Source organism: Lactuca virosa, chromosome 2, assembly GCF_052849685.1.
Source record: "Lactuca virosa cultivar CGN04683 chromosome 2, Lactuca_virosa_CGN04683_v6, whole genome shotgun sequence".
Taxonomy (NCBI): Eukaryota; Viridiplantae; Streptophyta; class Magnoliopsida; order Asterales; family Asteraceae; genus Lactuca; species Lactuca virosa.
This window is the reverse complement of record NC_136427.1, coordinates 230724524-230796612: the sequence shown is the minus strand read 5'-3', so window position 1 is coordinate 230796612 and position 72089 is coordinate 230724524. Positions and strand designations below refer to the sequence as shown.

General features: G+C 36.2%; 4 protein-coding genes and 1 pseudogene across 6 annotated transcripts; all 5 read left to right on the top strand.

Annotated features, from left to right (window-relative positions):
- Positions 1–28424: 28424 nt before the first annotated feature.
- PERK8 (Protein kinase superfamily protein) lies at positions 28425–32396 on the top strand. The gene is made up of 8 exons (XM_079079551.1): positions 28425–30246; positions 30349–30774; positions 30873–30959; positions 31039–31109; positions 31263–31339; positions 31426–31573; positions 31658–31819; positions 31921–32396. Exons 1-8 carry the CDS (start codon positions 29298–29300, stop codon positions 32134–32136), a joined length of 2136 nt encoding a protein of 711 aa, XP_078935677.1. The 5' UTR covers positions 28425–29297; the 3' UTR covers positions 32137–32396.
- Positions 32397–36212: 3816 nt separating this feature from the next.
- On the top strand, positions 36213–38430 carry LOC145160386 (uncharacterized). The gene is made up of 8 exons (XM_079079552.1): positions 36213–36520; positions 36785–36899; positions 36979–37196; positions 37284–37404; positions 37494–37578; positions 37685–37798; positions 37887–37926; positions 38012–38430. The coding sequence occupies exons 1-8, from the start codon at positions 36347–36349 to the stop codon at positions 38165–38167; spliced, it is 1023 nt and encodes a 340-aa protein (XP_078935678.1). The 5' UTR covers positions 36213–36346; the 3' UTR covers positions 38168–38430.
- A 2483-nt stretch (positions 38431–40913) lies between these two features.
- Positions 40914–64152, top strand: LOC145158277 (uncharacterized; annotated as a pseudogene).
- Positions 64153–65073: 921 nt separating this feature from the next.
- Positions 65074–67771, top strand: LOC145160383 (putative isoprenylcysteine alpha-carbonyl methylesterase ICMEL2). Its single transcript, XM_079079550.1, has 11 exons — positions 65074–65453; positions 65786–65859; positions 65971–66040; positions 66117–66197; positions 66281–66355; positions 66425–66526; positions 66605–66742; positions 66843–66908; positions 66990–67133; positions 67200–67290; positions 67386–67771. Exons 1-11 carry the CDS (start codon positions 65266–65268, stop codon positions 67545–67547), a joined length of 1191 nt encoding a protein of 396 aa, XP_078935676.1. The 5' UTR covers positions 65074–65265; the 3' UTR covers positions 67548–67771.
- A 1124-nt stretch (positions 67772–68895) lies between these two features.
- On the top strand, positions 68896–71981 carry GEX3 (gamete-expressed 3). Of its 3 annotated transcripts, none has more exons than XM_079079549.1 (9): positions 68896–69006; positions 69123–69182; positions 69490–69677; positions 69752–70081; positions 70160–70715; positions 70798–70884; positions 70989–71021; positions 71100–71302; positions 71390–71981. In XM_079079549.1, the coding sequence occupies exons 3-9, from the start codon at positions 69579–69581 to the stop codon at positions 71873–71875; spliced, it is 1794 nt and encodes a 597-aa protein (XP_078935675.1). In that variant the 5' UTR covers positions 68896–69006; positions 69123–69182; positions 69490–69578; the 3' UTR covers positions 71876–71981. The 3 variants fall into 3 exon arrangements, with proteins under 3 accessions (XP_078935675.1, XP_078935674.1, XP_078935673.1); XM_079079548.1 differs by having other exon boundaries at positions 69094–69182; XM_079079547.1 differs by having other exon boundaries at positions 68896–69182.
- Positions 71982–72089: the final 108 nt, after the last annotated feature.

The following is a 72089-nucleotide window of genomic DNA, read 5'->3' as shown; positions in this document are numbered from 1 at the left end:
TGTCAGCTACTAAGCATGTCCGACTTTGGAGGACATGATAGGCAGGGCGAGAGAGAGGGAGATTGATATCGAGCACATCCGGAAGAGGAAGGCGGGGACTGGGCAGGTTGATGGGGTTTCGGGGAAGAATCCCAAGGGATCCGACACTAGGTCGAAGGGCCAGCAGGGTCGGAGCCGCTGTGGGAAATGCGGCAAGACTCATGAGGGGGTTTGTAGACTGGGATCATCGGGCTGCTATAAGTGCGGCAAGCTTGGGCACTTTGGTAGGGATTGTACTGCCCCTACCCCCACCTTTCAGACATTAAAACCTGATTTGCGTTCATTGCAATCAGAAGGGCCACAAATAGGCCAACTGCCCGAGATTGACAGCAGCAGCGCCAGCTCCAGCGACCCTGCGGATCACGGATGGCCAACAGGGCAAGACAGATGCTCCGGTCGTGAAGAGTCAAGCCTTCCAGCTGACCGCCGAGGAGGCGCGTGCCGTACCAGATGTGGTGACGGATATGTTTTCTTCTCCCTAACTCTTATTTCATGTCAGTTATGATATTTATGTGTTGTGTTTATGTGTTATATCTAGGATCGTTCCATGTGAACGGCATCCCAGTTCAGGTGTTATTCGACTCCGGGGCTACCCGATCGTTTGTCTCTCTTGCTCTTAGCAAGAGGTTTTCTGAGTCTTCAGGCATGTTAGACTATCCTTTAGAGGTCGAGATTGCTGACGACCGATTGGTCCGGGCATCAGAGGTTTTAGGAGATTGTGTCCTGAGGTTGCATGATGAGTGTTACCTCGTAGATTTGCTTCCCATTCTGTTACGTGGGAACAAGGTTATCATAGGCATGGACTGGTTGAGCCCTAATGGGGCGGTGATCGACTGTGTGCAGCAGATGGTGCGTATCAGGACCCCAAGTGGGGGAGAGATGGTGATTCAGGGCGAGAAGCCGCAGCGAGGACCAGCTTTGTGCTCATCAGCGAGGGCTATGCGCAGGGTACGTCGCCTACGTTATGGATACCCGGGAAGCAGGTAAGGCGACCGTGAGTGATGTGCCAGTGGTGCGAGAGTACCCAGACGTATTTCCAGAGGAGCTTCCTGGGATACCTCCGGAGACACAGGTGGAGTTCCGGATCGACCTAGTCCCTGGTGCGGCTCCGATAGCCAAGGCACCATATCGGTTGGCTCATCTCGAGATGCAGGAGTTGTCTACAAAACTACAAGAGCTGTTAGAAAAGTGATTTATCAGACCGAGAAGTTCGCCTTGGGGAGCCCCGATCCTGTTTGTGAAGAAGGTGATGGGTTTTGAGCATTATAACATTCCTATGGTGTACATGCAACCCTAGAAACCTTGGATCTATGTTTTCTCTAATATACATGCAAATAAGAATTTTTCCAAGGTTTACATCCTAACTAGCATGGCATGGGGTGCTTGTAATATAAAAACTAGTAGAATGACATACCTTTGTAGTTGCTTGGATTCCTTAAGACTTTGTGAGCCTAGCACCTCAAATGTTTCATACAACACCACAACTCTTGGAATAACATGAGAATAGAACACTTTGATCACAAAATCGGCTAGCCCTCCTTGTCTTGTAATAGTGGCCGATTTTGCTCCTTATGAGGTTGCTTATATAGTGTGCCACATGTAGGGTTATACCGTGTAAACCCTAATGTGCATGGCTTTTCATTTCCCCCGTGATCCATGGGTTTTAACCTCCATGGAGCATCCATGGAGCACCCAATGGGTCCTAACCCAATCTAGTGAATCATGGACCATAAGCCCACTATATAAGAATGAATGATTTACATAACCAATCCTCGTATATTTAATTAGTCTCTTTTTTATCACAAAATTAATTCCAAATTAATTCTTGATCAATACTAATTAAATAATATGAATTCATATTAATATATTAGAACTTATAATATATTAACAAACCATAAGTGTCCTTTTTCTCATTATGTCTATCCAACAGTTGAGATGTCGATGCAACCCAAATGGACCATGCCAAGTCGGGTCAAGTACATACTAAACATAGTTATGGACTTAGACACCTTATCCAACAATCTCCCACTTGGATAAGTCTAATAACTATAGGTATGACTTCAAGAACCGACCAGCAATCGTAGCTCTTTCAAAGTCTCGCGGAACTGAGATGATGATGCGCCATTTAAGATAAGTGACCATATAATCCTCTGTTCTAGATATCAGCCGGAAAAATACATGGAACAATGTCGTACTTACTGTCTAGCAGTTTGTTTCCCGATTTCTGATTTGTTTGACATAGAACTAAACTGAACACATCAATTTGGTTCTGACCGGGCCCGATACATGGGTCAAAACAAAATCATCGAGGGGCCCAAATATCTCTTCTAATCCTCCAAGGACTAGAAGGAACAGATAAACTTCGACTCATATGCTTGTAATAACTACTTGTTGAATCATACACAAAAGCACATTTTATAACATCGAGTTACCAATGCGTTTTCGTACAATCAATGCACAACCAACTCATAATCAACAACTCATATCTCTAGGTTTGAAGACTTATATGATATTACCGTCTCACGATCACTCGAGATAAATTCCATGAAGTGATACAAGTGAGCGTGGGTTGAATCCAATACTCAGAACTTATGAGCACTCATGAATGTTGTAGCAACTTTTGCTATGCCTAACATCTTAGACATCTACAAGTCCAATTCATGAAAGTCTTGATTCATACCTACTTCCAACATATGACTGACTGTGGAGAGTTTGAATAATCTAGTTATTCGGGAAGTCAAAACATGCAAAGTGAAACACAAGAATAATACTAATCCTATATGGCCCCAAGCACCTTTGAGAGTAAATAAAACACCTTTTATTTAAACACCATATTGATTACACATTATTCATTGTATAATGTTTCGATTTATCAACCTAATACTTGAACAATAGTCATGTCATGCTCCAAGCATGCACACTATGTTTGTCCAAACAATAGTTATGCCATACTCCAAGTATGCACACTATGTTTTGTCTATGATCCTTAATTTGTGAAATAGACCATTTAAACATGATTCCAATAATGCTCATTTCACAGTCCCAAATCCTTATCGTAAATGTAAGAATTCCAAATTTCTGCCACTTACCGAAATCTGTTAGATTCTAAACTTATATGCATTGATCCTCTTGTAATGACTATGCACAAAGTCACAAAGACTTGTCAACAGACATTACAGAGTATTCCAATGGAGATCAATTCCATGGAAACGAAGTCTCAAATTCAAAGTACATTCCTTTGAACATCCTTCTTGCATTAAGTTTTCTAATCTTACACATATTTAATGAATAACTTCCACCTATGAAACATTTCCATATTCCCATTCTGACTATCATTTCTGAATAAGAGTTGCCTCCTTTCAGAATATGTCAATATGGTCCTTTCCAAAAATTTACATCATACTTCCAACTGTCCATGAGCAACCAATCTTTGGTAAACCTTAGATTGTCCTCGACAATTGCTTAATCATTTTATTCATATCCAATTCTAGACCTTTTTCCCCTCTTAATGCCCTAGGCATTTGGAAAAATTTAGAATAGATGAATATTACAGCACATGTAATCGATCCTATATCTGAAGCATATGGGACACGATTCATGATGTCTCACATAAAGACATGATCCTAGACCAGTCTTTTGCTACAATATTTTTTTATTTGCCATGTTTTCATAATTCGACTATGAAGAGGTATGCCGTAATCATAATCGAGTTTTGAAAACGCAATATATATAGAATTTCCTTATGTTGAACCATTCCAACATAAAATCCATATATATATATATATATATATATATATATATATATATATATATATATATATATATATATATATATATATATATATATATATATATATATATTCTTGACTAAGGATGATTAAAATCTCAATCTAAGCTTTTAGAATTGAAATGAAGTATAATTTCCTCTCCCTTAATTATAGCAAAACAACTTTTCCCAATTGAAACCTTTTGTTTTATATAATTAACATTGCTAACTTGCAACACTTATCATAATTGATTATGCTCCCACTAGCATACTAATTACTATTAGCATAACACTTATGCTCCCACTAGCTTTGATATGTATCCAGAAATCAGCTGGACTTCTAGAAATCAATACTTTATTGACTTTATTACCAAAGTTCAGATTTCTGATACGAGATTCTTTTATAAGACTTTATCAAAACCATACACCTTTCCTTAGATACCTCATATGTGTGTCTAAACAGTTTTTTAGAACTATGAAAAGGGATGTCGTAATCATAGTCTCAATTGTTTAGACCTTTTCCATTTCTCACAAGTCCATGTTAGTGTGTCGGTTAACCACACACGCTCCACTAACGACTTTGAGAATGCAAATATCACAGTTGCTATCTACTTAAAATCTACTTAGTGAAAGCGTTTCCTCACCATCATTTTCATGAATTGGAGAGAAACCTTATGCCACTTAGATTTTATGGTGTATGTTATGACAGAAGTATACAATCAACAAGAGTAGTAGAAATAAAACAAACGAAATTGAAATATATATATATGTAATATACAAGATTCAGTTTACAGAAAACATACTTGAAGATTTATGTTTACAACAGAAACACAAAAACGAAATTATGTAGATTGAGGCCTGCAAATTGCAGTGTCCTAAGACAGAAATTTCCCTGGTAGGGATCTGTCTAGAGGATACAACAATCAATCCAAGAAGTACTCTTGAATCTGTCAAAATTTATATGTCCCCTTCATCTTCAGGAAGAACGAATTTTGAAGAGAAATTGTGGTGATTGTTTCTGTAACCCCTCACAAATGACAGAAATCATGTATTTATAGGTATTGATTATGACAGTTAAAAACTGTCAAAACCGAAAATAACTTCCAAATACCTGTCATTCAGTGATTACGAATTTAATGAAAATAAAGAATAAAAATTAATTTCGTAATTAAAAATTATTTAATTAATCAGGAAGACCCCAAGAGCCCCAAGGCCCAAGGCCCATCTTTTGACCATTAAATATTCTCTTGATATTAGCCTATTTTGAGTCCAATTAGGCTAATCCAACACCACAACCCAAGCCCAATATGCTTAACCCATTACTTGACCCATTTAATTAAATGAGTGGGACAAGACATATAAGGTGGGAGAAGGTTTTCTCTTCCACCAATGTGGGATAAGTCCCACATTGTTAAGCAAAGTTCCAACAGTGTATGTGTTCCTATCCATGTGAATTTGTCAAAACCATAATCACAAGACAAGGTTAGTGACAAATCCAAACTCATGAACTGAACTTGTGTAGTCTTAACTTCTTGCCACTTGGCAGCGCAAGGGCCTACCATTGCTTCCAAGTAGTTATGCAAACAATTGAGAACTCATAGAACTCACATGCATAGTTAACTTTGACTGGAATGGGCACAAAAATAAGAATATGTCAACACGATAGGTTATAAACCTCAAGTCGTGTGCTAGTGATAAACAATACCCTTGATTAGTTCTTGAAACTTTTCAAGATCTTTAAGACTCCCACTGACCTCTTGTCATATAAGATTCTCTTGTCAAGAACCATTCCTTGACAAAACAAATATTCAAGAGTTAGTGCGGATTCTTATCAAGATAAACACTTCACTCAATTGGTCTTAGTTGGTATTTGTTTTGTCCAAAACATCACAACTTACCAATTTCAAATGTACAAGAGTATAAAACATTTTACTCTACATTTTACAAGTGTTTGTAAACCTTCATTAAGATATGTCACTCAAGTTACAATCTTGGAGTATGACTCTAAGAATTGTTTTGGAACGCAGTATGACTCATCTTCTTGATTTAACCATTTCAACAATTCATGATTCCTCTTCTTAGCCATAGGAATGTACTAAGATGTCCTCAGAGGATCAATTGTGATATGGTTTCTTAATCATTAAGATGATCATAAAACTTGAAACTAAAGTACTCTCCCATCTTTTCAGATTTGAGAAACTTTTATCTTTCTGCCTAATTTGATTCTTCTCATTCGTTCCGCCATACATTGAAACTTTTCCAATGTTTCAGAATTATACTTAAACTTGTAAGTATAACCATATTTACTAAATTTAGTAAATCATGACGAATAGTCTTATCGATCTTTGTGGTGGACTTGACCAGTGCACAAGAATGTGTACTCGATCCCTTAGTCCTTCACTTGACTCACATATATATGTGAACAAGGAATTAGTCTTAATTTTCCAACTATGAAAATTCTCATTCATCATAAAATACAACTTGCATGATTCCAAGTTTTTGTCCAATTGAAACTTGGGTGACGAAAATCTTTCCTTATTTGGTAAATTTAGACACTACCACAAAAGAAAAAAAAACAAATTCATATTTCCAATATTGCTATTAATGGAATCATATAAACAACAATTTTTCACAAATGTCATTGTAAGGATACTTAAAATAAAATCAAAAATTTTCCTTTTATTTTAAAATTGCGGAAAAACTTATCCTTACAATGCAAATACATATGAAAACAATGTTGTTATCTATTCCTAAGCAATCTATCATAACTCTTAGCAGTAGCTCAAAAATTCTGATCATCGAATCATGCGATTGAAATCCATCTATTCACGATCAGAATCAGCTTACACTTCTTTTAAGTTCCCTTTCATTTCTTCGATTCTATAAAACATCAAAATGCGACCTAGTCACATCATGTAATAAGAATCTCCAAATAGGAACTTAATAGAGTTAGATAGTGGACATACCTGAATTAGAGTCATACATTCTGACTTTACAATCCTTATGATTCTTTAGGTAAATAGGGCAGCTTCGCAACCAATGCCCCTTCTTTTGGCAAAAGAAACATATGGACTCTTTGGTAATGGTACATGGGACTATCTCAGACTTAGCCTTTCTCTTTACCATTTGGTCAACCGGGTTGACTATGGCCGATCCCTTTCCATTGGGAAGAGAAGACTTTTCTGGACTTCCAATGTTTCCATTGTCAATGTCCATGAAAGTGTGGGAAGTAGATCTTCCAATCAAATTTGCTTTACCAGTGCACCAAATCATTGTTGATTCATCAGTAACAAGCAAATAGGTAAGATCATTAAGGTTCATGTCATGGTCTGTCATATAGTAGTCCTAAAGGAACTCACTATGTGACTTAGGAAGTGATTGAAGAACCTAGTCAACAACCATAGTCAACAACCAACTTCCTCAAGACTTTGACACCCAACTCTCCCGGCTTGTCAATATGTGACTTCATCTCCATGATGTGAGCACACATAGACTTTGCTTGCCAATAGGGCTTGAGTGACCTTGAACTTGTGGGTCAGGGAGAATAATTGGAGGAGGTAGAGGAAGTGAAGCATGATTTCCAGTCCCATTAATGCACAACAAAGGGATTAATCTTTCACCTTGATTGCCATGTGGGATATCATCTTCATAAGGAAAGCTTGTTCCAAGAGATTTGAGCAGATCATAGTTGTCTGAACCAGACATATATAATGAGAGAAATTCAAGTTAGTTGATTTAAGTCCTTAATATAACACCCAATATGAAATATTAAGGCTAGGACCCAGCACAATATTTTATAACTTGGAAGAGGCATGCCGTAATCCAAGCTACAAAATATTTGAAGGTAGGCGAATGACGATTCACCAGTTTCCACCATGAAAAACGAAATGGGAATTAGGTTTTAATTGGATTGAAACTCCTAGATCTTTTGAGATTCATTGAACTTTTCAATGGCATGTTTAAATCTTGATTGTGCCCTCTCAAGTATGTGACTGGGATGCCGAGGATCACAAACAAGGTGTGAATAACCATGCAAATTAACTTGGTACCCTTAATTTTATCACCTAATCGATGTGCCGGTTACCCACACGCGCTCCACCGATCTATGATAAACATTAAGTCACCCTTTGCCACTCTTACTAGTCCATGTTAGTGTGCCGGTTACCCACACATGCTCCACTAACGACTTGGTAAGGTACAAAGTGCAATTTCATGGGTTAGCACCAAATTCACATTTTCCTAAAGTAACTAAGATTGGGAATTTATAAAAGGTTTAGTTACTTAGTATTTATCATTATACTTTTAATGAAGGGAGAATTATAGTCCTGTCAAACCCGTTCGGCTAACGACCCTCCACCAGTCAAAGAAGCGGTGGGTGAGAGTGGACACCAATTAAGCTGCCATTTTATAGGCAACAACCTTATACCCCCCTTATAGACCGGCTTCGTGAATGAGGCCTACTAACGGTAAGACTGACTTGATCTTATACATACATATATATATATATATATATATATATATATATATATATATATATAATTAACTTATAATACTATAAAGTATAAGGGTTGAATTTTAACTTTTAAAACTCTAGGGTTTGGAATTAAAGTTTTCTAAAGTGACTTTGCAAATTCCAAACTTGAGGGCAAGTTTTGAAACTATTCAAAACCTTTCATATTCATAACTTATGAGTTTAATGGTTTATTAAAAATGAATACACTTCACTTTATGTAACCTATGGTTCTTTAATGACAATTTAAAGAAGTGACTTTTGGTAATCCATAACTTGAGGACAAATTATGGACTCCATCAATAACATTTAGATCAAGAATTATATCATCAAACAATTTGCAAATAATTTCTATGATCTTACTAAAACTCATAAGCATGAACATTCATATCAACAATTTCAAGAATCATATAAACACATATAAAACTTAAAATTTTGATAATAACCATTGTAAATGGATTAGCATAATCATTACACCATCAAAAACAGGTTTTATAAGTCCAAAACCGTTTAGGGTAATGATCCTAGTCCATTTCCAGCAGCAAAACTCGAAATTCTGCACACAGGTGCATCACCACGTCGTGGTAAATACTGCCACGTCGTGGTGAGCATTCAGATGCAAAAATGGCAGAATTTTTACTTTGGAAAAACATGTAGCATCAAGTATAATTGAAAACAAGCCTAGGCTCTGATACCACTGATGGGTTTTGAGCATTCTAACACTCCTATGGTGTACATGCAACCATAGAAACCTTGGATCTATGTTTTCTCTAATATACATGCAAATAAGAATTTTTCCAAAGTTTACATCCTAACTAGTATGGCATGGGGTACTTGTAATATAAAAACTAGTAGAATGACATACCTTTGTAGTTGCTTGGATTCCTTAAGACTTTGTGAGCCTAGCACCTCAAATGTGATGCCTCAAATGTTTCACACAACACCACAACTCTTGGAATAACTTGAGAATAGAACACTTTGATCACAAAATCGGCTAGCCCTCCTTGTCTTGTAATAGTGGCCGATTTTGCTCCTTATGAGGATGCTTATATAGTGTGCCACATGTAGGGTTATAACATGTAAACCCTAATGTGCATGGCTTTTCATTTCCCCCATGATCCATGGGTTTTAACCTCCATGGAGCATCCATGGAGCACCCAATGGGTCCTAACCCAATCTAGTGAATCATGGACCATAAGCCCACTATCTAAGAATGAATGATTTACATAACCAATCCTCATATATTTAATTAGTCTCTTTTTGATCACAAAATTAATTCCAAATTAATTCTTGATCAATACTAATTAAATAATATGATTTCATATTAATATATTAGAACTTATAATATATTAACAAACCATAAGTGTCCTTTTTCTCATTATGTCTATCCAACAGTTGAGATGTCGATACAACCCAAATGGACCATGCCAAGCCGGGTCAAGTACATACTAAATATAGTTATGGACCTAGACACCTTATCCAACAGAAGGACGGGTCGGATCGGATATGTATAGATTACCAGAAGTTTAACAAGGCAACGGTAAAGAACTGTTACCCACTCCCGAGGATTGATGATCTCTTCGACCAACTACAGGGGGCATCTTGGTTTTCCAAGATAGATTTGCGTTCAGGCTACCACCAGATGCGAGTCAGAGAGGAGGATGTGCAGAAGACTGCTTTTCGGACTCGCTATGGCCACTACGAGTTCGTGGTGATGCCATGCGGGCTCACCAATGCTCCTGTCGCGTTCATGGACGTCACAAACCGCATGTGCAGACCGATGCTGCATTGGTATGTGATAGTTTTCATTGACGATATCTTGGTTTACTCCAAGACACAGGAGCAACATGAGGAGCACTTGTGGGAGGTGTTGGATACCGTGTGGAGGGAGAACTTGTACGCCAAGTTCTCCAAGTGCCAGTTTTGGTTGCGCAAGGTGTAGTTTCTGGGGCACCTTGTCAACCAGAATGGGATTTTGGTCGACCCGACCAAAGTAGAGGCCGTGATGAGATGGGAGGTTCTGAAGTCTCCATCTGAGATTCGGAGTTTCATAGGGTTAGCAGGCTATTACAGGAGATTCATTCAGGACTTCTTCAAGATAGCAGTACCCTTGACCCGGCTGACGAAGAAGGTCGTCGTATTTTGTTGGGGGCCTGAGCAACAGGTAACGTTTGAGACTTTGAGGCAGAGGTTATGCGAGGCGCCGATTTTATCCCTGCCAGAGGGTGTGGAGGATTTTGTAGTATACTGCGACGCGCCCATTTCGGGTTTGGATTTAATATTGATGCAGAGAGGGCACGTCATCGCTTACGCCTCGAGGCAGCTGAAGCCTCACGAGGCAAACTACCCGACGCATGATCTGGAGTTGGGGGTGTTTGTTTTCGCCCTCAAGACTAGGAGACATTACTTCTATGGGGTCCGTTGTACCATTTACACGGGTCACAAGAGTCTGAGGTACCTGATGGATCAGCCGAATCTGAACATGAGGCAGAGTCGGTGGATAGATGTGGTGATCCTCTATCACCCGGGGAAGGTCAATGTTGTAGCCGATACTCTTAGCCGCAAGGAAGCCCCTATCAGAGACATTTGACTGCGAATGACAGTAGTGACTCCGCTTCTGGAGCAGATCTGAGAGGCCCAACAGGAGGCTATGAAGGAGGAACATCGGAAGAGTGAGCGTATTGTGGGTCAGGTTTCCTCCTTCGACTATGCTAGTCGTGGGTTGTTGACACTACACCGTAGAGTGTGGGTTCCATATCATGGAGGTGTGCGCCAGGTTTTGACGGAGGAGGTGCACAAATCCAGGTTTTCTATTCATCCCGGGGCGACGAAGATGTACAGAGATCTTCGTCCTTATTACTGGTAGCCCATACAATGCAAATACAAGTGAAAAATATTTTGTTATCTATTCCTAAGCAATCTATCATAACTTTTAAGCAGCAACTCACACATCTGATCATCAAACCATGCGATCGAAATCCATCTCTTCACGATCAGACTCAGCATACTCTTCCTTTAAGCTTCCTTTGATTCTACAAAACTTCAAAATGCAATCTTATCACATCATGTATTAAGAATCAATCATTAGGAACTTAATAGACTTAGATAGTGGACATACCTGAAGTAGAGTCAAACATTTTGACTTTACCATCTCTTAGATCTCTCAGGTAGTGAGGGCAGCTTTGCTTCCAATGTCCCTTCAAATGGCAGTAGAAACAAATGGTTTCTTTCACATTGGCACATAACACAATTCCAGAACCTGTCTTTCTCTTAAGTTGAAACCTTTTGACTTTAGCCAATTTCTTCTCTCCTAGGAGAAGAAATCATTTTTGGATTGCCACCGATGTTCATGGAAACTTGTGAAGTAGATCTTCCAATCAAATTTGATTTACGAGTGCGCCAAATCATTTTTGATTTAGCAGCAACAAGCAAATATGTTAGATCAATAAGGGTCATGTCGTGGTCTGTCACATAGTAGTCCTTAATAAACCCGCTATATGACTCAGGAAGTGACTGAAGAACCTAGTCAACAGTTAACTTCCTTGAGACTTCGACACCCAACTCTCCCGGTTTGTCAATATGTAAGCACATACATAATTTCTATCTTTGTGTTTGCTTGCCAATAGAGATTGAGTGACCTTGAACTTTTCAAGTCTTTGAACTTGTGGGTTAGGGAGAATAATTAGAGGAAGTGGAGGAAATGAAGTATGATTTCCAGTCCCATTAATGTACGACAAAGGGATTAATCTTTCACCTTAATAATCATGTGGGATATCATCTTCATTAGGAAAGCTTTTTCCAAAAGGATAAGGAAGACCATAGTTGTCAGAACTAGACATCTATGAGGGAGAAATTCAAGTTAGTTGATTTAATTCCTTAATATAACACCCAAATTGAAATATTAAGGCTAGGACCCAACACAATATTCTACAATTGCGAAAAGGGATGTCGTAATCCAATTGTAAAATATTTGAAGGTAGGTAAATGACGATTTACCAATTTCCACCTTGAAAAACGAGTTAGATTATTAAGTTTTAGTTGGATTTGAAATTCCTAGATCCTTTGAGACCCAATGAACTTTTCAATGGCATGTTTAAATCTCGATTGTGCCCATTCAAGTTTGTGACTGGGATGCCGAGGATCACAAACAAGGTGTGAATAACCATGCAAATTAGCTCGGTACACCCAATGTTACAAATTACCTAATCAATGTGCCGGTTAACCACACACGCTCTATTGATCTATGATTAAAATCAAGTTACCCTTAGCCACACATTGTCAGTCCCAGATTAGTGTGCCGGTTAACCACACACGCTCCACTAACGACTTAACAATGTGCTAAGTGCAATTTCATGGGGTAGCACCATTTCCCACATTTTTCCTAAAGTAACTAAGATTGGGAATTTAATAAAATTTAGTTACTTTGTATTACATTATACTTTTAATAAAGATTAGTGTCCTATCCTACCCATTCGGATAACGACCCTCCACCAGTCAAGGAAGCGGTGGGTGAGAGTGGACAGCCATTAAACTGTCATTTTATAGGCAGTAACCTTATACCCCCTTATAGACTGGCTTCGTGAATGAGGCCTACTAACCGTAAGACTGACTTATTCTTATACGTGTATATATAAGTATTAACTTTTAATATTATAATAGTATAAGGGTTGAATTTTAACTTTTAAAACTCTAGGGTTTTGGAATTAAATGTCTTATTAATGTGACTTTGCAAATTCCAAAACTTGAGGGCAAGTTTTGAAACATTTCAAGACCTTTCACATTCATAACTTATGAACAATTATGAGTTTTAATATTCATGAATGTGACTTTTCATATAACTTGAGGACAAGTTACAATAACACATAACATTAATAATTAGATCAAATTTTTGGATCAAACACAATTATCATATAATTCTTCCTATTGATCTGAACTAACTCATAACAAGACAATTCATATCAAATACTACAAATAATCACTTTATTATCTAAACATTTGACAATTGCCTTTTAAATGGATGAAAACTATCATTACCAATTCATAAAATACAACTTTTATGACTACAAAACGGTTTGTGGTAATGATCCTATCCATTTTTGGCCAAAAACTCGAATTTCTGCACTCTGATCAACCAACTCGGCGAGTCCATGAACTGGACTCGTCGAGTAGCTTCATTTCTACATGGACTCGTCGAGTTCCCCAGTGGACTCGGTGAGTTCATCAGGCAGAATGCAGAAAACTCGATTTTTTCAACTTTGAAACTAAGCCATGCATCAAATATAACAGAAAACAACCCATGTCTCTGATACCACTGTTGGGTTTTGCATACTACAACATCTTATGGTGCACATACAACCCTAAAAGCTTTGGATCCATGTTTTCTCTAATTATACATGCAATATTGTTTCCAAAGCTTTAAGCCTACAACTAGCATACAATATGACAATTTGAACAATTCAACTAGTTAGATGACTTACCTCTTATTAGGACTTGTAGTTCTTGGCCATTGAAAGCTTTAGCACCTCAAGTATTATGCCTCTAATGTGTCACAAACACCATATGCAAGAGGAGGCTTTGATAGAATAAGTTATCATGCACAATTTCGTTCCTCACTCTCTAAGAATGAATTAGGCAACGATTTTGGCTCTCAGGGGGTCTTTATATAGTGTTGCAAAGGTTAGGGTTTCATCCATGAAACCCTAAAGCTCCATGACCTTCCATATCCCTTAGGCTCCATGGGTTAAAGCTCCATGCACTATCCATGAACTATTTGGCCCATCCTAATGGATCATTGGCCCACACTATAAGAATGATTGATTTACATCATCAACCCCTTATATTTAATTAGTCTATTTTGATCACTAAATTAATTCCAAAATAATTATTTACCAATACTAATTAAATAATATGATTTCTCAATTAATATATTATACTTATAATATATTAATAAATCACCAATAAACTTATTCTCAAAAGTCCATCCTATCAAATTGCACTGGTGAAGGCAACCCAAAAGGACCATGCTACTATCGGGTCAAGTACATACTAGTTATAGCTATGGGATTAGACACCAAATCCAACAGTCTCCCATTTGGATAAGTCTAATAACTATAACTGTAAGTACAACTTCAAGAACCGATTAGCAATCGTAAGCTTTCAAAAGCCACTGTCGAACTCTGACCTAGTCAGTGACTGTCCTTAGATAAGTGATCATATATTCCTCTGTTCTTCAACATATCAGCAAACAAATACATGGAACATAGTCATACTTATTGTCCTGCAGTTTGTTTCTCGATTTCTGATATGTTTGACATAGAACATAATTGAACACATCAATTTAGTTCTGACCGGGGCCGATACATAGGTCAAAACAAATCATAGAGGGGCCCAAGACATCACTTTTAATCCTTCGACTTTATATGCTTGTACTAACTACTCGTTAAATCATGCACAACGATACGTTTTATAACATCAAGTTACTGATGCATTTTCATATCATCAATGCACGACCAATTTGTAGTCAACAACTCATATATCTTGGTTTGAAGATTATATGATATTATCATCTCACAATCACTCATGATAAATTCCATGAAGTGATTCAGGTAAGTGCGGGTTGATCCAATGCTTAAATCTTATTTCACAAGCACTCATGAATGGTGCAGCAGACTTTTGCTATGTCTAACACCTTAGACATCTACAAGCCAACTCATGACAGTCTTGCTTCAAACCTAATTCCAAAGTATGATCGACTGTGGATAATTTGAACAATCTTATTATTCGGGAAGTCAAAACATGCAAAGTGAAACACAAGAATAATACTTAATCCTATATGGCCCCAAAACTTTTGAGTGTAAATAAAACACATTTTATTTAATCGCCATATTGATTACTCATTTTTCATTGTACAATGTTTCGAATTATCAACTTTATACTTGAATTAAAACAATAGTTATCCCATGCTCCAAGCATGCACACTATGTTTATCTATGGTCCTTTCTTTGTGAAATGGATCAATTGATAACATTTCAATGATGCTCATTTCACAATTCCAAATCCCCATAGTGAGTGTAAGAATCCCAAATTCTTGCCTTTTACTATAATCTGTTTGATTCTAAACTTAAATGCAATAATCCTTTCGTAATGTCAATGCACAAAGTCACAAAACTATGCCAGTAACTTTACAAAGTATTCCCTTTGGACATTGGTTATTGAACCAATTCCATGGAAGCGAAGTCTCATATTCAGAGTACATTCCTTTGAACATCCTTCTTGCATTAAGGTTTCTAATCATACACAGATTTTACGATTAACTTCCACTTTTGGAACATTTCCATAATTCCATATGACTAGCACTTCTGAACAAGGGTTACCTCTTCTCAGAACCTGTCAATATGGACCTTCCAAAACTTATACTTCCAATTGTCCATAAGCAACCAATCTTTGGTAAACCTCAGATTGTCCTCAACAATTGCTTAACCATTTTAGTCATATCTCGTTCTAGTCCATTTTCCCTCTTAATGCCCTAGGCATTTGGAAAATTTTGAACAGATTTATATTATAGCATATGTAATCGATCCTATATGTGAAGCATATGGGATACGATTCATAATGTCTCACATAAAGACATGATACTTGACCAGTCTTTTGCTATAATGTTTCTATTTTCCATGTTCTCACAATTCGAACTATGAAGAGGGATGTCGTAATCATAATCAAATTTGAGAACGCAATTAACATTTCCATATATAGAATTTCCTTATGTTGAACCATTCCAACATAACATTCATATATATACTTGACTAAATTTGAATAAAATCTCAATCTAAGCTTTTAGAATTGGAATGAAGTATAATCTCCTCTCCCTTAATTATAGCAAAACAACTTTTCAAACCCTGCATCTTTGCAAATTGAAACTTTTGTTTTCTATAATTAACATTGCTAACTTGCAACACTTACCATAATAATCATACTCCCACTAACATGATAATTATATCTTTACCAGCATAACACTTATGCTCCCACTAGCTTTGACATGTACCCAGAAATCAGCTGGACTTCTAGAAATCAATACTTATTGACTTTCTTACCAAGGTTCAGATTTCTGATACTCGGTGCTTCAATAAGTCTATACCAGACTTCTCAAGCCCATATACCTTTTAGATTAAATAGCACAAGTGTGTGTTTGAACCTTTCAGAGCTTAACCTAATAAGTCCTGAATGTTCAACCTATTTGCCATTTCTCACAATTCAAACTATGAAAAGGGATGTCGTAATCATAAACGAATTTGAGAATGCAACCATCACAACTGCTAACTCTAATCCTTTGAAATCTACTTAGTGAAAGCGTTTCCTCACTATCATTTTCATGAAGCGGAGAGAAACCTTATGACACTTTAGATTTAATGGTGTATGCGTTCCTATCCATATAAATCTGTCATTCCCAACCATTATCCCAAGATAAGGTTTATGACAAATACAAACTCATATGGACTGAACTTGCTTAATCTTAATTTCTTGCCATCTAGTAGCACAAGGGCCTACCATGTCTTCCAAGTTGTTTAGCAGCTCACTCTTACAAATCAATGTACTTTTCATTGACTAAGGTGCTTTGCCCTATGCATTCAACTGAGAACTCATAGAACCCACTTGCATAGTCAACATTAACTGGAATGGGCACAAAAACAAGAATATGTCAACACGATAACTTATAAACATCAATTCGTGTGCTAGTGATAACTCACAGTTTTATTATTGATTAGCACTTGAAATTATTCAATAATCCTAAGACTCCCACTGACCTCTTGACATATAAGAGTCACTTTGTCAAGGAACACTACTTGACAAACAAATATTCAAGAGTTAGTGTGGTTTCTTATCAAGACTAACACTTCTAACAATTAATCTTAGTTGATCTTTGTTCTATCCAAACATCACATCTGACCAATCTCAAATGTACAAGAGTAAGAAACATTTTACTCTACATTTGATAAGTGTTATAAAACTTTCTTAAGAATATGTCACTCAAGTTACAATCTTGGAGTATGACTCTAAGACTGGATTTTAGAACGAAGTATAATTCATCTATTTGATTTAACCATTCCAACAATTCACGATTCCTCTTCTTAGTCATACAAATGCACTAAGATGTCCTTAGAGGATCAATTGTGATATGGTTTTTCATAATCATTAAGATGATCATAAAACATGATACTAAAGTACTCTCCTATCTTTTCAGATTGAAGAAACTTTTATCTTTCTGCCTAATTTGATTTTTCTTATTCATCCTGCTATACATTGAAACTTTTTCAATGATTCAGAATTATACTTAAACTTGTAAGCATAACCATATTTACTAAACTTTAGTAAATCATGACAAATGGTTTTATTGTGGTGGACCTGACCAACGCACAACCAAGTGTACCTGATCCCCTCCTCCTTTACTTGACTCACATATACATGTGAACAAGGAATTAGTCTTAATTTCCCAAAGATGAAAATTCTCATTCATCATACAATACAAGTTGCATGATTCCAAGTTTCTATCCAATTGAAACTTCGGTGATGAGAATCTTTCCTTATTTGGTAAATTATGACACTATAATAAACGAAAGAATCAAATCCATTTTCCAATATTGCTATCAATGGAAACATATAAGCAACAATTTTTCACAAATGTCATTGTAAGGATACTTTAAAATAAGATAAAAACAAATGTTTTTCTTTATTTATAAAACTGCGGAAAACTTGTCCTTACAATGCAAATACAAGTGAAAACTATTTTGTTATCTATTCCTAAGCAATCTATCATAGTTTTTAAGCAACAACTCACACATCTGATCATCAAACCATGCGATCGAAATCCATCTCTTCACGATCAGACTCAGCATACTCTTCCTTTAAGCTTCCTTTGATTCTACAAAACTTCAAAATGCAATCTTATCACATCATGTATTAAGAATCAATCCTTAGGAACTTAATAGAGTTAGATAGTGGACATACCTGAAGTAGAGTCAAACATTTTGACTTTACCATCTCTTAGATCTCTCATGTAGTGAGGACAGCTTTGCTTCCAATGTCCCTTCAAATGGCAGTAGAAACAAATGGTTTCTTTCACATTGGCACATGACACAATTCCAGAACCTGCCTTTCTCTTAAGTTCAAACCTTTTGAATTTAGCCAATTTCTTCTCTCATAGGAGAAGAAATCATTTTTGGATTGCTACTGATGTTCATGGAAACTTGGGAAGTAGATCTTCCAATCAAATTTGCTTTACGAGTGCGCCAAATCATTTTTGATTTAGCAGCAACAAGCAAATATGTTCGATCAATAAGGGTCATGTCGTGGTCTGTCACATAGTAGTCCTTAATAAACCCGCTATATGACTCAGGAAGTGACTAAATAACCTAGTCAACAGTTAACTTCCTTGAGACTTCGACACCCAACTCTCCCGGTTTGTCAATATGTAAGCACATACATAATTTATATCTTTGTGTTTTCTTGCCAATAGAGATTGAGTGACCTTGAACTTTTCAAGTCTTTGAACTTGTGAGTTAGAGAGAATAATTAGAGGATGTGGAGGAAATGAAGTATAATTTCCAGTCCCATTAATGTACGACAAAGGGATTAATCTTTCACCTTAATCGCCATGTGGGATATCATCTTCATTAGGAAAGCTTTTTCCAAAAGGATAAGGAAGACCATAGTTATCAGAACTAGAAATCTATGAGGGAGAAATTCAAGTTAGTTGATTTAAGTCCTTAATATAACACCCAAATTGAAATATTAAGGCTAGGACCCAACACAATATTCTACAATTGCGAAAAGGGATGTCGTAATCCAATTGTAAAATAATTGAAGGTAGGTAAATAACGATTTACCAATTTCCACCTTAAAAAACGAAATATATTATTAAGTTTTAGTTGGATTTGAAATTCCTAGATCCTTTGAGATCCATTGAATTTCTCAATAGCATGTTTAAATCTCGATTGTGCCCTCTCAAGTTTGTGACTGGGATGCTGAGGATCACAAACAAGGTGTGAATAACCATGAAAATTAGCTCGATACACCCAATGTTACAAATTACCTAATCAATGTGCCGGTTAACCACACACGCTCCATTGATCTATGATTAACATCAAGTTACCCTTAGCCACACATTGTCAGTCCCAGATTAGTGTGTCGGTTAACCACACACGCTCCGCTAACGACTTAACAAGGTGCTAAGTGCAATTTCATGGGGTAGCACCATTTTCCACATTTTTCCTAAAGTAACTAAGATTGAGAATTTAATAAAATTTAGTTACTTTGTATTACATTATACTTTTAATGAAGATTAGTGTCCTATCCTACCCGTTCGGATAACGACCCTCCACCAGTCAAGGAAGCGGTGGGTGAGAGTGGACAGCCATTAAACTGTCATTTTATAGGCAGTAACCTTATACCCCCCTTATAGACTGGCTTCGTGAATGAGGCCTACTAACGGTAAGACTGACTTATTCTTATACGTATATATAAGTATTAACTTTTAATATTATAATAGTATAAAGGTTGAATTTTAACTTTTAAAACTCTAGGGTTTTGGAATTAAATGTCTTATTAATGTGACTTTACAAATTCCAAAACTTGAGGGCAAGTTTTGAAACATTTCAAGACCTTTCACATTCATAACTTATGAACAATTATGAGTTTTAATATTCATGAATGTGACTTTTCATATAACTTGAGGACAAGTTACAATTACACATAACATTAATAATTAGATCAAATTTTTGGATCAAACACAATTATCATATAATTCTTCCTATTGATCTGAACTAACTCATAACAAGACAATTCATATCAAATACTACAAATAATCACTTTATTATCTAAACATTTGACAATTGCCTTTTAAATGGATGAAAACTATCATTACCAATTCATAAAATACAATTTTATGACTACAAAACGGTTTGTGGTAATGATTCTATCCATTTCTGGCCAAAAACTCGAATTTCTGCACTCTGATCAACCAACTCGGCGAGTCCATGAACTGGACTCGTCGAGTAGCTTCATTTCTACATGGACTCGTTGAGTTCCCCAGTGGACTCGGCGAGTTCATCAGGCAGAATGCAGAAAACTCGATTTTTTCAACTTTGAAACTAAGCCATGCATCAAATATAACAGAAAACAACCCATGTCTCTGATACCACTATTGGGTTTTGCATACTACAACATCCTATGGTGCACATACAACCCTAAAAGCTTTGGATCTATGTTTTCTCTAATTATACATGCAATATTGTTTCCAAAGCTTTAAGCCTACAACTAGCATACAATATGACAATTTGAACAATTCAACTAGTTAGATGACTTACCTCTTATTAGGACTTGTAGTTCTTGGCCATTGAAAGCTTTAGCACCTCAAGTATTATGCCTCTAATGTGTCACAAACACCATATGCAAGAGGAGGATTTGAGAGAATAAGTTATCATGCACATTTTCGTTCCTCACTCTCTAAGAATGAATTAGGCAACGATTTTGGCTCTAAGGAGGTCTTTATATAGTGTTGCAAAGGTTAGGGTTTCATCCATGAAACCCTAAAGCTCCATGACCTTCCATATCCCTTAAGATCCATGGGCTAAAGCTCCATGGACTAGCCATGAACTATTTAGCCCATCCTAGTGGATCATTGGCCCACACTATAAGAATTATTGATTTACATAATCAACCCCTTATATTTAATTAGTCTATTTTGATCACTAAATTAATTCCAAATTAATTATTTACCAATACTAATTAAATAATATGATTTCGCAATTAATATATTATACTTATAATATATTAATAAATCACCAATAACCTTATTCTCAAAAGTCCATCCTATCAAATTGCACTGGTGAAGGCAACCCAAAAGGACCATACTACTATCGGGTCAAGTACATACCAGTTATAGTTATGGGCTTAGACACCAAATCCAAAAATAGTGAATCTCGCAACCATAATCCTTGACCACGTAAAGCCATCTACGTTGTCTCATATTCAGATTCGGCTGATCCATGAGATATCTCAAACTCTTGTGATCAGTGTAGATGGTACACCAGAGCCCATATAGATATTGCCGCCAAATCTTGAGGGCAAACACCACCGCCCCTTACTCTAGGTCATGCGTCTGATATCGAACCCCATGCAGCTTCAGATGCCTAGAAACATACACAATAACTCTCCCTCATTGCATGAGTACCGACCCCAAACTGGTGATAGAATCATCACAATAATCAACAAAATCCTTCATACTCTCCGGAAGGGTCAACACTGGGGCCTCACATAACTTCTGTCTCAGTGTCTCGAACGCAGCCTGTTGCTCAGGCCCCCGGCGAAAAGCCATGCCCTTCCTCGTCAGACGAGTGAAGGGTACAACAACCTTGGAGAAATCCTTTTTTAAAGAATAATATTGCGGAATTTGTTGCCAAAACATAATAATGATATTATCAAAGCAATTCCGAAGTAATGTATTTTATTTATATTGAAAACATTAGGATGTCATCGTCAATACAATACATAAGCATAAACTAAAATATTACAAGCCTTATGTTAGTTTATCTAAACTATTGGCCTATAAGCATCCATAAATCGCTCATCAAAACATCACATTTGTGCTCTCGTGACACTACATGTAATACAAGAAACTGAGTGGGCCAGGCTTGGGGCCTCGTGAGCACATAAGGTTTTCAACCCACGATTTTTAAATTATTTTTAATTATATATTTTCATCAAAACATTCAACCCGGTTACCCATTCTCGTTATCCTCACTTTTTGTCCCTAAATCATCTAATTCAGGTGGACCTATCTTGAGAATCAACTTCGGGATAGACAGTAATGCTTAGGGGATTCCTTAGTAATATATGTCAATAAGGCAATCATGGGGGGGGGGGGGAGGGGGAGGGGGTGGAATACACCTGGTGAACACTTAGTTAAAAAACACCTAGAGGTTGCGAGCCTGGTAGGGTTCCACTGGACTGTCTAGAATAGTATGTGGTCGTCATCTATACTCCGCTAGACGACTAGATCATCTTTAAAGTCAATGCCTCTCATCATCTATCTCATCTTTCATCTCTCACCATCTGTATCATCTTTTATCTACCCATTTCTACCCGATATATTTATAGGTATAAAAATACATATACAGTTTAAATCAAGTACAACATGTATAAATCATTCATCTAGCATAGATATCAGGAACACAGATAACATGCACATATAGCATGTAATTATCTTAAATACTTTTATAACTGTGTAAGATGTAAGTAACTACACACTCACTTGATAAAGTAATGACTCGAAACTTGGATAGCGCTTCGCTTTAGCACTTATCTTTTCCTTTGACGTGACCTAGGTTCAATTAACACTAAGTCTTAGACTAATATTCCTTATGAATAAAGATATCCTAGATCCATCATTAATTCCAAAGTTTACCGATCTATAGCCAATAAGGGACAATAGGTAGGATCATATCGGAGGTAGGATCCGTTTGGTATACATAGTATAATGTTTAGAAATCCCACTTTAAACACCTCACTAAATCCAGCATAGACATCATCCCCATAAGTAGATTAATTAGTAATATGACATTGGAACTACTAACGAATCTTATTTATAAATTCATAATGACTATGAATTTTAAACATAAATTACACTAAAATAATATAGAGTTTAATTTAACTTATAGAGATTCCCTAGACCAAAGTCTGGAAATTACACTGGCAGAACTCCAGACTGATAACTACTAGATATCGAGCTCCTAGGAACTTCTAAACTTGCCAAAATATCCTAAATACTAGGGAAAAATCCGGACCAAATCGAGAGTAATATATATATATATATATATATATATATATATATATATATATATAGAGAGAGAGAGAGAGAGAGAGAATGGTGTGGAAAAGGAATGAGCTTATGGTGTCTATTTATAGGCTGATCAGTGACCATGCGCGCCGTGCAAAGGCCATACGCGCTGGCTCCTCAGGTGCGCTGAACGCGACAATCAATGGTTGGGGCGTCGTGACGGCTTCTAAAAGGTCGTGTGTGGGGTGCAAACGCGTGCGACGAATTTCAAACTTTAAAATTGCGTAACTTCTTCATACGAGATCCATTTTTGACATTCTTTATATCCACACTAGCTATTGACGAGATATACAACTTTCATTTAGACTCTGTCGACTAATTTTGACTTTATTTATTTTACACAGGCTTAGATGTTAAAGCCCGTATAAAATGCATAACTTTGTCATCCAACGTCCGTTTTCGAGTGTCTTCTTATCGTTTGACTCCTATTAACGAGATCTTCGACTCTCGTTTAGATTGTTTCATCTAACAATCAAATGATCTAAAATTCGATATTTAACATGTCTACTGCTACGTTGAATCTTAGAAAAATTATAATTTCCTTTATTGAAGTCAGATTTGAACGTTCTCTATATGTACGCTCTCGGTTTAATGACTACTATGACTTTTGTTTAGACCACTAAGGCTAAAAAAGTAATCTAACAAAAATTTATTATTTACGATGCGCTTTGCCGAATCGAGTCGAATCACGAAACTTCGACATACCATAACTTATTCGTTATAAGTCTAATTTAAGTGTTCGTTATATCCCCAGAATCCTTGTCACAATTACTTCAACTTTCGTCAAGGGTATTCAACCTAATTATTATTCTATTTCGGATGCATATTTTATTCTTATTTTATTATATTGTCGTAAGCACGTATACTACAAATAATTGCACATAAATCACATATTACTCAAATAGTTTCCCTTTATTATATCAAATAAGTTACAATTGATGATCCTAATAATCTAATTAATGTCTAGCGAGAAACGCGGACGTTACACATACATCATTATTTCTCCCTTTAAAAATGATTTTTGAGTGTATGATGTTTGATCTTCAAGCTGAAGCACGATATGAAGTTTTTGTAGGATGTTCGATTTTTTAGGGTGTTCGATTTTCCATTTATGTTCAAGAACACAATTTTGATTTCTGGGTTTGCCTTCGTGTTCTTCATCGGATTTTTGGATTTATGTTCTTGAGTTCATCTTTGTTGTAGATTTATGTGTTGGAGACGGAGTATTGTGTGTGTTGTTGATCTAAATAAAAAATTAAATTATTTTAGATTTATGGCCGAAGACTTGCCGGAGAAGACGATCGGAGTCTCGTCGGAGCTGTCAAATATGTTGGAAAGTGGCTAAACCTCCGATAGTAAGTAATAATGATATATTTTGAACAGTTCAACAAGTTCAATAAGAAAATATGGACAAAAAAAAAACTCAGTGACTAAATGAGTGTAAATCAAAAAATATGTTACCATTTTAAGTCATTATCTCGCCAATTTAATCCAAACATCCATTGAACATTTGATATTTTCAACCGATCCGATCTAATTAATACTAAAAACATTACACACTTTGTTTTCTCTTTCAGATGTTTAAGAGATTACAAAACAAATGATTCACCTAGCTAAATCCGAATAGTTACACATCAACTCTTAACAAAAAAAACCAGTTGCACTATAATAAAGAATATAGATTTGTGAAGCCCTAATTGGCATTACAATATGTAAACCCAAAATCCTAAAGACGAAACAGAAGTAAAGAAAACGAGACAAAGAGAGAAGAATGTGTGTGTGAATCTATGGAATCAAATGACAAATGAACATGTTCGTTTATTGTATACGAACAGGTCCACCAAACCTGGATTAAACCCGTGAAGCTCCGGCTTAGACCTGCACATTTGCAATCCCGGACCAGTCTCGGGTCAACCTTGAAACGGTCCGATCTTTTTGTAGTTGGTCTCGGAGCGGTCTGGTCTTTTTTCGGACAGGTCCCATCCGGTTTTGAGTCGGTCTTTTTTAAGACCGGTCTCTTTCGGTCTGATCTTTTTTTGGACCGGCCTCGGTCTTTTTCGGTCCGGTCTCGCGGTCTTTCCGTACACTTTTTTCGGTTTGGTTTTCGGTCAGTTTCGGTATTTGTTGGTTTTTTTAGTTTCGACTTCTAGTTTTTCCTTTAACAAATATGTGATTAACACCAAAATGATAGATTAAACTTTATTAAAATAATACACTAAATTTTAATAAAAGAAAAAAGAAAAGAAGTTAGATAGAGTGATTAAAAACTGTGTTATAAACATAAAAATGATATATTTATAAACTTTAACTTCCGATCTTTTTTTAGATCGGTCTCAGACCGGTCTCGGATCGGTCTCAGACCGATCTTGTGTCGGTCTCGGAACGATATAGTCTTTTTTGGGACCTGTCTCAGAACGGTTCAGTTTTTCTCCAACCTGTTTTGGACGGTCTCATGTCGATCTTTTTTCGCTCCGGTCTTTTTTAGGACTGGTCTTTTTTCAGTCGGTCTTGTTTTAGACTAGTTCGGTCTCGGGTTTTTTTTGGGTCCGGTCCGAGACCGGTTCTTTTGTGTTGGTCTACTCCAGCTTAAGCCCTTCTGCTCCAGCCCAGCAACATGCTAAGTTTAGATCCTTCCAGCCCAGCAACAAGATAAGCCCAGATCCATTTCACAGCAGCCCAAATCTTCTTCAATCTCTAGCCCACAGAACTTTATCTGCACAAAACTAAAATACATATTAATTTAAATATTAAGAATAAGAAAAAATGTTTTACTAATTTTAGAAATAAGATTAATATTAGGAAATTATAATTATTCAATTTTAATCTTCGTCAACCGATCCAATTAAACATTAATTTCTATTTTTATCTATTGGATATTTACTTTTATTATGCAATTGATCCATCATCATATCCAAGTTTTATCCAATTTATCATGCAAATATTTGTTTACTCCTTCTCCTTTCACGGCTCATGAACACACACTCGCAGTCGCACGAACTGAAATCAATCAAAACATGACCAAAGTTCTAAAACTTAACCCCTATATACCCTTTGTGAAAAGCACCCTGAACTTTAGCCTTGATACAATATACTCCCTTACATTATAAATTAAACAAATGTTTACAACTTATACTTTTATGTCAAGACAGTGTTCACATAAGTTGAAAATTATAATTAAATGTTCTTACACATATAACATTTATACAAAATTCTTCATAAAGTTCAAATTAATGAAAAACTTTTATTTGGATTTGATAAATGACTTATATGAACCGAGATCTTATAAAAAGATACATCCAAACAACACCTTCAAATCTCGTATAAATTAACATATATTTTTAAATGTTATTACTTCTTACACATATAACATGACCAAAGTTCTAAAACTGAACCCCTATATACCCTTTTATGAAAAGCCCCCTGAACTTTAGCCTATTAGAAATTAAACAATTTTTCATAACTTACACTTTTATTTAAAGAAAGTATTCACATAAATTGACAATTATAATTAAATGTTCTTACACATATAATATTTATACAAAATTCTTCATAAAGTTCAACTTAATGAAAAACTTTTATTTGGATTTGATAAATGACTTATATGAACCGAGATGTAAGATGTTATAAAAATATACATCCAAACAACTCTTCAGATCTCGTATAAATTAATATATATTATAAATTTTATAAAATAAGCAAACCAAGAATAAAATGTTCCAGCTAAGTAATTGAAATGGCAAAAAAGACATGTTGCATAAACGAGGAGTAAAGAAAGAGTGTGAAGAGGCATTTTATAGCTGGAGATCTCAACTAACATGATGAATTATTCAATATAGCCTCAACATTACACTTCAATTACGTTTATATTATAATTTAATTAATATATTGTCAAATTGTTTATTTTTAAATATTTTATTACGATTAGTTTAACTTTAACAAACCAGTCGGAGAAGTGCCTCGGATTAAGCCCAGGTAATTCATTATTATTAATGCATGTCGTCTTAAAATAATTAGATATTAATTTGTTGATAAAATAGTTAATATTAATAAAATAACTCTATAAATCAATGTTTTCAATTAAGTATTGATAAATAAAAATGTGATTTTAATTAGATAGAATTTACATTTAAATGAATGTATTGTTTTGACGGTGTTTCGGCTGGGGGTGAGCAAAAACCGAACCGCAAACCGAAAAAACCGCATAAACCGAAACCGAAAAACCGAAACAGAAATAAAAACCAACGGTGCGGTTTTTAGTTTTGCAAAAACCGAAAATGTTTGGTGCGGTGCGGTTTCTAGTCTTGCAAAAACCGTAAAAAACCGAACCGCACCGCAAATATATATATATATATATATATATATATATATATATATATATATAGTGTTGATATTTGTAAGAACGAAGAACTCGTGACAATTAAAATTTCTATAAATATAAATATTTATCTTATGAGAGGATGATTGTATATTTTTAAGCATACATTTAGTGATATTTATAAGAACAAATAATGTTTACGATATTTTTTAACATTTAAATATGAAGAGTATTATCGATGATAGTATAATTTTTATAAATACATTAATTGATATTATCTCATGTAAATGTGAAACAAATATTATATTTAATTCGTATTATATTCAAACATTAGAAACATGTTGGATGAATGGTTATGTCATTTGATTTCAAACCAATAGGTGGTGGTATCATAAAAACTGAACCGCAAAAAACCAAAAGGCAAAACAAAAACAAAAAAATAAAAATAAAAATGAAAAGTGACAAAAAACCGCAAAAAAAACCGAACCGCAAAAACCGAACCGCATAAAAACCGAACGGTGCGGTTTCTAAACTTCAAAAAACCGAAGTTGCGGTTTTCGGTTCGGTTTTGGGCAAAAACCGCACCATGCTCACCCTTAGTTTCGGCTATTAACAAGATATTTATAATAGTTATTCAAAAAAACTATTTTTTTAGCCTAAAATGTATCGTTTTTATTTTGGAATTATCTGAAAAGTATGGTTTTAACTTTTAAAGATTTAAATTGGAAGTTAATCTTTTTTTTTCGTGATAATTAATACAATGTCTAACGAAGTTTTTTCAATTTGTGGTTTGTGCGTTGTGTTTAATACAAACAAAAATCGATAAATCGATAAATAAAAATAAATAAAAAAGCACAAAAATGGAAGATTGAATAAAGTAATGTATAGAATGATGAAATGTTATCCCTGTTCGTGTCTTCATTCGGTCGTATATGAAATCGTGGTTGCAATCACATGACATGACAGACCACAAATACATGCCCTTCATGATGTTTGCTTTGACTTCCCTTCTACGATGTCGATCACCTTCAATTTCACTATCAACAGTTTCAATACTTCTTCAAAGTCGCTCCCACGTTAACTTTGCACAAATCTAGGCCTACACCAACACCAACACCAGCTATACCTTCTTCTCTAAAGCAAAGATCTTAACGAAAATTCAAAAACCCCACTTGAATGATCAAGGTCCCAGTCTTTTGACTGTGGGTTGAAGGAGAAGGTTAGGTAAATTATAGCAAGAGATAAAAGATTTTTGTTATCGCTTTAAAGCAGAATTTTTTAGGGTTTTTCGTTGTCTACTCTATATCGTACTTGATTTTGTGCTGCATTTGCATTTGAATCTGGATTTTGGCCGTTTGAATACTCGTTGGAACTCTGGGTTTTGGGTTGATTTGAGTTATTTCATGGTGTTGTTGCCAAAATCTTGAGTTTTGAGATTGGGATCCGATTACATTATAGAATTGCGTAGTAGATGTTCGGTGAAATTTTTTGACTTTTTTGTTACTGATTACTGAATCTTCAGTTTGGAATTTTTCTTGGTGTTCTTGCCTAGATCTTGAATTTTGAGATTTGGGTGAGATTTCTGTACTGGGTGATTTGGGGTTTCGTTACATCAGAGAATCCTCTACTGGATTTATAATTAGACTCTATAAATCAAAGATTTCTAGGGTTCTTGAGATTTAACGATTGGTGTTTCCTGCTACATTGTAAGATTATCGATGGGAATTTTGGATTTAAATTAAGCATTTTGTTGGTAAGAGAAGTTGATCTTATTTCAATGGCTTCGACATCGCCTTCTCCAGGTTCTTCTCCCTCATCGGTTCCTCCTGTTGCTTCAAACCCTGTGCCTGTTTCCCCTGTTTCTCAGCCTGATCAGGCCACCGGAGCACCACCGCCTCCTGCCATCCCTTCAGCTCCACCTCTTCAATTGCCTCCATTACCAGTGGCCAGTCCACCGCCTCCATCTACACCAGATGCATCACCTCCACCAGATGCATCACCGCCACCACCACCGGAACTACCTGCTTCTCCTCCTCCATCTCCACCTGCAGCACCACCACCAGAATCCCCCGCAACTACTCCTCCACCACTACCACCTCCTGTCACCGCCACTCCACCTGCAAACTCACCACCTCCTCCAGATTTATCTCCTCCACCAGAACCAACAAGTTCCCCTCCTCCTCCAAACCAACCTGACGACACAGCCTCTCCCCCCTCTCCATCTCCACCCGCACCAGTTTCTCCTTCTCCACCACCTCCAGAAAACGTTCCATCGCCACCACCCCTCTCCGCCTCTCCTCCCCCACCACATGCAAACCCACCTGAAATCCCCGCACCACGTCCACCTGCTCCACCCTCAAACACCTCCATCACCCCTCCATCTTCAACATCATCACCTCCTCCTTCATCAACCCCAATCCCAACCAACTCCTCCACTCCCGCATTCGGAACCCCTCCTATATCCCAATTAGCACCACCCACAGAGAAACCAACCGCAAGAGCAACAAACAACACCACAAACGCTAACCAAAATGGTACATCCGGTGGTGGTTCCCGTGGAGGACCAAGAACAGGTGGCGCAGTGGCAATTGGTGTTGTTGTGACATTTGTCACACTCAGTCTCTTTATAATGGCTGTGTGGTTCAAAAAAAGACAAAAGAAACGTGGTGGACGCCCTACTGGTAACTACATTATGCCTTCACCCTCTGCCTCCTCCCAAAAATCAGGTGATTATTTATTATACTACACAACCATTTATGATTTATTACATCTGGTATGCCTTTATTGCGTTAGTTGGTTTCATTAATATTTTTTTTTTTTACTTACAGACGCCCAGTTTCTGAGTTCCCAACAATCTGCTCATAACCGATTGGGTGGAAGCCCATCAGGGGTGGGGAGTAATTCCATATCCATGTACTCACCGGAGGGTGGTGGTGTAGGAAACTCGAGGGCATGGTTTACCTATGAAGAATTATCAGAGGCTACAGATGGGTTTTCAGGAAGCAATATTTTAGGTGAAGGTGGATTTGGGTGTGTTTACAAGGGGTTGTTAACAGATGGGAGAGAAGTTGCTGTTAAACAGCTGAAAATTGGTGGTGGACAAGGAGAACGTGAATTCAGAGCAGAAGTTGAAATCATTAGTCGTGTTCATCATCGTCATTTAGTGTCACTTGTTGGTTATTGTATTTCTGAGCATCAAAGACTACTTGTTTATCAGTTTGTCTCCAACGACACCCTTCATTTCCATCTTCATGGTAACTTTTGAATTCTGTAATCCATTCCAATTTTTTTTTTTTTTTTTTTTTTGCTATTTTGTTTATTTAATTATAAATCTCCTCCCTTTGCTTTGTAGGCCCAGACAGGCCGGTTATGGAGTGGTCCACCCGAATTCGAGTTGCTGCTGGTGCAGCCCGTGGTTTGGCTTACTTGCATGAAGATTGTAAGTTCACGTTCTCAATATTTATTTATTTATTTTGTATATCGTATAAGATGTTATGTTTTTGTTGTATATCTATCAGGTCATCCGAGGATCATACACAGGGATATCAAGTCATCCAACATTCTATTGGATGACAACTTTGATGCCCAGGTATCTTATTCACCCTTCCAACCATTGTTTGCAAGATGTATTGTAGTTTTCTTTTTTCTGCAATCAAGAACAATGGTTTGTTTGTAAATCTAGAGTGATTTAAGTATATTTTTGAAATGTATATTTATATTTGTGTGATTGGTACTTACTCAGGTGGCAGATTTTGGGCTTGCGAAGTTAGCCATGGATACTAATACGCATGTCACTACTCGTGTCATGGGAACCTTTGGGTAAGTCTATGACTATATCCATTCTTTTGGACGTTATAATGTCCTGTTTTGTTTTGTTAAATTTATTTTTTTTTTTTAAATTTCAGATATATGGCTCCTGAATATGCTTCAAGCGGGAAGTTGACTGAAAAGTCGGATGTTTTCTCATTCGGGGTAGTGCTGTTAGAACTAATCACTGGGCGTAAACCTGTGGACGGGTCTCAGCCCCTGGGGGATGAGAGCCTGGTTGAATGGGTAGGTTTATGACTCACTCGGCATTCTTTGACCTAGAAAAATTTCCTTGAATTAATCTTTCTTCTTCATCATGTGTGGTTTCAGGCTCGACCATTGCTGAATCAGGCACTTGAACATGAGGATTTTGAAGAACTGGTAGATCCGAGGCTGGAAAAAAACTACGTGCAGGTTGAAATGTTTCGGATGATTGAAGCAGCTGCAGCCTGTATACGCCATTTAGCACCAAAAAGGCCACGAATGAGTCAGGTAATCATCGCATCCATGCTTGATTCTGGTATTATTTCATGAATATATTAGTGAAATCCCTCCCTAAAAATGAAAATTTGGAAACCATGGTTCTGGTGCAGGTGGTGAGAGCTTTGGACTCAATTGTTGAGTTCACAACGGATCTGTCAAACGGGATGAAACCAGGGCAGAGTGAAATCTTTGATTCGCTAGAACAGTCTGCACAAATTAGATTATTCCAAAGAATGGCGTTTGGTAGTCAAGACTACAGTTCTGAATATTTTAATAATAATTCTCAGACCAGTTGGAAGAGTGAAGGATCACGGCACATGTTTTGATAATTAACACACACATTCTTTTCTAATTCTATCCACCAACTAAAGATATTATTAATATAGTATTGTATGTGATCACAGAGCTGTTTGTTTGTGTGATTCTTTTACACTACACTGTTGGTCGGTTGGGTGTATAGAAAATTGACATGGTGGTTGCCATCTTCTTCATTATGTATGGGAAATCTTGTGCCAATTTTTCCATGTAAGTAAATTTTGTTGTCCATGTGATCTAACAATGTAAGAATCTTTTCTTGTTCTTCTTATCTTGCGATTTGTATTTGTGATCCTTTGTTTTGGTGTTTCTGTTAACACCGTTGCCCTACATCAAATTCGACTGCATACAATCAACCATTGTAAATAAATAATTACTATTCATGATAACCATCATGTAAAGGTAGTTAGGTAAATTTACGAATAAATACTTAATATTACAAGTCAATGACAATTGTAAAATTTGGTTTCCCAAATTTAATAATAACTCTCCTCTATCAACATATTATGCACACACCACATTAATACCATCTTCTGTATCTTTAAATTTGTTTTCAAGATGTTGCTCTCTTAGGTGCTGTTTGTTTTTTGGAAAAAAACCTCTTCAGACCTCTTATTGCTGCGCGACGCAGCACACGCGCAACACTTTTCATCTCGCAGTTGTTTGTTTTTTAGAAGTCTTCGGAGTCAAAAACATTTGCGCGTGCTCTGTTTTGCGCAGCACTTGTACTGCCTCTTCCAACCTCTTCCAACATTTTTTTTTTCTTGCTGAAATTTTGATTATATGTTGTTGAAATTTTATTTCACCTTTTATTTCGTTTTTTTTGTTTATTATTGTTGAATTTTTTTTTCGTTTTTTTATATTCAATAATGATAATTTCTTGATGAAATATCATTATTTTTTACTAAAATATCTTTATTTTTTTTGTTGAAATATCATTATTTTTTACTGAAATATCATTAATTATTGCCGAAATGTTATACATTATTATGTTTTACGTATTAAAAAACTTTTTTCGGTTTATAAAATTAGTTTATTTTAATTTTTTAATATCTGCAGCAGTATGCAGATGTTAAAAAAACAAACACGCTTCTTATTACAGTTTGCAGTCGTTTGGTCCACCTCTTCTACTGCAGAGGGTTGCAGAGGTGGTCCGCAGACTTCATGAATTTTTGATTCAGAAAATCAAATAGCACCTTAGTCTTTCAATGGGAAAGGGAAAAGGGAAAGGGACGTGACTGATGAACTTTGGATATTTTTGGGATTGTATAAAAACACTTTCCAAAACATGTAATTTCAACCTTATAGGTCGGGGTTACATGAAATCGGAATCGGAAACTGCAATCTCGTCATCTCGATTTAAGGCAAAATCCAAGATTCAAAAAACAGAATACATGTTATTGTTCTATTTTATTCGAGACAACAAAGTTGAAGACAAACATAAACGGAAAAAAAGCATGCAAAACAAAAACAATACACTTATAGGCTTTGGAAAGTGTTTACCTGTTTATTGTTTATGTTGAAGTTTGCCTTGTGTTTATTGGGAACAAACGTGTCGGTTGATTTTGGCGAGAAACTAACAAATAAATATATATATGTTACCTATGGATACCATTTTGGGTCGAGGGGGGCAGCCTCACCCTCTTCAAACCCCACCAGGGGAGTTCTTTTAGACCCCGTGTTCTCGAGATCAAATCAACTTATGCAAACGTACATTCGGCACCTTCCAAGTCCACAATATAGCTAAAATTAAGCTTAATTTATTTCGATTTACTCATTGTCATACTAAATGAATTGATGACATTAAAATCACCAACAAGGAAGACGATTTTAGGAGAAAGATGGAAAGGGTTGAATATGTAGGAAGGGAAACAATTGCAATGACCGGATAATCGGTGTTTAAAACTATTTTACATATACGATGAGAACTTAAAATTATAATTATATGATTTTTTTTTTAAAGAGAGAAAGGTTGGCAACTATAAAACCATTGGGTATGGTCAATGTAGGAAGTAAACGAGAAAGCATGCGAAATCACACACACACAAAGACAAAATATTTAACGTGGTTCGGTTAGTAAGACCTACGTCCACACTGCAGGAAAGAGTATTCTTATTCACGAGTTCAAATAGAATAACAGTATAATCAAAACAAACCAAAGACCTCACAAAGACTCTCTGAAGATCACACAAAAGATCATCTATAAATCCTAACTAGTACCCCATGTTTATAGACTATGAATAAGACATAAAACTCTAATTAGCCAGACCGTTAATAGGTCAAAATAAATGTCATTTAATCACAGGACGTCATGCAGTTACTTCTAGAAATGAGAATGTGGGAGTTGCTTCTAGAAATGAGAATGCCGACTGTTTGATAGTTTCTGACTGAGTCAGAGCCTGACTGGGTCTGAAGTCTGACTGAATCTACATCTGACTGAAACCATATTGTTTGATTATGCGTCTGACTAGTTGTGCTGACTGTTGAAAATGACCATTTTACCCCTCTATTATATTTTTTAGTGGTATGACAAAAGAACAAAAAAAGTACATTGCCATTTAGTGTAGGTTTTAAAAAGAAACTAACCAACAAACTAAAATAAATTGCTATGTAGTGCACGTATGAAAAAGAAAAAATATAGCTTTTTTTATAAATTTCTTTGCAATAACCTAGATAGCAAAACCATCGGGTCCTTTTGCTCATTAACCTTCACCACATCGTTCACTTTTAATCGCAAATTCCCCCACAAAATCAAAACCCATTGAATATGTTTGCATACTCAAGGTCTTAACAGAAGCTATCCAACTACAAAATAATAATAATAATAATAATAATAATAATAATAATAATAATAATAATAATAAAATAAATCTATTTTCTTGGTATGAACCTATCCAACTACAAAAATCAAACAAAAAAAAAAACTTAAATCAAGATACTTGATTCACCTACTATAAGGTTAAAAGTAATGAGCTAAATGAACACTGATGAATGCAGACTTGATTATCAATTAGGAGAAATCTCAGGTGAACTATGAACTATAATGCACACTCATGGTTTATGTATCTGGAAAAAAAACAAATTGCAAAAGGAAAATATATCAAGAGAATCTAATATCTCATCATGAATCTGAAATCATATCTTACAATAAAGGGGCAATGATATTCAACAGTAGGCGCCAAATTGATCAACAACCAAATCTTTCATTAACATAAGGGGTTAGGGCAGTTGCAATCGATTAGGAATGAGTTAGGGAGAGAGTAGATACATAAAGAAGTATTGATAAATTTTTAGGAAAAAAAAAGGAAAGAGAATTATACCTGCAGCTTGATTAACAGAAATGGGGTGAAATCTCGTTTGCATTCATCGCGATGGGAAGGAGAACAAGAGAGATGGCAACAGCAGGTGGGTCGCGCTGGAGAGGACGACGATGGAAGAGGTGGTCGGCGAGGCTGAAGACGATCTAGAAACACGAGAGGAGTGAGGACGAAGATCGCAGAAGGGTTGTTCAATGGAGGAAGTTGTCGACGAACAGAAGTTATTGAGATTGGGGAAGGCGATGGAGAAGGCAAAGGGCAAAAATGAGAAACACGCATAAGAGACTCGGACAGCTCTATTTTTTAATAGGACCGAGTCAGCTGCTATTTACCGGGTCAGAAGAATTTTTTTGTGGGTATCAAACATGCTGATTGGGCTGACCGGACCGAGTCAGTCAAAAAGTGCTGACCGGACCCGGTCAGCAAGATATCAAACGGGCCCTTATACTGGGCTGACCGGACCGAGTCAGTCAAAAAGTGCTGACCGGACCCAGTCAGCAAGATATCAAACGGGCCCTTATACTGATACTCTTGGACCCTTTAAATCTCTAAGGGAAAGGGTTGCAACAGCTGGGTGATAGAGCTGTTGAACCTATTTTATTGTTCATCATTATAACTGAAAACTATAACTTAAAGATTTTTTAGTAAACACAAATTCATGAAGGGTTAAAATAGACATATCATATAATTGGTTGTAAAAGGACAACAATACGCCTAACGTAATGGTTTGGATTTGGACTTTGGACTTTGGAGAGTGAATAGCTGAAAAGTGAAAACCTAGGGGGGTGTTTTGCTATTTTGTCGATCGTGCAAGTATCACTATCATCACAACTCCGTCGTGGTTGCTGAATTTCTTGATTAAGATAAGCAGCGATCAAATTGAAGAGTGAAGAGTGTAGGTATTATGGGGGAAGAACAAGATCCACAGAAGATGAAGAAGATAGCGGCGGCGGCCTATGACTACGAAAACGACCCTAAATGGGCCGATTATTGGTCGAATATTCTCATCCCTCCTCACATGGCTTCTCGCTCCGATGTTATCACCCACTACAAACGCAAATTCTACCAGCGTTACATCGTCCGTACTCATCTTTCACTTCCTCCCGCGTTTCTCAATTCGCTCCTAATTTTTCCAATCTTCATCGCGTTTTAATCTGATTGATTTGTGCATTTTGATTAACTGCATAGCTTGACGTTGAACCATCTTTTGATCTTAAAATTTGACGTTTGGTTTTATTTGCAATTGTTAATATAGAATCTTCAGTTCAGTCTTTTATGTAAACTGATATTTAGCATTTATGTATCATTTCCTGATTGCACTTGGAATCTATATCGCTATCAGGACCCTGATTTTGTAGTGGAACCGATGACAATCCAAAATACTTCTCAGCCTACAAGATCATCACCTCCACCATCATCATCATCTACAAGAGAACGCAGGCCATCTCAGAACTCAGGTAGATTATCTTCTCTCACATTTATCTGATCTGAATTGCATCATTACTCTTCAACCCCTTGGGGTATTGAACTTTGTAGGATCAACTACACAAGCAACAGGGGCGTCGACTATGAATTCAACTCCATTGCGTTGGGATAGACAAACAATACAATTTTCTGTCAATGCTTGGGTGATTGCAGTGGCTGTGCTTGCTATGTTCCCATTCATACCTGCAAGTCTTTCTAATAGGGCATATCGCCTCTCATTTATGGGCACTCTATGTTCTTCTTTGTATTCCCTCTACTCTCTATATGGGGTGAGTAATAATGACTTCACTTTCATCATCATTGAACCTTTTATATGATTATCATTTCATGATGCTGGTATTCCTTATCGTTTGCAGAAACCAAGGGCATGGAATTTGCAGGCAGTGCAAGTGTGGCTTCAGTCAGTAATTGCAACCAAAGATTTTATCTACTTCATTTACTGCCTCACCTTTGTCTCCTCAAATCTTCAACTTAAATGTTAGTGTTACTTATAAATTCATTTATATGCTCCAAGTTTCTTTAAACTTTGCATCTGATTTTTTTTACAATGTTGAATGATATGACAGTTGCTTTGCTTCCCATCTTATGCCGTGCCTTAGAACATTCTGCAAAATTCCTCAGACATAATTTCAGTCAAGCACCCTTGTACAGGTTATATGATATGATATCCCCACTCTTCTTTTATGATCATCATAATTGCACATTTGAGCCATTGTTATGTGTATTCATCTTCATAGTTTCTTTCCATTTTCAACAGGAAGTACTTGGAAGATGTTTGTGTTTGGGCAGAATCAAACACCACAACACTTAGCATATTGTCTTCACAAGCTGAGATTGGAATCGGATTCCTTTTGATAATCTCTCTTTTATCGTGAGTATCTAATTTATCTAGAATTAATCAGTTAAAAGAAATCTTTATGTGAGCTGCTTTTTCTAAAATCTTTGATTTTCAAATGTAGGTGGCAGCGTAACATTATACAAACTTTTATGTATTGGCAGGTTAGTTTGATGGTTATAATTCTTAGATTATGTGACATGTTTTGTGATATTAATTTAATTTTTGCATATATTTTTGTGTTTGCAGCTGTTGAAGCTGATGTATCATGCACCTGTGACTGCTGGTTACCATCAAAGTGTGTGGGCTAAAGTTGGGAAGACAGCCACTCCTCTCATCCATAAATATGCTCCATTTTTATACACTCCCTTATCTACAATACAAAAATGGTGGTTTAGGCAATGATCATCATTAAAGGAAACATTGGAGAAGAGTAGAATAAGATTTTTCATCAAGGATTTTTTGAGACAAATATCCGAATCTTGTTAGTTTAACCTAACCTGGATCGTATTTTTGATTTGTACGTTGGTGATTTTGCAATTTGGATCTATTTGTTTGAGTAGGAGATGGTATCTTGTTAATTCTCTTGAAATTTTGGATTATGGTGTTTTTGTGCTGTAATGAAAGGTATGTTAAGAAATTGAGGCTGCAGCACTTATTCAGGGATATGACTTTGAAAGTCAACAATGTGTTTGTATATTTAAAATCTAGTAGTGAGAGGAGCATGATGCAAAAGAGCAAATGTGATGGAATGCGATTGACAACTAAAAATGATCCACACAATTCCATGTGCCTTGAAATCAAGACACATAGTAACTTGTATGGGTTTATAACTTTTTGTTGATGAATATACATGTCATTTTATGATTTATTTATTTGTTATGGTATTTTGTTTTTGTTAATTATGATATTATTAAATTTTGAATTACTATAAGTTATTACTCTTTGCTTTGGGCGCAACCCACTTGTTTGTGTCTAGTGATTTTTGTGATAAGTTACAAGTTCCTTCACGCGTGCTAGAAAAGAGTTTGGTGGTTGAAATAACAAATGTGAAAAATATTTTTGTTATAAAAAGAATATCCTGATGTCACATTAGAATGCAGTCGGGTTGAGTTCAAAGTCGACATTATTCCTGTCGGCATGGATGGGCTTTCAAAATTCGAAGTCAAGATCCTGTGTGGAAAGAAGATGGTTAGAGCAAATGCAACCTAGGGGAAGCAAATCCCCATTTATGTAGATAGAAGAAGGGTGCCTAAAGCACGAATGAATGTGATGAAGACCTGTAAATGTTTGATGAAGGGATGCCAAGCATATTTGGCATATGTGGTGGATGCAACAAAGGAGAAAGTTTCTAAGGAATATACTTAAGTTTTTAAAGAATACCCAAAAGTCTTTCCGGAAGATTTGTCCGGATTATAGGGGGTGAGCATAATAACCGAAAAACCGAACCATAACCGAATTAACCGATATAACCGAACCATTTTCAAAACCAATGGTTTGCTTTCTATTTTTTTTATAACCAATAACTAACGGTTCGGTTATGGTTTAATAGGTAAACCGAACCACTAAATTTATATTTAACTATATAAAATTATAGATTATATATAAAATAATGTAGGCCAACTTATCCAAGACCAATTAAAACTTCAAAAAATAATCAATTAATGATCGTATCAAGATACAAATTAGCAATCAAACCACCGGAGATTAATCACACAGATACGCACAATCATCCAATCATGCATTGTGTTAAACTATTGATTAATTCGATAATTCCTAATAGGCTAATTCTACAATTCGTAAACGTTATTCGCAATCAATTCAATTATCACTTTTTATATCATTTTTTAACACCATGGTTAACCAATATTAACCATTAACCAAAATCATAACCAACAAAAACCTTTAACCATAACCAATATTAACCATACCCAACGGAACCAAAATGCATTAACCAATAGTAATGGTTATGGATCGGCTTTTTCCAATAACTGAACAAAAGCGCCTCATACACACCCCTACGGATTACCACTTGACCGTCAAGTGAAGTTTTGTATTAATTTGGCACAAGGGATGACACCAATTGCTAAAGCTCCTTACCAGTTGGCATCTTTAGAGTTGAAAGAATTGATGACACAAAAATTATGTCCAAGTACTGTGTACCATCCACAAGCCGACAAGCAGAGTGAAAGAACAATTCAGACATTAGAAGATATGTTGAGGGCTTGTGTTTTGGATGTTACGGGTAGCTTGGACAAACATTTACCCTTAATAGAGTTCTCATATAATAATAGTTGTCGCTCAACTATTAAGATGGCTCCATACGAAGCTTTGTATGGAAAGAAGTGCATATCCCCATCATGTTGGTTACAAGCGGGTGAAAAGGTGTTTATAGGGTCGAGCCTAATTCACGAGACGACAGAAAAGGTTGAAATAATTCCCGAAAGGATGTTGGCTACTCAAAACCGATAAAAGAGCTATGCAAACCTTAAGAATTGACCGATGACTTTTGAAGTAGGTGATCAAGTTTTGCTCAAGGTGTTACCGTGGACATAGCCGGTGGTAAGGGGGGGCAACCAGGGCCTGATTTTTTAAGGGGCCCAATTTTTTTTTTTAATATATTCAATTGCAGCCCATTTTTAATATTAGCCCAAATATTTTCTTAATCCCGTTTTTAATATTTTCTTATCGCATGGGACTATCAATTCGCTGCGGCAGAAGAGAAGGAGAAACATTGAAGATTGATCGTTCATAACTTCATATCAGGTAACTGTCTAATTGATTATTCACTTATTCAGATAATCAGATTAATAGTTTTATTAGTTTATAACTGAATGATGATTGATGAGCAATTAAACTTGAATCATTAGAGAATAATTGAACTTGAATCATAATCAGAATTCACTAATTCAATTAAGATTGAATGTCTTTCATGTGATTATTGATTGAATTTTGAATTTAAGTTGAAATCAAAAATCTGATTGAAATTATGTTGAATGTTGAAATTATGATTATTATGATATTATCTAAAATCTCAAATTGTTTATTTGATTGAATGTTGAAATTTATCAGATGCTAAAATCAAATTATCAGATTATGTTTTTTTGTATTTAGTTGAATATTGAAAGTTGAAAGTAATGAACTTGTAGTGATGAAGTCTAAACAACCATCCGGTAGTCAAAAACGTAAAAAGAGAAAACTAGAAGAAGAAAAGAGAAAGGCCGACGTCGGTGCTCTAGATAAGTTTATTCATAGACAACCTGTTGAAGAGCCTGTTGAAGAGGTTGTTGAAGAGCCTGTTGAAGAGCATGTCGAACACCAAGAAAATGTAGAAGTAGAAGTAGAAGAGGCAGAAGAGCAAGAGCCCGTTAAAGAGCTTGTTGATATATGTGATCCAAGAAGGTGGGAAAAACTTAATTATGAAGAGCTTAAACTTTTGGTTGAGAAAGGTCCTAAAAGAGATACTAGTATTATGTATGGTCCCTACGATAAATCTGGTAGACGATTTTCTGCAGCTTTATATACAAGAACTTTACCAAATTTGGAGAAGTGTGATAGAGAATGTCACACCCCCAAACCAAGGATGGCGGAAACGTCTGGGGGTGGAGGACTTCATGTATAGTATCACAACAACGAGTATAATAGTGCTCAAAGTAAATACAACCATCATAAATATAATTGAAAATGTTACACCATAGTATATGTTTACATGTTTCAAAATCAATTACATTATGATGACAAAATGAACTGTTTAACGATTTAACGTCCCATCCTCAAAATGTTGTTGATTTCCTGTCTCACTGATTTCCTGAGAATACAAGTAGTTTTGAAAAGTGTCAACAATTAAGTTGGTGAGTTCATAAGCGTTTTATTTGAGGAAGAAGCCGTTTTCCTTGTAAAAGCGACAGAGTATGATTTCCAGAAAATCCAATATTTTCTTTATTAAGTGTGAAATGAAAGCTCCTATGTTATGAAATAATGTACCCTAGAAATACCCGTAGATTCCTTCCATAATCACCCAGTGTATATAAGTTATATAAAATTTAAGTTAAATAAACCGTCGAATATAATAGGTCTGCCTTAGGTCCACAACCAAACAAGGAACAGGAAGTAAGGTGGGCCCACCAATTCTAAGTCGATTGTAACTAGATTCTTATATAACTCTAACATATACACTTAGCAATTATAGCTGAAGTCTAACAATTCTAGATGAAACGTAGTTTTAATAGAAATATGTTCCCAAAGAAAATCCAATATTTTCCTTATAAAAGTCATGTAGTCCTAAATCTCAAGACCGAGAGTATGAGTGTGTTTTATACTTATAACGTGTTTGTAGTTTTAAATAGATAAAACCCATTTTTAAAGTAGAATGTTCCCTGTAAACTTGAAAGATTGTTAACTCCCTATGTGAGTCGTTATAACCATACTATGACGAGAAATAACCTGCAACAACGTTTTTCAGACGTCAAGATTCTATGACTCTTGTCACCCGTAGACCTGCCGGTCCGGCTGTAGCTAGCAACGAGGTGTGGGGTGTCAATCCCAATATAGATCTATACACAATTATCATGCTCTCCCTACAAAAGACTCTGGTTATAACTTACAGGAATTTGAACCTGTACTCTAAGAGTACGATGGAAGAATTGTCTCACAACTTACGTTAACTAGTTTACATATAGTTTGCGTATAAGACCTCTTCCGTGGTGGAAGTGAAATCACCTTTTATGAAAATAAATTAGTGATATGAATCCATAAACTATTACTATTATAGTTTATTATGTAGTATATGAAAAAACCATTTGTTTTGAGAGTAAAACCTTTTTCATGTAGTATGCTTTTATCGTAAAATCCATAAATTATACTTATCGTAGTTTATTATATGTGTTCGAAATGAATGGAAAACCTTATCATGAATGACTAATTTCTTTTTATGATGATGAACTAACAAGAAATACATTCAACATTTAGAAACTTATTGTTATGCACTTTGCTCGACATACTACAAAGTGTTGTTAATATTGTAAGCTATGTAACTAGTTTTTAACCCTTCTACACTGTTTTAAAAACATCATAAAAAAATCATACGAAGTCGAAAACTAAATCCGTAAACTCTGAGAGTTTAGAAAACGTGTCTAGTTTATTCATAATTTTTATTATGATTTTTAGAAGTCTCTAACTTGTTTGAAAATGTTCATATTCACATACTGGTCCGAATTCGTTTTCGAAATGATAGGCAGTTTTATAAAAATCACCATAAACTGTAGAAAAATCGTATGGAGATGTGCAAGTAGTCATTTTAAACATATGAACCTGAACTATTTGCATATTACACAGTTTTGAAATATATTAAGTTTAAGATGGTCAAAACAGTCCGTGAATAAGACTTAACTTTTCTGATGAAAACTGTTGTTTGAGTTTAGTTAAGTTTTTGGTATTTTAACTTGTATTCTCCGCCTTAAACTTGAAGAAAACATGAAAATGTTGGGGTATGAACTCACCTTGACTGATTTTAGTAGATGGATGATGAAGAAAAGGAGTTTCCAAGTGAAGAACACTTGGGAGATGCTCGAAGATTCGAAGATTCTATGAACAAATATGATGATATTTGTGTAAGGAATCCAAGATTTGAGTGAAAGAGTGTAAGATAATCAAGTGAAAGATGAAATTACTTACCCAAAAGTGAAGGAGAATGCTCAAGAACAACCTTGAATTTCGAGTTTAGAGAGAGTGAGTGAGAGTGAGAGAAATGGGTTTGTTCTTTGGTGAAGGAGTGAATAATGTGGGAGTAGTGATGAAGATCTTCAGCCCTTGAATCAAGATCTTTGCTGGAGAAAGAGGGTGAAAGGACAAATAGTTGACTAGGGATGATAGGAATAGTGACATAAAGCATGAATAGTGACATGGAGTGGGTATGGGAGGTTGCTTGTGTCATAGATTTATGGAAAAGTCAACACTCCTCTTAAAAATCTTATCCAATAGATTTTATTCTTAGACTAAGATTTTCCCTCAAAACTGATTAATCTATGAATATTTAGGGTCTTATATGCCAAAATATGAGTTTGAGTGAAAATCCCGCGTTAAAATCACGAAAAACGGGTTTAAAACGGAGTTGGGGTCAAAAACCGGGAAGAAGTTGCGAACAGCCGAAGTCAAGAGGCGAGGTTCGGTCTTAGGAGCTTAGAACCGAAGGGAGGGCTCGACTGATGAATTAGAACCGAGAGGAGGGCTCGGTCCGAGCAGTCTCCCAGGCGAACACATCAGAAGAGGGACCGAAGGTGTACTGAACCGAAATGCTTGTTTCGGATCGAGAGGACTTAATCTGAACCGAAGGTTGAGTTCGGTCCCATATGGTTCGGTTCTTAAGGCTATGTTCGGTTCCTAAGAGGTTTCGGCTCCTTAAGAGGGTTCGGCTCCTTAAGAGGGTTCGGCTCCTTAAGAGGGTTTTTCGCATAAGCTTCTGTTTTCGAGTTGTTTTTGACTAAATTAAGGGTCGGAATGCCCCGAGTGATTATAAAAAGTTGAGAGAGATTTGGGAGAGATTTCACATACTTGGAGAGATTTCTCATACTTAGAGAGATTTTGGAGAGATTTCACATACTTGGAGAGATTTCTCATACTTAAAGAGATTTGGGAGAGATTTCACATACTTAGAGAGATTTGGGAGAGATTTCACATACTTGGAGAGATTTTTCATACTTAGAGAGATTTGGGAGAGATTTCACATATTTAGAGAGATTTGGGGTAGAGAGAGATAGAGCGAGAGAGATTTGAGAGAGACTTCGTTTGTGACCTTTTTGGATGTTTAGCTTCGCCACGCAAGGTTTGTAAACCTCGTCAAGCCTCGTTATGAATGTTATACGCCCCCGAGGGGTACGAGATAGTGTTTTACCAAGTAGTTTCATCACTTACCTTGATTAGGGTTTGAGAATTTTGAACATATGGATTTTTCAAGTGATAACTTCTTATTAATATAGCGATTTGTACAGTAGTAACATAATGTCAACCCTAATATACAAGGTTAATTGAGTTGATCGGTTTGACTTGTTGACTTTATTTGACTTTGACTTGACCAGAAATTGACGGTTGTCACATCATCCCCCCGTTAGAAGGAATTTCGTCCCGAAATTAGCGTTTTGACTGGGACTACGAGAGTTGGGGAAAAGATGTGCGGGTATTTTTCGTAGCACATGAAATTGATATGGTAAGGACCAAGCCATCTTACGTTAATTGACGACGCTTTGACATCTTATTGTAACTGGTGTTAGGTCGATTAAAAACTACAAGTGATTGTTTCGGGGTGATGGTGTATTCTATGAATATGCCTTTATGCTGCAAGTGATTGTTTCGGGGTGATGGTGTTAGGTCGATTAAAAACTACAAGTGATTGTAACTGGTGTTAGGTCGATTAAAAGGTGTTTTATTTATATTCATAAGTTTTGAGACCATATTGGATTCGATTATTATTGTGTTTCACTTTGCATGTTTTGACTTCCAGAATAACTATGTCGTTCTTCTCGAATTACTAAGTTATTCAAACCATCCACAGTCGATAATACGTTGGAAGTAGGTATTAAGGCAAAACTGTCATGAATCGGGTTTGTAGATGTCCAAGGTAGTGGACATAGCAAGAGTTACTGCAACATTCATGAGTGCTCGTAAGTTCTGAGTATTGGATTCAACCCACGCTCATTTGAATCACTTCATGGATTTTATCACGAGTGAATCATGAGACAATAATATCTTATATTCTTCAAACCTAGAGATATGAGTTGTTACTATGAGTTGGTTATACATTGATTGCACGAAAACGCATTGGTAACTCGATGTTATAAAACGTGTCTTTGTGTATGATTCAACAAGTAGTGGAACAAGCCATATGAGTCGAAGTTTATCCATTCCTTTTACCCTTAAAGAGATAAAAGCGATATCTGTGGCCCCCTCGATGATTTAGTGATGACACCCTAAGTGCTTGGCCAAGCCTAGACTGATTTGATTTGCTCAATTAGTCGGTCGTCATAAATCGGAAATCGGGAAACAACAAATGGATAGAGAGAATGATTATAATCCATGTCTCAGTCCATATGATATCTAGAATGGAGGAATATATGATCCCTTATCTAATGGACGCGTCATTGATTTGTTCAGAGTTCGACAGCGGCTTTAAGAGCTACGATTGCTAGTCGGGTTATGAAGTCGTACTTGCAATAATTGTTTTAGACTTATCCAAGTGGGAGACTGTTGGATTAGATGTCTAAGCCCATAACTATTATTGGTATGTACTTGACCCGAGAGTAGCATGGTCCATTTGGGTTGCATATCATCAGGACAATTTGTTAGGATGGACTTTTGAGAGAAGGTTATTTATGGTTTATTAATATATTATAAGTTATAATATATTAATATGAAATCATATGTTTTAATTAGTATCGATCAAGAATTAATTTGGAATTAATTTAGTGATCAAAAGAGATTAATTAAATCTATGGGGACTAATTATGATAATTAGTTATATTTATATGTGTTGGGCTTGTGATCCATGTTGGACCAAGTTGATGTATGGATACATAAAGAGTTGGGCCACATGAACCATGGATCATAAAACCCATGGGTATGGATTATGGGTTATACCCATGACCCTTGGAATCCTACATATAAATAGGTTACTCCATAGCCAAAATCACCACTTCTTTTCTTAGAGAAATATGGAGGTGTTTTGGTGCATGGAATTCTCTCTCAAGAGCCACCTTTGTCCTAGGTGTGTTGTGATTCCATTTGAGGCATTTCATACTATTGGTGCTAAGCTCTTAAGGCCAAATACATCAAGACTTCAAGCCACATAAAAGGTATGTTTCCCTAACTAGTATATTATATGGTTTATGTCAAATGCATGCTAGTTATAGGTTTAATGCCTTGGAAACCATTTGCATGTATAATTAGTGAAAACATAGATCCAAGGTATTTAGGGTTGTATGTGCACCATAGGATGTTGTATTATACCAAAATCCAACAGTGGTATCAGAGCCATGGGTTGTTTTCTATTATATTTGATGCAAATGTATTTTTTTTTCAAGTTGAAGGAAAAAAAAACATGAAGTTTGTCAAATTTTATGATAATTACTTGATTTTATGAAAAACTAATTATTTATAAAATTTGAGTCACTTTACTACAAGAGTTGAATTAGGTCAATTTATTAAAAGATAGAATGATATGATTATTTTATTTGTTTTAAAAGTTTGATCTAAATGGTTTTAAGGAGTTACAAATTTTGTCATAAAATTTTGGAACTCAAAAGTTTTTTTTTCAAGTTATGATCTTAAGAGTTTTGAAACTTCCATAAGTTATGGATGTGAAATGTCTCATTTATTAACTCTTTAGGTTATGAATTCCAAGAGTCTTCAAAGGATAATTGTCAAAGTTTCAAGATTTGTATTAGTTTATATGATTATCTAATTTCTTGAAAATTGTTGATGTGAATTATCTTTACTTATGAGTTTAATCTAGATCATAGAAAAATTATTTGATTATTGTGTTAATTGGAATATTTGATCTTAATGGTTTTTATGAACTCCATAACTTGTCCTCAAGTTATGGAAAGTGAAGAGTTTTTCTTTTTAAAGTGTCATTAAGTCTCATAGGTTATGAAAATAGAAGAGTCACTATTTTTAATGTCATCATTAAATGATTTAATGTCTTCCATAACTTGTCCTCAAGTTATGGTACTTGAATTTTTTTTTTCATTAAACCTTAATTAAACTCATAAGTTATGAAAAATCCAAGAGTTTTGAAAGGTTTCAAAACTTGTCCTCAAGTTTTGGAATTTGTAAAGTTGCCCCCCATGTATACTTTAATTCCAAACTAGCCCTTAGAATTTTAAAAGTTAAAATTCAACCCTTATACTTTATAATATTATAAGTTAATAATAATATATATATATAAGAGCAAAGTCGTCTTACCATTAGTAGGCCTCATTCACGAAGCCGGTCTATAAGGGGGGTATAAGGTTACTGCCTATAAAATGGCAGTTTAATGGGTGTCCACTCTCACCCACCGCTTCCTTGACCGGTGGAGGGTCGTTAGCCGAACGGGTAGGACAAGGACTATAATTCTCCCTTCATTAAAAGTATTAATGATAAATACTAAGTAACTAAACACTTATTAATTCCCAATCTTAGTTACTTAGGAAAATGTGAATAAGGTGCTAATCCATGAAATTACACTTTGCACTTTGTTTAAGCCGTTAGTGGAGCGTGTGTGGTTAACCGGCACACTAACCTGGACTTAAGAAGGTAGGCAAAGGGTAACTTAATGTTTATCATAGTATCGGTGGAGCGTGTGTGGTTAACCGGCACATCAATTGAGGGGTAAATATTAAGGGTACCAAGTATATTTGCATGGTTACTTCACACCTTGTTTTGTGATCCTCGGCATCCTAGTCACAAAACCTGAAGGGCACACTCGAGATTGAAACATGCCATTGAAAAAGTTCAATGAATCTCAAAAGATCTAGGAGTTTCAAAACCAATTAAAACCTAATAATACATTTCGTTTTTCATGGTGGAAATTGGTGAATCGTCATTCACCTACCTTCAAATATCTTATAGCTTGGATTACGGCATCCCTCTTCCAAGTTATAAAATATTGTGTTGGGTCCTAGCCTTAATATTTCATATTGGGTGTTATATTAAGGACTTTAAATCAACTAAACTTGAATTTCTCCCATTATAGTTGTCTAGTTCAGACAACTATGGTCTTCCCAAATCTTTAGGAACAAGCTTTCCTATTGAAGATGATATCCCACATGGCAATCAAGGTGAAAGATTAATCCCTTTGTTGTGCATTAATGGGACTGGAAATCATGCTTCACTTCCTCCACCTCCTCCAATTATTCTCCTTATCCCACAAGTTCAAATACTTGAAAAGTTCAAGGTCACTCAATCCCTATTGGCAAGCCGGGAGAGTCGGGTGTCGAAGTCTCGAGGTAGGTGGCTGTTGACTTGGTTCTTCAGTCACACCCTGATGACAGATCAAGACATGACCCTTAATGATCTTACCTATTTGCTTGATGCTGCTAAATTAGCAATGATTTGGGGCACTGGTAAAGCAAAATTTGATTGGAAGATCAACTTCCCAAACTTCCATGGACATTGACAATGGTAACATTAGAAGTCCAGAAAAACTTTCTCTTCCCAATGGAAAGGGATCGACCATGGTCAAATCATTTGACCTAATGGTAAAGAGAAAGGATAAGTCTGAGATAGTCTCATGTGCCATTTCCAAAGAGTCCATATGTTTCTTTTGCCAAAAGAAGGGGCATTGGCTGCAAAGCTGCCAGATTTACCTGAAAGATCTGGTAAAGTCAAAAGTTTGACTCTACTTCAGGTAAAGTCCATTGTATAACTCTATTAAGTTCCTACTTGGAGATTCTTATTACATGATGTGACTGGGTCACATATTGATGTCTTAAGAGTCAAAGAAAGGAGAGGAAGCTTAAAGGAAGTATATGCTGATTCTGATCGCGAAGATGGATTTCGGTCGCATGGTTCGGTGATCAAAGTTTTGGGTTGTTACTTAAAGAGTTATGATATATATTGCTTAGGAATATATAACAACAAGGTTTTCATATGGATTGTAAGGATAAGAAGTTTTTCCGCAAAGTTTTAAAATAAAAGAAAAAGGTTTTATTTTTATTTATTTTAAGTATCCTTACAATGACATTTGTGAAAATTTGTTGCTTATATGATTCCATTAAGAGCAATATTGGAAAATGGATTTGATTCTTTTGTGGTAGTGTCTAAATTTGCCAAATAAGGAAAGATTCTCATCACCCAAGTTTCAAATTAGACCGAAACTCGGAATCATGCAAGTTGTATAGTATGATGAATGAGAACTTTTAGCTTTGGAAAAATTAAGACTAATTCCTTATGTGAACAAGGAAAGGACTAAAGGATCGAGTACACATTCTTGTGCACTGGTCAAGTCCACCACAAAAGATCGATAAGACTATTCGTCATGATTTACTAAAGTTTAGTAAATATGGTTATACTTACAAGTTTAAGTATAATTCTGAAACATTGGAAAAGATTCAATGTATGGCAGAACGAATGAGAAGAATCAAATTAGGCAGGAAGATAAAAGTTTCTCAAATCTGAAAAAATGGGAGAGTACTTTAGTATCATGTTTTGTGATCTTCTTAATGATTAAAGAATCACATCACAATTGGTCTTCTAAGGACATCTTAGTGTATTCTTATGACTAAGAAGAGGAGTCATGAATTGTTGAAATAGTTAAATCAAGAAGATGAGTCATACTTCGTTTCAAAACAAGTCTTAGAGTGATACTCCAAGACTATAAGTTGAGTGACATATCTTAAAGAAAGGTTTAAAACACTTGTCAAATGTAAGAGTAAAAGTGTCCTACTCTTGCACATTTGAAATTGGTAAGTTGTGATGTTTTGGGTTAAACAAAGACCAACTTAGGCCAAGTGTGTGAAGTGTTTGTCTTGATAAAGAAGCTGCACTATCTCTTGAATATTTGGCAACATAGTCTTATATGTCAAGAGGACAGTGGGAGTCTTAGAGATTCTAAAAGCTTCAAGGTCTAATCAAGAATAATAACCTGTAGTTTAACACTAGCACACGACGTGAGGTTTATAACCTATCGTGTTGACATATTTCTATTTCTGTGCCCATTCTAGTTAAAGTTGGCTTTTCATATGAGTTCTTAGAGTTCTCAGTTGGTTGCATAACAACTTGGAAGCAATGGCAGGCCCTTGAGCTGCCAAGTGGTAAGAAATTAAGATTGAGTTCAGTCCATATGTGTTTGGATTTGTCATTATCCTTGTCTTGTGACTATGTTTTTGACGATTCACATGGATAAGAACACATACACCATAAAATCTAAGGGTCATAAGGTTTCTCTCCGATTCATGAAAATGATGGTGAGGAAACACTTCCACCAAGTAGATTTGAAGCAGATGGCAAAAGGTCTAAACAATTGAGACTATGATTACGGCATCCCTTTTCATAGTTTTGAAATTGTTTAGACGCACATGCATGCTATCTAAGGAAAGGTGCATGAGTTTGATAAAGTTCTTTATCAAATCATCTCATATCAGAAGTCTGAACTTTGGTAAGGAAGTCAATAAAGTATTGATTTCTAGAAGTCCAGCTGATTTCTGAGTACATGTCAAAGCTAGTGGGAGCATAAGTGTTATGCTAATAATCATCATGTTAGTGGGAGCATGATAATTATGATAAGTATTGCAAGTTAGCAATGTTAATTATAGAAAGCAAAAGTTTTAATTCGTGAAGTTGCAGGGGTTGAAAAAGTTGTTTTGCTATAATTAAGGGAGAGGATATACTTCATTTCAGTTCTAAAAGCTTAGATTGAGACCTTAATCATCTTTAGTCAAGAATATATATATGAATTTCATGTTGGATTGGTTCAACTTAACGAAATTCCATATATTGCGTTCTCAAAATTCGATTATGATTACGGCATCCCTCTTCATAGTCAAATTTAGAGAACATGGCAAATAAAATTTTTTGTAGCAAAAGACTGGTCTAGAATCATGTCTTTATGTGAGACATCATGAATCGTGTCCCATTTGCTTTGGGTACAGGATCGATTGCATGTGCTATAATATTTGTCCTTTCTAAATTTTCCAAATGCCCAGAGGCATTAAGAAGGGAAAAGGTCTAGAATTGGATATACCTAAAAGGATTAAGCAATTGTCGAGGACAATCTAAGGTTTACCAAATATTGGTTGCTCAAGGACAGTTGGAAGTATATTGTTAATATTGGAAGGACCATATTGATATATTCTGAAAAAAGAGGCATCTCTTGTTCAGAAGTGATAGTCAAAATGGAATATGGAAATGTTTCAAAGTTGGAAATTATTCAATCTGTGTAAGATTAGAAAACTTAATGCAAGAAGGATGTTTCCATGGAGTTGATCTTCATTGGAATACTCTGTAATGTCTGTTGACAAGTCTTTGTGACTTTGTGCATAATCATTACAAGAGGATCAGTGCATATAAGTTTAAAATCTAACAGATTTAAGTAAATGGTAGGAATTTGGAATTCTTACATTTACGATAAGGTTTTGGGACTGTGAAATGAGAATCATTGGAGTTATGTTCAATCGATCTATTTCACAAAGTAAAGATCATAAACAAACTTAGTGTGTATACTTGGTGTATGGCATAACTAATGTTTGCACAAACATAGTATGCATACTTGGTGTATGGCATGACTAGTATTTAGAAAACATAGTGTACATGCTTGGAGCATGGGACAACTAGTGTTTTAATTCAAGTATAAAGTTGATAATTTGAAACGGTATACAATGAATAATGTGTAATCATATGGTGATAAATAAAAGGTGTTTTATTTATATTCATAAGTTTTGAGACCATATTGGATTCGATTATTATTGTGTTTCACTTTGCATGTTTTGACTTCCAGAATAACTATGTCGTTCTTCTCGAATTACTAAGTTATTCAAACCATCCACAGTCGACAATACGTTGGAAGTAGGTATTAAGGCAAGACTGTCATGAATCGGGTTTGTAGATGTCCAAGGTAGTGGACATAGCAAGAGTTGCTGCAACATTCATGAGTGCTCGTAAGTTCTGAGTATTGGATTCAACCCACGCTCATTTGAATCACTTCATGGATTTTATCACGAGTGAATCATGAGACGATAATATCTTATATTCTTCAAACCTAGAGATATGAGTTGTTACTATGAGTTGGTTATACATTGATTGCACGAAAACGCATTGGTAACTCGATGTTATAAAACGTGTCTTTGTGTATGATTCAACAAGTAGTAGAACAAGCCATATGAGTCGAATTTTATCCATTCCTTTTACCCTTAAAGGGATAAAAGCGATATCTGTGGGCCCCTCGATGATTTAGTGATGACACCCTAAGTGCTTGGCCAAGCCTAGACTGATTTGATTTGTTCAATTAGTCGGTCGTCATAAATCGGAAATCGGGAAACAACAAATGGACAGAGAGAATGATTATAATCCATGTCTCAGTCCATATGATATCTAGAATGGAGGAATATATGATCCCTTATCTAATGGACGCGTCATTGATTTGTTCAGAGTTCGACAGCGGCTTTACGAGCTACGATTGCTAGTCGGGTTATGAAGTCGTACTTGCAATAATTGTTTTAGACTTATCCAAGTGGGAGACTGTTGGATTAGATGTCTAAGCCCATAACTATTATTGGTATGTACTTGACCCGAGAGTAGCATGGTCCATTTGGGTTGCATATCATCAGGACAATTTGTTAGGATGGACTTTTGAGAGAAGGTTATTTATGGTTTATTAATATATTATAAGTTATAATATATTAATATGAAATCATATGTTTTAATTAGTATCGATCAAGAATTAATTTGGAATTAATTTAGTGATCAAAAGAGATTAATTAAATCTATGGGGACTAATTATGATAATTAGTTATATTTATATGTGTTGGGCTTGTGATCCATGTTGGACCAAGTTGATGTATGGATACATAAAGAGTTGGGCCACATGAACCATGGATCATAAAACCCATGGGTATGGATTATGGGTTATACCCATGACCCTTGGAATCCTACATATAAATAGGTTACTCCATAGCCAAAATCACCACTTCTTTTCTTAGAGAAATATGGAGGTGTTTTGGTGCATGGAATTCTCTCTCAAGAGCCACCTTTGTCCTAGGTGTGTTGTGATTCCATTTGAGGCATTTCATACTATTGGTGCTAAGCTCTTAAGGCCAAATACATCAAGACTTCAAGCCACATAAAAGGTATGTTTCCCTAACTAGTATATTATATGGTTTATGTCAAATGCATGCTAGTTATAGGTTTAATGCCTTGGAAACCATTTGCATGTATAATTAGTGAAAACATAGATCCAAGGTATTTAGGGTTGTATGTGCACCATAGGATGTTGTATTATACCAAAATCCAACAGTAGTGTCATGGCTGGCACTATGGTCGATGAGTTGTTGTGCCAATTCCTTGGCACTGTCAAATGTAGTTGGTCTTGAGGCCAACACGCTATATTGAATTTGGGGAGACAATCCCCAGAGGTATCGCTCCAACTTTTTGTCTTCCGGGGTGACCATAGCGGGACAAAGGAGTGCTAGATCACAGAATTGGACGGTATAGGTTGCAAGGTCAGAGCTTGTCATCTTGAGGCTCCACAGTTCTTGCTCTAGCTTTTGCACTTCGCCCCTTGGGCAATACTCTTTCAGCATCATTGCCTTCAAGTCCTCCCAGATTATCGAGTTAGCCACTGTAAGCGTTAGTGACTTAACGTGGCCGTTCCACCAAGTAAGGGCCCGGCCGGAGAAAGTGCGAGCTGCGAATTTGACTTTGTTCGCTTCGAGGCACGCATAGATCTCGAAGACAGATTTGGTCTTCTCGAACCACTGCATCAAATCGATGACTCCCCCGCTACCATTGAACGAATCGGGTTTGCCATTGGTGAAGTCCTTAAAGGAGCACTCTCTCGAACGCCCTTGGTTATCTCCTTGAGTGGAGTTATTAGTACCACTCCCTGTCCTCCTAGCACCATCCGTGCTGATTTGGGACATAGCAGCTGTTACCGCGGCCGTGACCGCAGCTTGGAACATAACATGATCATATTGGGGAGGCGGCGGTGGTGGATTTGTTTGCGTTCCGCCAGTGCGTCTAGCAGACCTACGAGGCGGCATCTTTCTGTTATATAATTTCAAAGACGAAATGAGTATAAGTCTTTTAGTAATGGTTATTAGTCTGGCGTCGTAAAACTAGGTTATTAGTTTTCAAGTATAGTATTTCCCGATTTTTCGAATGTGGTAAACAATTCATAGTAGAGGTCTATATAAATAAACTTATGAATTTAGTAGTAATGACTCGAATGTAATCTTGTGATTTGTTCTATGCCTGATCCACTCCTAGGATCACCCGATGTATACCAGTTGTGTGCAATTAAGGTTTAATAGGCTGTTGAATTTAATGAGTCTGCCCTAAGTCCACAACCAAACAAGGAACATGACCTAAGGCGGACTCACCATTTCTAAGTCGATCGTCTCTTAATTACACATAATCTTGAGGTATACATTAACTAATCTTAGAGTTACCATAAGAAAACCGTTTGTAATAACAGGTTATGAAATATGTGGTAAACTCCCAACGAAATAAAATGCATGCCAGTTTTATTGATATACTCTAGTTCATAGAGTTCAGGAAAGTTTGACCTTATATTAGGTCTGTATTTCGTTAATGTAAGGAAAAACTTTGACGGCGACACGACCCCTTGAATTGTGTAGTCTCTAAATTTGAAGGGTCGAATTTATGTATATGACGGGGCAGTGTTCAAACGCATGCCAGGAGTTTGAGTCTGTAATGGTATGTCAGTAGTGTACACACTACTCGTGGCGGGTGATGTTTCGTGGGCCATAGAATGAAGACATGAAAGTCTGCATTGCCCTATCCTCTGCCCTGGCTTCTGTTATTTGATGTCCTGCTTTTACCACGCGTTTTCTCTAACGCTGTTTGACGTTCCCGATACTCCCTAATCTCAGCTCGAGTTGCGGTCACATCCCTCTGAAGGCTTTGATGTGGTTCCTGGTCTGTTCATGGTCTCCATCCAGGTGACGAAGGCGAATTGCGGTGATCTTGGTGGTAGCGCCAACCTCCATGATTCCGGCTGACTGTTGCTCGTGTTTGTACGCTCTAGTGAGTGATGCGGCGTATTATGACAAGGAGAGCCCTGTCTACTAATCCTCCTCTGTTGAGGTTGTAGAAGCCTTATCCATGTCATAGGGAGGGTGTTAACGTTGTTCCTAACTCCGTCTCTGTAAATCTACGGCTTATCGAGGTGTCGGACCATGGAAGCCTCGTCGGGGTTTTCTCCCATTTCTTCTTTTCCTTTGTTTTCCTTCGGTTTCTCTTCCTCTCACTCCTCTTCCGAATTGTCTTCGGGGTCTTCCTCTATTATTTCTTCAGGATCCTCTTCGAAATCTTCTCTGATCCAACCACCATTTTCCTGGTTAGGAAGAATAGGGTCTCTTGGTAGTTGAGCTCCCGTCACGTTGCTCGTGCGAGAATAGGGGTAGAAGAGATAATTAATAGATGTCTAGTCATATAATACCTTATAGGGGTGATCCTAATTAGTCACGTCTATAATCACATAGTGCATACTAGTTATACATAATCTGAGATAGAATAGACCTTCGAATAAATGACTCTACTCTAAGTCCACAACCAAACAAGGAACAGGAAGTAGAGCAATAGTCATAGATTCTGAGTCTATAATATCCTTAATTATATATAACCTTCGCGTATGCACTCAGTCATTATAGACCTACTAATAGGGGTATTTAGTTTTCACATAAGTTGGTTATAGTATCACCAAATACTCCCATAGTATTTTAATGTTTGTCTTAAGTTTTCAATGTTTCTTTGTAGATAGAGTTGGTAAGTTTTTAGACTTGTTGCAACACCATAACCATTCCCGGGCATATGCTAATCACTTTTGGGATAGACATAGTTGATCAGGCTATGTCATTCCCAGAACTGACTATACATCCCCAAGCCTACTTGTGCAGTTGAACAATCACCACTTTTGTTTTGTTCTAGTATGATGATGACCTTAGTATGTATGCATGCATGTATACTTTTAACAAGAAACTTTTTATTTCTGAAGTATAGTTAATTGAAAATGTTTAATCAGAGACTTTAGTCCCAATGCATTTATAGTTTGTATATCTTATGTGGTTCGATATACTTAGTTCACTATAAACAATGCTCTGATACCAATCTGTCACACCCCCAAACCAAGGATGGTGGAAACGTCCGGGGGTGGAGGACTTCATGTATAGTATCACAACAACGAGTATAATAGTGCTCAAAGTACATACAACCATCATAAATATAATTGAAAAGGTTACACCATAGTATATGTTTACATGTTTCAAAATCAATTACATTATGATGACAAAATGAACTGTTTGACGATTTAACGTCTCATCCTCAAAATATTGTTGATTTCCTGTCTCACTGATTTCCTGAGAATACAAGTAGTTTTGAAAAGTGTCAATAATTAAGTTGGTGAGTTCATAAGCGTTTTATTTGAGGAAGAAGCCGTTTTCCTTGTAAAAGCGAGACAGTATGATTTCCAGAAAATCCAATATTTTCTTTATTAAGTGTGAAATGAAAGCTCCTATGTTATGAAATAATGTACCCTAGAAATACCCGTAGATTCCTTCCATAATCATCCAGTGAAATGAAAAGTGTCAACAATATTTTCCTTATAAAAGTCATGTAGTCCTAAATCTCAAGACCGAGAGTATGAGTGTGTTTTATACTTATAACATGTTTGTAGTTTTAAATAGATAAAACCCATTTTTAAAGTAGAATGTTCCCTGTAAACTTGAAAGATTGTTAACTCCCTATGTGAGTCGTTATAACCATACTATGACGAGAAATAACCTGCAACAACGTTTTTCAGACGTCAAGATTCTATGACTCTTGTCACCCGTAGACCTGCCGGTCCGGCTGTAGCTAGCAACGAGGTGTGGGGTGTCAATCCCAATATAGATCTATACACAATTATCATGCTCTCCCTACAAAAGACTCTGGTTATAACTTACAGGAATTTGAACCTGTACTCTAAGAGTACGATGGAAGAATTGTCTCACAACTTACGTTAACTAGTTTACATATAGTTTGCGTATAAGACCTCTTCCGTGGTGGAAGTGAAATCACCTTTTATGAAAATAAATTAGTGATATGAATCCATAAACTATTACTATTATAGTTTATTATGTAGTATATGAAAAAACCATTTGTTTTGAGAGTAAAACCTTTTTCATGTAGTATGCTTTTATCGTAAAATCCATAAATTATACTTATCGTAGTTTATTATATGTGTTCGAAATGAATGGAAAACCTTATCATGAATGACTAATTTCTTTTTATGATGATGAACTAACAAGAAATACATTCAACATTTAGAAACTTATTGTTATGCACTTTGCTCGACATACTACAAAGTGTTGTTAATATTGTAAGCTATGTAACTAGTTTTTAACCCTTCTACACTGTTTTAAAAACATCATAAAAAAATCATACGAAGTCGAAAACTAAATCCGTAAACTCTGAGAGTTTAGAAAACGTGTCTAGTTTATTCATAATTTTTATTATGATTTTTAGAAGTCTCTAACTTGTTTGGAAATGTTCATATTCACATACTGGTCCGAATTCATTTTCGAAATGATAGGCAGTTTTATAAAAATCACCATAAACTGTAGAAAAATCGTATGGAGATGTGCAAGTAGTCATTTTAAATGTATGAACCTGAACTATTTGCATATTACACAGTTTTGAAATATATTAAGTTTAAGATGGTCAAAACAGTCCGTGAATAAGACTTAACTTTTCTGATGAAAACTGTTGTTTGAGTTTAGTTAAGTTTTTGGTATTTTAACTTGTATTCTCCGCCTTAAACTTGAAGAAAACATGAAAATGTTGGGGTATGAACTCACCTTGACTGATTTTAGTAGATGGATGATGAAGAAAAGGAGTTTCCAAGTGAAGAACACTTGGGAGATGCTCGAAGATTCGAAGATTCTATGAACAAATATGATGATATTTGTGTAAGGAATCCAAGATTTGAGTGAAAGAGTGTAAGATAATCAAGTGAAAGATGAAATTACTTACCCAAAAGTGAAGGAGAATGCTCAAGAACAACCTTGAATTTCGAGTTTAGAGAGAGTGAGTGAGAGTGAGAGAAATGGGTTTGTTCTTTGGTGAAGGAGTGAATAATGTGGGAGTAGTGATGAAGATCTTCAGCCCTTGAATCAAGATCTTTGCTGGAGAAAGAGGGTGAAAGGACAAATAGTTGACTAGGGATGATAGGAATAGTGACATAAAGCATGAATAGTGACATGGAGTGGGTATAGGAGGTTGCTTGTGTCATAGATTTATGGAAAAGTCAACACTCCTCTTAAAAATCTTATCCAATAGATTTTATTCTTAGACTAAGATTTTCCCTCAAAACTGATTAATCTATGAATATTTAGGGTCTTATATGCCAAAATATGAGTTTGGGTGAAAATTCCGCGTTAAAATCACGAAAAACGGGTTTAAAACGGAGTTGGGGTAAAAAACCGGGAAGAAGTTGCGAGCAGCCGAAGTCAGGAGGCGAGGTTCGGTCTTAGGAGCTTAGAACCGAACGGAGGGCTCGGCTGATGAATTGGAACCGAGAGGAGGGCTCGGTCCGAGCAGTCTCGCAGGCGAACACATCAGAAGAGGAACCGAAGGTGTACTGAACCGAAATACTTGTTTCAGACCGAGAGGACTTAATCCGAACCGAAGGGTGAGATCAGTCCTATATGGTTCGGTTCTTAAGGCTATGTTCGGCTCCTTAAGAGGGTTCGGCTCCTTAAGAGGGTTCGACTCCTTAAGAGGGTTTTTCGCATAAACTTCCGTTTTCGAGTTGTTTTTTACTAAATTAAGGGTCGGAATGCCCCGAGTGATTATAAAAAGTTGAGAGAGATTTGGGAGAGATTTCACATACTTGGAGAGATTTCTCATACTTAGAGAGATTTGGGAGAGATTTTACATACTTGGAGAGATTTCTCATACTTAGAGAGATTTGGGAGAGATTTCACATACTTAGAGAGATTTGGGAGATATTTCACATACTTGGAGCGATTTCTCATACTTAGAGAGATTTGGGAGAGATTTCACATACTTAGAGAGATTTGGGGTAGAGAGAGATAGAGCGAGAGAGATTTGAGAGAGACTTCGTTTGTGACCTTTTTGGATGTTTAGCTTCGCCACGCAAGGTTTGTAAACCTCGTTAAGCCTCGTTATGAATGTTATACGCCCCCGAGGAGTACGGGATAGTGTTTTACCAAGTAGTTTTCATCACTTACCTTGATTAGGGTTTGAGAATTTTGAACATATGGATTTTTCAAATGATAACTTCTTATTAATATAGCGATTTGTACAGTAGTAACATAATGTCAACCCTAATATACAAGGTTAATTGAGTTGACCAGTTTGACTTGTTGACTTTATTTGACTTTGATTTGACCAGAATTTGACGGTTGTCACAGAGAATGGCTAGTATATTCGAAAGAGCTCGACAAGGTATTTTGTTTTTGTTGTAAAGTGTTTAGAAAAGGGATTTCTAAAGGTAAATTAGGTAACGAAGGTTATTCGGATTGGCACCATGTTACCAGTAGAGTTAAAGAACACGAAATTTCCTTGGATCATCTCACAAATAGGAATAAGTGGTTTGATATGCGTAAAAGATTGAACTTGAATGAAACAATTGATAAAGTTCAATACGAGTAATTCAAGAAAGAAAGAGATTACTGGAAACAAGTCCTTTTGCGAATCATTGCAGTAGTGAAGTTTCTTGCTAAACATAATTTAGCATTCCGTGGATCAAATGAAAAGTTGTATCAAAAAGGTAACTATAGATTGTATTATTTTTTTCCAATTCCAACAAATACCTTTTTGTTAATTATTATTATTGATCCCACTTCTTATCTGTTAAATATATTTAACAGGTAATGGAAATTTTTTGGGTGTCATTGAAATGTTGGAAGAGTTTGACCCAGTTATCAAAGAGCATGTGCGACGGATCACAAATGACGAGCTTCATGTGCATTATCTTGGGCACACGATCCAAAACGAACTAATACTTTTGATTGCTCAAGAAATTAAAAAAGAACTTATCAAGACGATAAAGGAAGCAAAGTACTACTCAATCATACTTGATTGTACTCCCGATTCAAGTCACCAAGAATCGATGACTATAATAGTGAGGTATTTAAAGTTATCTTATAATTCTGTTACTGTCGAGGAGTCATTTTTAGGTTTTTTGAATGTTGATGATACCTCCGGAAAAGGACTATTTGATATTACACTTGAGGAGTTAAAGTCTTTTGGTCTTGAAATTGATGATATGCGTGGTCAAGGCTATGATAATGGAGCAAACATGAAAGGAAAACACCAAGGAGTGCAAACGAGATTTTTAGATATAAATCCTAGAGCATTTTACACTCCTTATGGTTGCCATTCTCTTAATTTAACATTATGTGATATGGCTAACAAGTGTGTTAAAGGAAAGATGTAGCACCCAATTCCTGGTACGCATTTAATTCAAGCATTTTTAGGTTTTTCCCTGGGACTCGACGAGTCAGAGGACCCACTCGTCGAGTAGAGTCGAGATCCGCAGACATCTTAAGTGACCTACTCGACGAGTCGGAAGACGGACTCGGCGAGTAGGCGTTGTGCGAGTAAAACCCTAAATCTGAGGGTTTGCACCCTATATAAACACCTTAACTCAGCCTCCCTTGTCCCTAACACTCCCTTAGAGCTGGATATCGAAACCCTAGCCGTTTGTGTGTGTGTTAAGGTCATTTTGGTGTTCTTGGTTGGTTTGTGAAGCTTGGAAGGAAAGAGGAAGCTTGGGATTTCGAGTTGGGACTTGTAGATCCAGAGATCTTACTTCATCTTCAGCTCAAGCAAGGTAAATGCCCCCTGTTTTGGTCTTCCTTTTTGGTTGTTCGTCTTTAGGGCCTAGAGTCATGGTGCATTTAGGGCTTCTTAAGCCATTTTCAGATTTGTAAGGTGATTCATGGGGTTCTACTTCCAGATCTGAGCCATTGGAGGGGCCTCATGGCATAAAGGTGCCAACTTTATGGCCATGAGAGCCCCATGCACATTGTAGAGCACCTTCTATGGACTTTTGAGCTAAAAACCCCATGCATGTGCATCAAGTTTGGAACTTTACGTATAAAATGGACATTAGGAGGCCAGATCTATGGTTTTGGTGTGTTAAATCCCATTTAGATCGGCTGTATAGAAATGGTCAAGGTTGGACTCGGCGACTCGTTCTTGGGACTCGGCGAGTCGGTGCGCTTTCAGCCATCTTAAACCCTTCTACGATGGTCAGTTGTTAGAAGAGGGAGTCCCATAGCTGTTTAGATGTGTTGGGAGACCTGGAGTTCATAGGACTCGACGACTGCTAGAACAGACTCGGCGAGTCCAAGGCAATCTCCCAACTCTTGAAGATGAACTCAACGAGTTGTTCATACAACTCGGCGAGTCGAAGACAGGACTGGTTCATAGGATGAGGATGCACTCGACGAGTTGTTCATACAACTCGGCGAGTCGGATGAAGGTTCATTCGATGTTCGCAAAAGGGGAACTCGTCGAGTCATTTCTAAACTCGACGAGTAGAGTCGTAGATGAGGACAGTTAAAAGGATAGGGACTCGACGAGTTGGCGGACCAACTCGGCGAATCAGGTCAACTGGAAGTTGACTTTGACTTTGACTTTGACTTTGACTTGGTCTTGGTTAGGGGTAAAATAGTCATTTTACCCTAAGAGTAGATATCAGATTCTGACTGAGTGTTTTGTGGGGTTTATAGCCGGAGGATTTCCGGAGCAGCAGCAGACAGAGACTTCCCGCACAGATTATCAGCAGCTACTCGTTTGAGGTGAGTTACCTTCTAGTAGCGGTGGGTCTACGGCCACAATACCGGCCCAACAGTAAGAGTTATATGTTAGGTGATCGTCTTTGTGATATCATCTAGGTTTGCTACTATCTGATATGTTGTATGCTGGCATGACATGCTATATGTGATAGTAGTAGAGTTCGGTTGTTAGGACCGAAGGGTAGGTCAGACACCCCAGATATGTCTGACAGTATGTGATGATATGTTTATATGCTGGCATGATATGTTATATGTGTAGGAGGGTAATAGTCCCCAAGTTCGGTTGTTAGGACCGACGGGTAGGTCAGCACCCCAGAATGGCTTGACACGGGTTGGTCCGCACCCCATAATGGCTTGACATGGGTAGGTCGGCACCCCAGAATGGTCGTACCGGGTAGGTCGGGCACCCCAGAATTGCCCGACAGTATGTATGCTATATGATTGTATGGTATGTGGTACGATTGGGGGAACTCACTAAGCTTCGTGCTTACAGTTTTCAGTTTTGTTTCAGGTAGCTCTTCAGCGAAGGGGAAGGATCCGGCGCGGTAGCTGCACATCATACACACACTGGATTTCGCATTATGAGATTTCTTGGGATTGTACTCTGACATTGTTACTACTTTTACGATATGATTTCCAGATATGAGATTATGGTTTTTACGAAATGATATGACTTCATGATATTTTCTTATGAATGTTTTCTAAGTCGTTATATAAAAATCAAAATTTTTGGACTCGAGAAATGGGATGTTACAAAAGAACTTTTTTGGATTCATCCAACGCATTTATACTATCTTTGCAAATTCTACTAAGAGGTGGGAAATCCTAAAAGATAATGTAAAAGCTTGGAGTCTTAAGTCATTGTGTCAAACTCGTTGGGAAAGCCGAGTTGAGAGTGTAAAGGCTATTAAAATGCAACTTGTTGACGTACGAGAAGCTTTACTTCAAGCTGGAGAAAAAGATAATGATGCTGCAATTGCAAGTGAAGCAACTTCACTAGCAGAAAAAGAACTTAGTGACTTTGAATTTTTGGTATCAACTTTTATCTGGCATGAAGTGCTAAACCATGTGAATATGGTGAGTAAAAAGTTACAGTCAAAGGATATGCATCTTGATAATGCTATTACAGAAATAAACAAATTGATTGGGTACTTCAAGGATTATAGAGAAACTGGTTTTTTAAAAGCGATTGATGAAGCTAAGGACATTGCTATTGAAATGGGTATTGATCCAATATTTCCACAAAAACGTTTGATTGAAAGGAAAAAAAGGTTTGATGAGAGTTCAAGTAGAGAAGAAGTTTCATTTACACCTGAAGAGAATTTCAGAGTCAACTATTTCTTATACATTGTTGATCAAGCCATTTCTTCTCTTGAGACAAGATTTGAACAATTCAAAGAGTATGACAAAGTATTTGGTTTTTTATTTTCACATAATTTGAAGGGAATTGAAGATAAAGATCTTAAGTCGTCTTGTCATCGTCTTGAAAAAGCACTCAAGTTTGAAGAAAGATCGGATATTGATGTTGAGGAACTTTATACGGAGTTGAAATTATTTGAGACATTGGAAACCAATGAATTTAGCAACCCTATAGATGTTTTGAAGTTTTTGAAAGAACTTGATTATTTCCCAAATGCAAGCATTGCATATAGAATATTGTTGACTATTCCAGTAACGGTGGCATCTGCAGAAATGACTTTTTCTAAGTTGAAGTTATTGAAGTCTTACTTACGCTCCACAATGTCCCAAGAAAGACTTAGTGGTTTGGCGATGATATCTATCGAGAACGAAATCTTAGAGAGTATAGAATACGAAGAGTTGCTCAACCAATTTTCTATCAAGAACGCTAGGAGAGCTTCACGGATCGTCGGTTAACTGCTACGATATGTAATTATTCATTAAAATACTATGATTTTGCTATGTTTATTGCTATAAAGTTTATCGTCGTTTTAAAAAAAATATTAGTTTATGTAATTTTAATTCATTACACTTTAAGGCCTAAGGGCCTTTTTTTTCCGGCTCATCCTGGGCATTTGAATTCTCGGGACCGGCCCTGACCTTGGAGATGAGTAATTCATTTTGGAAAAAAAAGGGAAAAGTTAAACCCACGATACATTGGGCCATTAAAGGTCTTGGTGTGTGTTAGGAAGCAAACTTACTAGCTCGAGTTACCAACGGAGTTGGAAAGAATACATAATGTGTTTCATGTGTGTTATTTGAGTATAAGGTTCGGAGACAAAGTGAAACTACTACCTATCCAAGAGATTTGAGTGGATGAGGACAAGTGTTTAATTGAAGAAGGAGAAGCCATCATGGATAAGAAAACCAAGAAGTTAAGAAGGAAGATCATTGACTTGGTATTTGTGAAGTGGAAGCACTCGATAAGATTGAATTTTGGACGGGTCAGAAATGAAAAGAAGATATCACCACTTGTTCTTGGACATTGCGATTTTGGGCACGAAATCGTCCTAAGGGTAGGTAATTGTAACATCTCAAATTTCGGGCTAATTTTTTCCATTTAATTAATTAAGTAATTAAATAAATAAAATAATAATAATAAGTAAATAAATAAACTAATTTAAAACAACAAAAATCAACATTTGTCTTGATAAGCTTTTCCTTAACAAACCCAATACACGTTTTTTAACATATAAACGTCTAAATTATTAAAAACAATATAAGCAAACAACAACGAAATATAATACACGTTTAAATGATCATGAATCCACAATAGGCAATTAGTTGGGATATATAACGGACCTACATCTATTTTTAAACTAAAATTTATGTAAAAAGGATAGGATTATACAAACATCACTAGAAATAATCCGTTTATCTATACAGGGATTATAAATTGGATTCCCTAAAAATTTTCTTTTAGTTTTTTATCCTGATATCATTTTTACATCCTTGCTATTTTTGAATTTATCCATTTATTCAAAAAAAAAAAAACGCCGGGAATGCAGGCTTCGAAGCTTCGCTGAAGACATGAAGACAACCAACACCCCTACCTTTGGCAGTGGCACGAGACGGAGAAACTCCAGTAATGTTTCGCCGGTGATAAATTCTGATCAGTGCCTACCTCGATCAGAATCCTTCCGTCTCGATTTGATAGATGCTGCTACTGAAACTTATTTAATAATTGGTCTTATTTTTACTCTCATCAGCTATCTCGGGTACAATTCTTTTTTTATAATTCTCCGTACTATATATCATTTGACTTCAAATCGTTTGCAGAACAAGTTTTCCACATAACTTGAGAAGCTTTCCGCGTTTCATTCATTCTTTACATAAATTTGTATATACAAATTGTTATTGCGAGAAATGTTCATAGAAAAAAATCGAGTTGCTCCAGTTGAGTACCGTTATTGCGATCATACAGACTGTAACATAACATTCCGGAGGAACTTTCAGATGTTTCTTAATGGGTTTACAATTAAAAAATCTAGCAATTCTTACATTGAATTGTGGCGCTTTAATTTCATTTTTTTTTTTTTTTGTGAATCAGGGTAGGCCGAAATAAGACGAGGGCTATTTCCCTCTTAGTTTACACATCGCTGATATCACCTGGCTTGCTCAAAGGTTTGTTTGGTGATCGGTTACTTTTTTCCCTCACATATCAAGTTTTTTCATACATATTAGAACCTCAATCTTGAAATATAATGTTTTGCAATTTAACTTTTAATTTTACAGTTGCATATCAATTTTGCCTGTCAACCCATATCCGTAGAAGTGTGGTTTATGGTGATCAGCCTAGAAATAGGTAATGTTGCCATGTTGATTCACAATTTAGATGCCACATTATGTTTGTTTATGCATTTAGTTTGATTATTTTCCAGATTGGATCTATTCTTACCAAAAGATAAAGATGGCCCGAAACCCGTCATTATCTTTGTGACTGGTGGAGCATGGATGATAGGGTAAGCAAACAGTCAAACTTCATGTGTCCATTATCACTGTGTTTGAACTTTGATGATCCAAATAACTTTTCTGTATTATGTAGATATAAAGGATTGGGTGCCCTTTTCGCTCTTCCGTTAGCAGAAAGGGATATCATAGTGGCATCTCTTGACTACAGGTGACTTGACTGATGAAATTCATATTCTCAAATCTCAAGACTTGAGAGATTAATTTGGTTTGCATGTAGGAACTATCCTCAGGGTACAATCAGTGATATGGTTGAAGATATTTCTCAAGGAATATCTTTTGTGTGCAAAAACATTGCTGAATATGGAGGTGATCCAAATAGGTGGGCTACTTGTATAATATTTATTGAAAGATGTTTGAAATTTGGTATATGCTGACATCAGCCTTGTTTAATTAACAGGATTTATGTAATGGGACAATCTGCTGGTGCCCATATATCTTCTTGTGTACTCTTTCAGCAGGCCATTAAGGAATCCAAAGGAGAGACCATCTCTTGGAGTGTCTCTCAGATCAAAGCTTATTTTGGTTTATCTGGAGTGTAAAAACTAAAAACCATCCATCCATCCGTCTTATTTTATTTATTTCTTTTCTTTAAAATGAGAAATTACATTAATCTTTAAACTTTGCAACTCATGCAGCTACAACCTACCAAGTCTAGTTGAACATTTTGATAGTCGAGGCTTCCACCGCTCTATACTTTTAAGGTATTAATAGTATTTTTTTTTTTTTTAAATTTTAACCCCAAATGCTTTTTTAATTGGTATATTTTGGTAATTAATTAATAGTATCATGGAGGGGGAAGAATCTTTGAAACGTTTTTCTCCTGAAATCTTGATTGAAGATTCAAGTGCTGTGAATGCTGTTTCTATATTTCCCCATGTTATCCTTTTCCATGGAACTGCAGATTATTCAATACCAGCAGATGCAAGGTTTGATTTCCCATACATTTACTATTCGGATATCTTGAAATTAATATACTATTTGATTTTTTGCAGTATAAGTTTTGTTGAGAGTCTTAAGAGAATTGGTGTAAGAGCTGAGTTGAAACTATGCAATGGGAAAAGCCATACAGATTTATTTGTTCAAGTAAGTTGATGTTAACTGTTAACTGTTAATTCAAACTAACTCTACTGAATACTGATTGTTTTTTGAGATTCTTCCAACTGATCAATCTGTGACAGAATGCTCTAAGAGGGGGTAAAGATGAGGTATTTGATTACATTGTTGATTACATACATGGTGGTGATGCTGATGCACTTGCTAAGGTTGCTACAGCACCTCCAAGAAAACGCCTTTGTCCAGAACCCATGTTGATGTTGGCTTCCATGTTCAGCCCCTTTTAAGGAAGGAAGTTGCTATATTCTTAAAACTTATAATTATTAAACCACAGCAGGCATTTAAATTTACAGTTTGGAATGTTGTAAGTAGATAGATCGTTGTTTGGTATTTGTAAAGTTAGTGTTGTTTGATCTCTTGTAGTCGATTTGAAGACTATGAAGGTTTGCCTACACATAATTACTTGTAAAAATAAAAGGGTTTATTAATTCCACAATAAGGTTTACAAATACATTGAGATCTATGTATATAGAGAGAGTTGGGTCTTTGATTTCGATCCTAAAACTACTTAGTTGCTAAAAAAACTACGCACAAGCATTAGCATAATAATTGACATCGCTCCCAGCTTTTCTATTGATCATACAAAACGGAAAGAAGTGAACATTATGGTTATTATCTAGTATCAGTTGACCACTTATAATTGGTTATAAGTTGGAAGCATTTAATTTAAAAGAATAATAAAGATTAGATTTTCTCTAATTTGTCATGAATAAGGCGCCAAAGCCCTTATACAACCTATATAAGGATATTATCATCGTCTCAAACCCCAGTTTTCGACTAATCCAGCCCGCTTATTTCACAGCCATATGTCCCATTTTGCAGGAAGGGCTCAAAAATAGTGGCTATTTGGGCCTTATGCTTAATTTTTATCTAAATCTTAAAACAAACTTATGAGATTTGTTTAAATTTGTCTTTTTCTTGCTCTTTTTTTGTTTCATTTAAACTTCTCATGAACTTGTAACTTTTCAGTTTTACCAAAAGTTCAAGTTCAAGGTCACTAACCGGTAATATGATGTGTTTGTTTGATGGTTTTTGTTCTATGACCGCCTCCCATCAGCATTCATAAGTATTATTTACTAACAAAAATTCATCAACTTCAAAAGAAATAGAAAAAGAAAGTAAATAGAGCTGAACAGTTTTGGTTGCAGTCATATTTTTTTATATTGATTTTTGGCATAGGTTATTTAGGTTAAAGGACATCAGAGGATTCAACCCAATTCGAGTAATAACAACGGGGTTTAGTGTGAAAAAGATTTAATAACCAAAAAGTTTCATGTGATCGTATATTTGATCGAGTAAAGTCATACCATTATAAGTTATCTTACTTAGTATATGGTTACTGGTTATAAAACGGAATCATGATATTTTGTCAAAATCATAAAAATGAAAATTACTTAATTGATATAAGAAAATGGATTTTCGAGATATTTAGTCTTTTTTTTTTTTTTTTTTTTTTTTTGCATTTTCCCTTTTTATATAAGAATAATCAATGGTTTTTTTTTACGTAGTGGACCACACTGGTCAATACAGTTTACGTATTGGGCCTCATTTCGAGACATTGCGGTGTTTTTTTTAACCACGAGACGAATTAGTCTCCACAGTTGACAGTCCACTCCTCCAGGTGGATCGGCAGGAACACTGTTCCGGCGACGGTTTAATAACGGTTACTACATTTGAAATCCTCGAGTATGAATTACCTTCACTCTCCTACGAAAACCCTTGAACCTTTTCGATTTTTTACTCAACCATGTCTCTTACTCTTGAATTTTTCAGTATTCTTATACTGTTCATGTTCCGATTAGTTTCTGCTGCCTCGGAGTCTGGTTTTCTTAATCTCCCGTCGTATCAACACTTTATATCAGGTTTGTTTCCAGTATCAAAGTAATCTTACATTAATTCTTAGTGTCTTCTGCTTTTCTTGATGTTTCGATCTCTGTTAAGAAAGAAGTTAGCATTTTATGATCATATCTAGATTCTAAATTGAAATTTGGGCTGACTATTGGCTGTTCTTTGATGTGGTAAACTTGTGCTTTCGTGTATAATTCGAAGAGCTTCATATCAGCATTGATCAGAATAATATGTAGATTACAGCATTGATAAAGTACTCACGAAATTTACATTTGCAGATACATGCTTTTTCTATTTGTTTAATTATATGATGTGTTTTAGATAAAGAGCGACCACCTAAATCACTCAAGCTATCAAACCCTTTGATTGGTGATGATCAGAAGATTTACACATGTCTGGAAAAGAACTTGATGATTTTCCATAAGACCGGCTCCATTTCCAGGATGATACCTCTCAATCACACATGCAATCTTGGTATAACGCCAGTTCTTGGAGCTTCAAGAAAGATAGTATGCATTTATCAAACTCTTGATTTATAGGACCTCAAATAAAAACTGGTTTATGACTGTTTTTCTACTGGCAGGTGTATTTGGTTGCAGGGAACAGAGTTCTAAGAGTCAATACTAACAACACCCAAATTTCTAAAAATGCTACACAAGTGTTTTTGGGTCCAGAAACAGGTGTAGAAGGGATGAATGAGATTATTGGGCTCTCAGTAAGCATAACCAGTTTTTGTGTACTTGTGACTATAAAAAGAACGGGACTGTTTGCTTACAGTTACGATGGGAAACTAAGGTGGAGTACTGGACCTATAATTACTCAATCAAAGTATCGCCAAGGTTGTTGGAAAAACTTCACAGACTGCTTTTTTGATTCAGCCCCTGTCATCGATCATTGTGATGCTAACATTTATGTATGCCAAGTTTCCAACTTCTCCTTCTTTCCTTTTTATCTCTTGAATTCTTAAATTCTGATGTTTTTACAATTACAGGTGTGGAATAATCAAGGGGAATTGTATGCAGTGTCAATTCGTAGTCCTCATTTTAAGTGGATTCAGAATCTTAGCTCATTTGGGAAGAATTTAACAGTTACAGCTGGAAACAATGGGAAAGTGTATGTCACTGTAGCAGATAGAGCCATTGTTCTTGGTTTAGATGCTGGAACTGGAACTCTTGTATGGACGCAAAATATAGGGCCATTAAGCACACAAGACCCTGATCCAGTTGTTGATATCAATGGTTGGATATCTATTGGTTCATTGGATGGGTTTCTGTATTCAATTTCACCATCTGGGATTCTTAAGAAATTCCCAGAGAAAACTGTTATATGGATGCAAAGAATATATGTCAATGATACAGTGATGGTAGTTAATCCGGTTCTTGATTGCTCTGGATATGCGGTTTACATATCTCAGAGAAAATTCGAGGGAAAGATTAGCCAAATCATTGGTGAATACACTTATGTTTCAGCAGGGACGCCATTGAATGCCGATTTCAAGTTGCTTGTTCCTACAACAGGATCTGTGTATTGGAATGCAAGCTATCCTGGTGATCTGGTTTCCTATGTCATATGCATCAACTTACCATTGAAAGTTACATAATTTTGACTTTTTTAATTTAATCGAAATAGGTTCAGTGTCATACTTATTCTACGAGAGTGATCTGAGGCATTTTCTTCTTGATGAAAGTGTACTTCTTGCTTTTCTTTCTGTTTCAGGTAAGTTTTTTTTTTTTTTTTTTTATTTTAAATGTTGTCAATGAGCTCGTCATGTCGAATTAGTACGATTGAGATTTACAAGTTGATGTTTCTATTTGATGCAGATACTGGGAACCCATTTCCATGCTTTAGCACACGTAATGATCTAATAACTTTTATTATAATCAGATCGAATCCTGTTTTATATATAAACTTTATAATTCAATTTTCAACAGATGAGAAGCATGCATTAAGATGTTCAATGATGGAAACCAAGCATGTTACACTCTACACAGGCAATGAGAAAGCAATTATATTATTTCTCTTCTTTGAAACAATCCTAATGATAGTACTGGTAGGCCTGGTACAATTTTGTTGCATATTTTGGATGAAAAAGAAGGTTAAAAACCAAGATCTTGCCAAGTTCCTTGAAAAAAGAGTAAGCTGGATTATAGTATTATTTATACACATCTCTTTCCATTTTGTAACCCTTGAGTTATCCAACAATTTGTTGTATATTTCACAGAAATCGCTTCGGATTCAAAAGAAAGTGTTTGATAGGACAATAACCGAGCTTCAGAAAAAAGCAGCATCGAATGAAGAGATTGAACAACTCGGGGATTTGGTGAGAGAAAGAGAAGACATAGAGAGGAAGCTTTCCACGACTTACAGTTTAGGAAAAGATACGACAACCCAAGAATCAAAATCCCTAATTCCACTCTCTGATAAGAAATCCGGGAGCTTGTCTTTTAAAAGTGGAAGAAGGAAAGAAAGTGTGGCGACCATTAGTAACAGTTCTTTGGAGGATGATAGCGATGATGATAATGAAGTTGAGGAAGGAGAATTGAAGGGTAAGGGTTCTACGGAGATAGAAAGTTTTAGTGATGATGAGGCTTTGAACATTGCTCAAACACAAGTCAAGATGCTTGATGAGGGAGATAACCAGAGAGATTTGCCAAGTGGTGGTGGGAGTATGCGAAGGAGACCATTATCTTTAAGAAGTAGGAAGTAAAGTCTGTAAAGAGACATTATCATTCTGTGTTTCTTGAATTTGTGTGTGTGTTTTTCAAGAATCATTGGGGAATGGCAAGTATTATAAGTTTTTCATTTTCATTACCCATTGTTATTCTGTAAACTTTCCTAGGTTAAATCCATGTCATCTTGATATTTTATAATTGTGCATTTTTTAGGTTACCAATATTGCATAAAGCATAATGCCTAATAAG

Excerpts from the sequence above, each read along its gene's own strand:
- GEX3 (XM_079079547.1), top strand. The coding sequence starts at position 69,068 with ATGTCTCTTACTCTTGAATTTTTCAGTATTCTTATACTGTTCATGTTC. Across the intron at positions 70,716-70,797 it reads TTGGAATGCAAGCTATCCTG|GTTCAGTGTCATACTTATTC; the intron begins GTGATCTGGTTT and ends TAATCGAAATAG. Across the intron at positions 71,303-71,389 it reads CCAAGTTCCTTGAAAAAAGA|AAATCGCTTCGGATTCAAAA; the intron begins GTAAGCTGGATT and ends TATATTTCACAG.
- LOC145160383 (XM_079079550.1), top strand. The coding sequence starts at position 65,266 with ATGAAGACAACCAACACCCCTACCTTTGGCAGTGGCACGAGACGGAGA. Across the intron at positions 66,743-66,842 it reads TATTTTGGTTTATCTGGAGT|CTACAACCTACCAAGTCTAG; the intron begins GTAAAAACTAAA and ends CAACTCATGCAG. Across the intron at positions 67,134-67,199 it reads TCAATACCAGCAGATGCAAG|TATAAGTTTTGTTGAGAGTC; the intron begins GTTTGATTTCCC and ends GATTTTTTGCAG.
- LOC145160386 (XM_079079552.1), top strand. The coding sequence starts at position 36,347 with ATGGGGGAAGAACAAGATCCACAGAAGATGAAGAAGATAGCGGCGGCG. Across the intron at positions 37,799-37,886 it reads TTGATAATCTCTCTTTTATC|GTGGCAGCGTAACATTATAC; the intron begins GTGAGTATCTAA and ends TTTCAAATGTAG. Across the intron at positions 37,927-38,011 it reads AAACTTTTATGTATTGGCAG|CTGTTGAAGCTGATGTATCA; the intron begins GTTAGTTTGATG and ends TTGTGTTTGCAG.
- PERK8 (XM_079079551.1), top strand. The coding sequence starts at position 29,298 with ATGGCTTCGACATCGCCTTCTCCAGGTTCTTCTCCCTCATCGGTTCCT. Across the intron at positions 31,340-31,425 it reads CGTGTCATGGGAACCTTTGG|ATATATGGCTCCTGAATATG; the intron begins GTAAGTCTATGA and ends TTTAAATTTCAG. Across the intron at positions 31,820-31,920 it reads AAAGGCCACGAATGAGTCAG|GTGGTGAGAGCTTTGGACTC; the intron begins GTAATCATCGCA and ends GTTCTGGTGCAG.